The sequence below is a fragment of the Accipiter gentilis genome, chromosome 1 (genome assembly GCF_929443795.1).
Source record: "Accipiter gentilis chromosome 1, bAccGen1.1, whole genome shotgun sequence".
Classification (NCBI taxonomy): domain Eukaryota; kingdom Metazoa; phylum Chordata; class Aves; order Accipitriformes; family Accipitridae; genus Astur; species Astur gentilis.
Genome location: NC_064880.1, coordinates 9,378,710 through 9,431,791, shown reverse-complemented (window position 1 = coordinate 9,431,791; position 53,082 = coordinate 9,378,710). Strand labels below are relative to the sequence as shown.

The following is a 53,082-nucleotide window of genomic DNA, read 5'->3' as shown; positions in this document are numbered from 1 at the left end:
AGGTGTGTGACAGGTCTGAGTGTGGGATACAGGGTGCAATACAAATTAAACAACACATTGCATCTATCCCCCATTACAAAGAACTTCCATAGGAAGAAGTAAAGTGCCCGCCACAGTCAGAGAATCCATCAGGACGTAAGTGCCCTGGATGGAAATCTAAGCCAGCCTCAGAAAGGCCAGTTTAGCCAGATTATTGCAGCTGAGAAATGGCTTCATCCCTCCCCCCACCCTCCCTTGTGCCCAGACAGAAGTGGGAGGAACAGACCTCAGGCCAGATCCTACCAGTACCTGCATTTGAGTGATGCTGGATTTAACTGTGCCAGTGCTAAGGACAGGATGCTGTGGGCCAGGCTGGTCCCTGGCAGTCAGCGTGGCTCCCCTCCAGCACTTCTCCAGCTGCACCCCTCCCCAGCCACGCTCCCAGCAGATTTTTTTTTGCAGTGAGTTCAGCCCCATGACCAAGGCTTCTGTGCTTTGAGACCATTTTTGTGTACTTAACATTGTATTTCAGTAAAACAGTTCCAAAACCCATAGAAAATTGTATTTACACCCAAGACAAACCTTCCCAGCCCACAGCCTGCGCCCCTCCCAGGCACATCTGCATCTCTGCAGCCAGCTCAGCCTCTCAGACCAGCTCCACAAGTCTTTGAAGGACACTGCTCCACACCAGGCAAGCTTGCCAGAAGAGGTGCTCTTGTGGAGGAGAGGAGAGCTGTGAAGGAAAGGCCAACCTCCCAGTCACCAAGCTCATCAGCTGGGTAGTGCTGAAGATCCTCTTTGCCCAGAGCCCCTGTCCCCAGCCAGAGGACTGTGTGGTTGCAGCTGGAAGTGTTGCTCAGGACTCCTCCTCTGCAGATGACATGGCAGCCCTGGGTACAGGCAGATAGCGTGGTAATGGGACAGCTTGTGGGTTTCTCTAGGGCAATGAAGGGTTTGGCAGAAGTGTCTCTATCCCTCCATCATGTGAGATGGGAGCAAACTCTCCCACTTCTCTCTGCTCTGGTATGGCTTTGGGGGAGGCCAGGATGGTTGTTCTGCTGGGAGAGAAACCTGAGCTTGTGGCCCTCAAAAATGTGCCTGGGCTGCCCTGGGCTGCCTGTGCTGGATCCGGAGAGGAGCAGTGCTGGTGGGTTCAAGAGGTGGAGAGCCTTCTACAGCACCCTGGGACATCTTGAGGCTCCAGATAGCAGACCCTGGCCAACTCTCCTTCATGGTGGGGAAGTCTCCTCTGCAGGTAGAGCCAGCTGTTACTGGCACTACTACCTTGTACTCTGTCCCCTGCCCTCCTGGGCTTGGTAGAGGTGGACCGTGAAGTCACCTGCAGGCTGGTGCAGTTCAGGAGGTCCAAGCTGGAGTACACTGGAACTGGAAGGTACCGGCAGCAGGGTTGTCTCTGCTGTGTGGCAGCCTGTGGAGTCCTCCTCAGTTCAGAGATCCAACAAACTCCCCAGCTGCCAGACCCATGGGAGCTGTGTGCCATGGCAAGCCAAGTCCCACTGCTCCTGGTATTGCTGTTGCGTCTGATACCCCTCCATCTGCAGGTGCAGCTGGGGCCATCCGCTGTGTGAAGGGGTTACCACCTGTCCTGGATAGTTGTGTGAGGACCCCCAGTCCCACGGGGACACAGTAGAGGATGGAGAGAGGCATGACATGTCCCTAGCCCGCTTGGAAGGCTGCTCCCCCCTTCAGATGGGGGAAGGAGGCAGCAGGACCATCGAGGTATCTGGGAAGTCATATTTCCACTGATGCTGAAATCAAAGACATGCTGGTGGGGCTCCAGGTCCTGGTCTGGTGCCCCTTTTCCTGCTCACTACCCTGCTGCCCCTTTGCCAGGGTAAGTGTTAAGGAATGACCAATGTGGGTCTGCAAAGCTGATGATCAGAGATGCCTCCTGGGGCCATTTGTGTTCAGCAGCTGGGATCTCATGGCCTGGATACTGCTCAAGATCTTCTTCTGGTGACCCATCATGGTGATGCCCAGACTCCGAATGTCCCTGGAGAACAAAGACACTCTTGGACACCCCATGGGCTGGACCTGTGCCGGGCCCCAGAGACACTGCTTCTCCCTGTGTGCTCATCCCATGGACCAGCCTAGCATCCCATGCCTGGCTCCTCTCCACTTGCCCATCAGCACAAGTCTGCTGCTGCTGAGGGTCCATGGGCATCCTCCCAGGGACAGAGAGGCTGCCATTCCCTCGGGCACATCTTCCTGACAGGGCTGCTGTGACAGCCCCGGGGGGAGCAGGAGGGGGATCACTCCTGACAGGCTAGTAGATGACAAGATTGATGCTCTGAAATTGGATTCAGTTTTAGAAAGTTGCCCACAGATAACCCAGTCAGAAAGACAGATGGATGATGAGCCTTGCCCACTCAAAAGCTTCCCTGATGTGCATGAGAGACAAGGATCGGTATCAGCTCAATCCCATAGCAAAGGACCCAAGTGCAGCCCCTGATCAATGCACATGACAGCCCTCTGCCTGCGTCTCTCCATCTTTCCTTTCACTGGCTCCTTCGCTACCTGCCACACCTCGACCAAGGTGTGCACTCTCACATCCTTCCTGAGTCACAGAACTACCATCTGGCACCTCCACACCTTTTGACAGGCAACAAGTCTCCTCAGGGGCAGGAGTGGTTGTTGCCATCCCTGGCGCTAATGCTAACACCAAAGGATGGGGAATGTAAGCCCAGGGTAGGAGCAGATATAGTTGCCATCTCTTCTGGTACCACTTGGAGCATCAGCCACCTCGGAGACCCCCTAGACAGGTGGCAGAGCAAGCTCCTTACAGCAGGAGGAGGTTAGGTGGTGGGACACACCTTCCCCAGCTCTCTTTACTTAACGCATCCTTGGTCACTTGGCTGTGACCTTCCACTCACACCAAGGCCCTGGGTGATGCCTCCCTGCCTAGTTGCACTGAGCAGGGAGCCAGTCCAGTGCACTGGGATCTGAAAAAACTCTGATGTGCACCCCAGATCCGTTTGTTTCCCAATGATCCCAGAGAAACTGTGCAGTATGGTGCAACTGTGCTCGGTTGCAGACATGACTTTTGCAGGGGAAACAAAAGTGAAAAGTCCAAGGAGACAGAAACCTCATATCTGACCCTGCTTTGATCAGGAGGTTGGGCTATATGACCTCCTGAAGCACCTTACAACCCAAATTACCTATGAACCTATGATGATGTTGGAGACCCACCACAGAGCACCAGAAGTGACTTGAAACTCATATCCTCTCAGTACAACTCCCACACCTTTTCTCAAAGGTCAGCACAGCCTTGGACATTGTCCCAGGTCTCAGCACCGTTTCCTTAGGGGTGTGTCTCTGGCATCAGGGAGCAACTAAATCGAGCAAGCCAAGGCAGAACAGTCACTATTTGCGGCTAGTGGGATGGTGCCGGGCAACCCAACCAATGCTGTTTGTTCTCTGGTACTCACTCAACATTCATGCGCATCACCATGCCCAGGGAGGAGTACCCTGCCATGGCAAAGTTGTCGCGGTAGTGCCCCAGCCGGATGGAGTCCAGCCAGTCCTCCACTGTCAGACAGCTGGCCAGGTCAAGAAGACCCCTGTCAAAGGGTGTTTGGGTGAACCTGGGAGCAGGACAGAAGGGGTTAGACCAGGAGATGTTGGTCTTAGGTGGCCAGGCTATGAGGTCCACCTCAAAAAGCCTGTGACCCTGCAGGTGAGGGCAGGACAGAGAGAGCCCGCGCAGGCTGGTAAAGACAAGCATGCCGCTGCATAGGCACTGCTGCATGTACTTGACCAGACCCTGGTGTGCGGATGCCATGGTGGGAGCAAGGCAGTGACATGCAGGATGCTTCCCACTGTCCACCACAACCTGTGCCCGTGGGCCCTGTGCATGTCCATGGCCACAGGGGAAGCCACTGCTGCTAGAGCTGGACAGAAATATCCCTTATTTGCTGCAACCCACATGTTCTGCCCAGCATCAGCTGTCAACCCCTGCTCATTGTGATGGCTCAGGGAGCCCTTACCGGTTCACGGTAGCTGTGCACTTCAAGTTGTCAGGGTTGCGGATCAGCTTGTCCAGGATGCCGACAATCTGGGAGAAGCGTGGCCTCTCACTCCGGTCCTTCTGCCAGCAATCTAGCATGAGCTGGTGCAGGGCTGTGGGGCAGCCCATGGGGGCAGGCAGGCGGTAGCCTTCCTCCACCGAGTTAATGACCTGGAAGGAAGCCACACGCCGAAGTGTAGCTGCACCCTCACCCCAACTCCCAGCACCCCAGACGGCGGCACACAGGGAAAATCCCTGCTGTGTGAGTGGCTGGGGCCATCAGATGTGGAAGCAGGGGGGTTGTACACAAGATTCATGCTAAACGACAACTGAATTGCCAGCAAGCTATGCGCAGTCTCTGTGGAGAGCTGGAAGCAGGCTGGATGCCATACACATACAAGAAATCACTGCTATGACAGCGGATTTATTACAGGGTCTAACAGGCCTAAAATATTGCAGCTTCCCTCCAGCTGACAAGCCATGAAAGCTGCACTCGCACTCAGTTGTTCTACAACTAGGGCTTGCCACCGCTTAGCAAGGCTGGAGGAAACCCTGCTTGAAGGAACTGTGCGGAGGAGGTAGTGTAAGCCACTGCATCCATACCCTGTTGTCACCAAAGCCACTTTCTAAAATAATAAAAACACTAGGGAGAGAGGGGACTGTCAGGACTCCCAGAGCAGGGAGAAGGCAGATAGGTTTATAATCCCCATAGGTAAAAAAAAGGAGTCCTGTGGTTCTGCAGAGTCAAAATACTCATTTTGTTGCCTCCTTTTGTAAATTTTGCTCCCAGGCTGTAGTCAGGAACATAACCTACATTTTCCTACAGTTTTCATGCTACTCTTGTGGTAAGAGTGGCTCCACACAACTCTGACAAGCCCAAAGCCTACTGTCAGTTGGTGCAAGCCTGGGGCTCTCAGCAGCCTCACATGGGCAGTGGAAGGGATAGACCCCTAGTACTGGGTGCAGGAGGGACTGGCAGGCTAATGCAGTGGGGCTGCAGTGATCCTAGGGAAGCCCTGATCCCTTCCATGGAATGGGAAAGGTGTCACAACACCTGCTGAAGCTCTCCAGCCAGCAGAAAGGCTTGTACAGAGCAGCAGGCAGGGATGGGGAGACCCACAGTGCACACACAGCCAGGCACAGCAAGGAGCCAAGGTGCTGCAAAGGGAAAGGCTGCGTGCTGCAACGATGGGCAACACACTGATGTCCCCAGCGAGGGGACAAGCACACTGTGCACATCCCTGCAGGGGTGTGAGAAGAGGGAAGGGCTGCTCTTTGGGTCCTCTTTTCCCAGCCCCCTCTGCTAGGCTGGCTTGGGTAAGGGCAGGAGGAGAGGCAGGCTTGCCACCATGCCACCCCACATCTACTCACATCCCGGTTGGTCATGTTCCAGTATGGGCGCTCGCCGTAGGCCAGCACCTCCCACATGACGATGCCGTAGCTCCACACATCGCTGGCTGAGGAGAACTTGCGGTATGCGATGGCCTCCGGAGCCGTCCAGCGAATGGGGATCTTCCCCCCCTGAAAAAGTGAGCAACAGTGGAGGCTCAGACCGTGCAGTGCTCAGGCATCCCTACCTCTCTGCAGCTGGGACAGCAGGTTAGACAAGCAATATGCTGGGATGGCATCTTCTGGAAAGGACTGAGGAGGCAATCTGACCTAGGTAAGCCTAGAGGTTTACCTGAAGGATGACTTCAAGGTATTTCCAGTATAGCAAGGACAAAGCTGTGGTGTTTTACAAGGTCTTCTTCATGCACAATTCTGGCCCTCAGTGTTCAAGAGGGAGGACTTCAACATGATGAAGTGGGGCCAAGGGCTACCAAAGCACAAAAGCATGGAGCTGAGCCTGGGCCCAGGTAGAGAGCCTGACTCGAGCAGACAAAGAGAGCAATGGCATGTGCTCCCTGTCCATTACTGCTTTGGCAGGCAAGCACTGAAGAGCAAGACTTGTTGAATTAAAGGACCATGCTGACAAAAATCAGCAATATATGTGCTAAGAATACAATTAAGCTAGAAATGTGGTTGCCCACCATCTGAAGAGGAAAGTTGTGTTGTAGGGAACATCGAGTGGGTTTCCTGGAGTAGCTGAGGCAGGCATGATGTGCCTGGGAACATCTTTCAGGTATTCCTGTCTAGGGAAAGTTGCCTCCACCCAACTGAGTCCTGCCTGCTCTGGCTCACTCCTTGATGGGGACTGAAGATGAATGATGCATCCTTTGGGACAGTCCCCTCCTGAGCAGGTCGAGGACAACAGAATAGGAACACAGAACACCATCTTATCACAAGTTTCTGAACAAGAAAACATCCACATTTTCAATATATCCTGACTGAGACCTTGCCAGAGATCTTGTGCTCCTGATCCTGTCACTGCATCCTTGTGGTTCAACTATATCCAGACTATGCACCTAGTCTTGCTCCAGAGCAACCGTATCTGGTGGGTCTCACTGTGCCAAGATGCCTCAAAGCCTCTGCTTGTAACATTTCCAGTCACTACTCCACCCTCTAGTGACCTCCCTGCTTGCATTCATACCAGGGACATGAGATAGTGTCTCTAGAAACTGGGCAGGATTGGAAAGGATCAGCAGGTAGGTCAATACATGAGCTCTGGTCACTCAGGTCACCTCCCTGACACAGTGTGGTCACTGACATACTGTCTCTGGAAACTTGTTCACAAAGATTAAAAGCACTGGGGGAAAGCTCAGAGACTGGCTTGGTGGGAGGAAGGCCAGGCTATGTGTGTGTCTGTAGGTCACAGAGAAGGAGATGGGCTGCTCTGACTCCAGGAAGCCCTAGCTGATCTTGGGCCCCTTCTTACCCTTCCTCTGAGAGTCCCAAAGCCAAGATGCAGAAGATGCTGTATTTGAACCAAGCAGCAGGAACCTTCCCCAAAACTAAAGGATTTGGAATATCAGGTTATTTCTTGAGATACCAAAGGGAGCAGCTGAACACAAAAACACACACAGGACATATTCTGGCTCAATCCTCCACTTGGCTGAAGCCAAGCCAAGAGCATGATGGCCATGTTCTCCAGGCTGGGCCATTGTGCATTCATCCCTCAGAGCTGCAACTGCTTTGGGCTATACTCTGCATTGCCGTCAGCTACCCCAAAGTAACCTGAGCCTCTTTCTGCTTGTCTAGTCTGGGTCCTTCTGAAAAATGATGCTTAGACTCCTCAGCTGCAGCTCCAAACTGGCCTCCATCAGGAAATGCCTATCCACCACATTTTCCCAGTCAGAGGTGTGCCTGGGGAGCACACTAAATCCTTTCATGGCCAGAGAAGAGCAAAAAAGAGCACATTCCCTCAATGTATTTAATTTTGGCTCTGATGACCTCCAGTGGAGGAGCACATCAAGCTCCAGAGCTGTCAGGTTGGCCAGAAATATCTTAAAATGCCTTCACAGACAAAAGTGTCCTATATTAAAACAAAATCACCTAGGTTGCAAAGCCAATTCCCACCCTTTCCACACCCCAGAATGAGGCAGAGTCACATGGAAAAACTGGTGTGTGGCCACATGACTGAAGAGCGTACCATAACCCCCACCTACTGACTGATGGCTCTAGGACAACTGAAGGAGTGGAAAGAGCTACAGAGTCTAGGGAAGCACTCCAACGGGGACATGGGAGTGTCCCTGTGCAGGGGGCCACACATGCCCTTGGGAGCTGTTGGCTGGGGAGGTTTGATCAGCTCCCTGCTCTCCCACCCTGCTTCTCTGTTCACCATACTCTTCAGTTCTGGGATGTCCCTGTATGAAGGACAATGCTTTAAGGCTCAGAAGCTCTTTGGGTTCATGCTCTTGGTCCAGACATCAGCAGCAAGGTGACTACCTCCATTACTGCCCTGCCTATTTTGACTTGAGAGTATCTAACTTTTCCATCTGTTAGTGGTCTGGGGCAATCACCATTAGTAAGGATAAAAAAGACTGCAACACGAGGAGCCACGCACCGTGGTGGTGTACGCAGCATCAGGGTCATCCTCCAGGATGCGTGAGAGGCCAAAGTCAGACACTTTGCAGACCAAGTTGCTGTTCACCAGAATGTTACGGGCAGCCAGGTCCCGGTGCACGTAGCCGAGGTCAGACAGGTACCTCATGCCTGCTCCGATGCCACGCAACATGCCCACCAGCTGGATGATGGTGAACTGTCCATCATGTTTCTGGAAAGGAAATAACCCAGAGTTCATTTGTGGTTTTCACCAGCATCCTGTTGATGCTGCTCCCATTAAACTAACCCCCTAGTGCCTCTCATCTTTGGCTTAGTACCTCCTCTAACCTCAGTGCCTCTCTCTTGGCCCCCCAGCCTACACCCTGCCCTCCCAGAACCTCTGACATGCCACTCAGGCAGGTGTCCCTGCCTTTGCGGTGCTGCTCCGGGGAGCCGGGCGCGATGCCCAGGAGCTGGTGTCTGCTGGAGAGATGAGAGCCCAGAGCACATGGCTCTCACACAGGGGTTGCAGTGGCCGTGAGGCTGAGAGGCAGGAACCAGCCTCTTCTCCAGTCACTCAGCCCACAGGAATGTGCAATGAATAAAAAATACAAAAGAGCTCCTTACCCTGAGGAAGGTGTCTAGCGAGCCATTCTCCATGTATTCAGTAACAATCATTACCAATTTGCCTGCAGAAGACAAGGGAGGTCAAGTTAGCAGAGAAGTCACCTTCTTCCAGGAAGCCCAGTGCCAGGCTTTTACTGGGAAAGACATGAATCCAGGCCTGGGGGTCTCCTGCAATCCTGAAGAGCAGTCTCACCCCTGCACCACGCAGGACTGCAGGATGGGCAGGACGGTGGGGATGTGGCAATAATCCTGACATTTATGTCTCCCTCCAGGTGTTATTGATGTGGCTAGGTCAGCTTCGTTATCCCACTGAAATTTGCATTCCATTAGCATAACGCTTCGCATCAGAATGTGCCTTTTTGAAGGAAGACTTCAAATTATGATTCAATACAGGCAGCTTTAAAATAAACACTAATGGGTAGGAGATCTCCTAAACCAATAACCCTGACCTGAGGCGCACTGCGGATCAAGGTGGGGAACTGCCACATGGAAAGTTTGTCCTGTAAGAGAAGGCAAGGGGGTGGGATGGAGGAGACCCAGGGTAAAAGGACCTCTGACAAGTGAGCAATCGAGGCAGCTGAAGGACTGAGTGCACCCAAAGTGATCCCTAACCCCCATCTCCTAGAGTGCCCACAGGGAGATACATCCCAGCTCTGCCCCACCACAGGGTCCCATCCCTGCCAGCCACCTACTCCTGGTCACCACCCCCTCCAGATGGATGACGTTGGGGTGGTCGAACTGTGCCATGATGCTGGCTTCGCTCAGAAAGTCCCGTCTCTGCTTCTCTGTGTAGCCTGCTTTCAGTGCCTTGATGGCCACGGGAATCTCCCTCTTCCCTGGCAGCTTCAGGCGGCCATAGCACACCTCTCCGGACTCCCCTGCAAGGCAAGACAAGGTGAGGGCATGGAGAGCTCCTCAGCTTCTTGCACCAACCCACCAGCACCACAGATCACCCAGACTGCCAGCACGCTCACAGCATGCTCCAGCCCCTCAGGACTCCTGGGGTCTTTGTGCATCACTGCCCCTGAGTACAGAAAGGTCATCTCTGGCTTCCAGTGCCACCTCTGGGAACTGGGCAGAAATACCAGAAACCATCTCTCTCTGATACCTTTTACTGAAGACAATGGGCCAAAAGTAATGATTACAGTGGCACTTGCTTTACTACTTTTAATGAACAAATTTGGGAGTCTCTTAGAGCAGCAGGGATGTGTCTCAGCCAGGCTTCCTAATTCTGCTCTGGGGTAAGCCCTTGGGGTGCTGCTGGTAAAGTTCCAATTCTGGCTCTGCCCCGTGCTTCCCTGCAAGCCCCTGTTCCTATGCAAAAATCCCTTTTGTTCTGAAAATTTACCATTTTGCTTGCAATTTCATTTGCATCTTGTCACCCCAGATGCTTGCTCCAAGGTTTGAAAGCAGGGTGGCAGCGTTGGAGCGCCCACGTGGGACAGGCTGAGCCATCTGCTGCGTCAGCCTGAGCTGTCAGTGCCACGCTGGCTGAGCAGCAACCCTCTGCACCAGGCTCCCTCCAAAGAGTTTATTTCATGCACCAAAAAACCCCCACTCTGTCCATGATTTTGATCTCAGAAGGGTGAGGAGCAGATGAAGCCCTGGCTGAGCACTGTGTCAGTGCTGCATAGCTTGCTGTGGTCCCAGCAGGCCATGGGGATGGCACAACGTCAGACTGTGAATTTCCCTGAGCAGATGCTATGCAAAGAGGTCCCTGGCCCAGGGACTCACCAGACCCAATAACCTTCTCAATCTTGATCCGGGAGGCCTCGATTTCACGGGTGAACTCATGCACGGCCTGGCAGGGGTCTTCGTATGTGTGTGGGTCCACGTAGAACTTGGACTCGGGGAACTTCACTGCCAGGTTTCAAAGGGGAGACAGGAGATAAGCTCTTTCAGGCAGCCCTGCTGAGAAGTAGGGGCACCCAGCAGCTGGGCAGAGGATGGACAGGGGCAGGACTTCTTGGGTTGACATGCTGAGGAACCACAGGGGTTGCAGCCCCAAGGAAACCTAAGGTATTCTTTGGCATAGCAATGTCCTCAGAGCAGTCCAGGATCTGCCCAGATCTCTTCCATGTGATTGTCCCCCTCCATAACCCCCCCCAACACCACCCCTCACCTGTGATGAGTTTTCTACTCTTCTGGCCCGCTGCTGTCTGCGATGAACATGCTGCAGTCCCATCTTATGCTGTGCAACCCTTCAACCCCATTACCAGGATGCCCCTGGGATCAGAGCCCCCGCTCGGCTCTCCTAGACACATCCCCAGAAGCAGGCAGTGGTCATAACACTTCCCCCTGGAAACCACAGCAGTGCCAGGCAGTAATGGTCCAGGTCCCTGCCCATCCACAGGGCTGAGGTCCTTCACACCCCAGGAGCAGCAGAAGGGAGGGTCCTACCTTGCCCATTCTGATAATGCATCTTCTCCTCGTCAGAGTCCTGGAAAGCCTTGCTGTACCCACAGTGCCTGCCACGGGGACACAAGAGTCAGAAGAGGTGCTCCTGTCCCTTGGTCCCACAAGCAGCCCAAAGGCAGGGTGGAAGGCAGTGTGTGCCAGGGCTGTAGGCAGCCCACAAGGAGCTGGAGCTAACACTTGGACCTCCACCAGCTGCATCCCTGTGTCTTGCTGGACAAATACTTTGGCCTGGAGCAAGGTACTTTCCAGATGCTCTCCAAGGCTTCGCAGTGCTAAAAGTTGCAACCATTTTGTCTTCTCTGGGCAGCAGCATGTGTGCTCCACATGCCTGGCTCAGTCACGCTGAGATGTAGCAGACACAGTGCCCCTTGGACCTTTTTGATGGAGAAGAGCTCTCCACTATTCAGCCTGCTGGCATGAGGGGAAGGTCTGGAGACCAGCTCTGCCTCAGGGAAAGTGGAAGCAGGGTGACCCATAAACAAAGTCTCTTGGTTGCTTATTAAGCCCTGACCTGTGGATGCTCTGGACAAACTAGGAGGACAAAAGTTATGCCCAAGTACTCCCATCCCTGCTGCCTTGCTTGGTGACAGGCTGCACTGACCTCCAGAAAACACTTACCTCTTCTTGCAGATTAGGACCACGAGCAGCGCGACGAGGCCAGTGATGAGTGTCAAGCAGATCCAGACAATTGTCATCGTGTCGTACCGGAGAGAGACTGGAAGAAGCAGGTTAGGAAGGAGGTGAGCTGGAGTGGGGAGTGCTATGCTGAGCACAGAAACTTACCTACCCCAATGGGGTCATGGTCTTCAAAGATAAAGCACTATCCACCATCCAGCCCCAGCTTTGGGGCTCTCCCAGTGTACAGGGACCATTTATACATGGGGAAACCAAGCACAGATCTGGGAAATCCATGGTGATACAGCAAACCAGTGCAGAGAGGAGTTTGGGGCCTCAGCACCTCACCAGGTCTTCCCTACCCTGGCTGCTATGTCCTTCCTCCCTCTTCTTCCTAATGTATAAGAACATCTCAGGCGGGCAAACTCAAGCAAGCCCTGCAGGCGAAACCCCAGCAGATGTGCGTCCAGCCTCCTTCCCTATGTGGCAGAGGAACAATGGCCATGGAGAGGGGCATCACTATCCCCCATGCTCCCTGCCCCACACTTACCACATCCCACAACTGTACACACTCACCTGGCTTCCCCGTTTCCACCTCCACAGTCTGACTGAACCTCCCGCAGCCAGCAGAGGTGCGAGCCCGAACCTGGAAAATGTAGCGGGTTGCAGGCTTGAGCCCAGAGATGGTGGCAATGGTGCCCTTGGATTTTAGGGTTGAATAGCTCTGCATTTCCTTGTCCTGTGGAAAAACAATACCAAAAACCTTGCTGCATTAGCACAGCAACCACAAAATCTTCCAAAATAGTCCTTTGTGCAAGACTAGCTGACAGCAGCAATTGCACCAGCAGGATTTAAATCGAGCCATGCCCCTGTCTAAATCCACCATGCTGGGACCAGTTTGCGGCAGCAAGCTCAGCATTACCTTCTCGTAGTACTTGATCTCGTACTCCAGGATTATGCCGTTGGGCTGGTCTGGCTCTTGCCACAGCAAGGTGACGCTGTTCTGGCCTGTGCTCTCCTGGCGGACTACCACCACCTGGGACGGGGCTGGGGATGCAGATGGCAGGGTGTTAGGTACCTGCTGGTGTGGGTCCTGCATGGGTGAGGGCAGCAGGACACAGCAGCAGGGAAGGGTGGAACTGGAAACCCATGCAGGATGCCTGGTTTAAACCATGTTTCTGTTTTGATTAGAGGCATGAGATGGGTGCTGTGAAGGGCCTAGCAAACAGGCTTTGCTCGCTTCAGTTGCCTCAATCTCTTTCCCACTGAGTGAGCAGGCTCTGAGGATATGAAAGAGGAGGGCACTGTCCCAGCACAGGCAGGAGGAGACACTGGTGTTTCACTGTGACCCGGAGCCAGAAGGGAGAAGGGGCTGCAGGGCTGGAGGTTGTGGAGATCCCTACCAGGACCCTGACCCCTCCTGCCCCCCCAGCTGGGGAATGGGAAGAGGGTCAGGGGAAGAGGGAAAGAGGAGATGATAAATGCCCAGAGGTGTGATCAGGGAATGAGCATCAGTCTAAAGGTGCCCTGGGGGTGCTCTTCTGCCCTGAGATACTGGTCATCTGCCTGGGCCTGGGTTGGGAGCCTGTGAATCGGTCCTTGTTCCTGCCATGCCCAAATTGGAGCTGTCACAGCTGGAGGAGCCAACTCATGAGCCTCTTTTCCTGCTGGAAATACTCCCCTGGAAGGACCTCAGAGAGTGTGGTGGGTGCTGCGATGGCCAGGTGCAGCCATGTGGTCCATGGGAAGGGGTCAGACACCCCTTATGACCCTAACTGCCAAATGAAAAATGGGATGTGGTGGCTTTGGGGAAGATAGAGCTGCTGTCTGCCGTGGCTGCAGCACAGGGGTGTCCCTGGAGGAGCACAGAGACCAAAAGAGGGCCCAGGGGCTGCAGCAGCAGTGGGGTACCCAGGGACTGAAAGGCGGCAGTTATAGCTCAGTTCATCTTCGAGCTGGCTCTTCTGAGAAGCAGAAATCACTGTTGGGACACAGGACCCCGGGGAGCTGGAACAGGGTGGGATGGTGGGAATCAGCTAAACCCCAAGGGCATCTCTCCAAACAGCCCCAGGGCATCTCTGCTGCACCAGCCCCCCCCCCCGGGGCTGGGAGGACAAGAGTGACCGCCACCCAGCATGGGCAAGCCACCCTGAGCATTGTGGCAGGGATCCCTCAGCCCTCTCTGGCAGGCAGGGATGCTCTGTGGTGCACAGCAGCTGGAGCACCGTGCAGGCACAGCAGCTAAACCTCAATCACTACCAAATTCCCGACCCTGCTGGTTTCGCAGCACCTGCTCAGTATCCACTTCCCAGCAGAGAGGTTGAAAAGGGAATATTCAGCACCTCCTGAGAGCATCCCCCTCCGAGGCATCAGGCCGACGCTGCTCGTCAGCACTTGGAGGGATCATGCAGGAGCAAGCCAGCAGGATTGAGCCATTTCGGCATAGGCTCAGTGGAGTGCTGAAGGAGTGCTACGGACGGGCATTAGTAACAAAAGGGTCTTATTCTCATGCCAGCCATGAGCTAACCCAGCGAGGCTCCCCGGGTTTCTCCTGCTGGCACCGCCGCCATGAGAGCAGAAGGGGCTCAGCATCGCAGGAAGTTCCTGCGGGCTCGTTTCCAACTGGGAGGATTAACAACAAGGGTCAGTCCCTGCCCTGTTCTCTCTGCCTACAGCGTGCTCCATGGATGGGGGCTTAGCTGGGCTCTGCTCTGGGGATATGCCTAGGTGACCCTGTAGCAGGGTCCTGGCTCACCTGGTCTAGAGCATTGCTCAGAAATATTTCCTGGGGAAAGAGCATTTCACAGCAAGGGATTTGCACAGATGAGACATGCATGAGAGAGACTTTTCCCAGCAAATGTTGCTGTCACCTGCCAGGGCTGGGCATTGGTGTGAGCTAAGAGCAGAGCATGAACTGCTGCTTGGCCCTTTGGGAAGGGACAGAAGGTTGGAGGAACAGCCTGAAAGATTCATGCTCCACTTAGTGTTCCTGTCAATAAACAAGTGTTCTCCCTGCCCCCTGTCTCCTGCAGAAAAGGAGCCTCCACCAGTGGCTGCAGGCTGAAGTGGAAGGAAAGGAGGATGAAAAAGGATACCATGAACCAGAGAAGGGTAAGACTTGCTTTGGGCAGCAGCTTGTTTCCAGCCCACCCCAGCTCCCTGAACCCACCTCCAGCAGCAGAGATGATAGGGGCCACATCTCCTGGGGGTCCCATGCCCATCACCAAACCAGTCCTTGGCTGCTAGGGCAGCTTCTGGCTCCTGCAGATACTGGCTGGAGCAATGTCAGAGCAACATCAGCATCACCCACACAGGCAAAGCCCTGGGGGGGTGTCTGCTCCTCCTACCTGCCTGGTTTGTTGTGATGTTGGCGACTGCAGCTCTCCTGGACTCCAGGCTGAGGTCGGAGACGCCATTGACGGCCTCCACCCAAAAGGAGTAGTTGGTGTGGGCCAGGAGGTTGGTCACCGTCAGCGCTCCCTGCACCAGGCTCATCTGCTGGGGCACGAAGCGGATTCCACTGCCACATGCCTCGCACTGGCCAGCGTCCCCCGCACAGCGCCTGCAGACCACGTTGTACACAATGTCAGCTCGTCCCCCCTTGTCCAGGGGTGGGCCCCATTCCAGTGTCACTGAGGTGCCATTTACACTGGAGATCAGGTTCACGGGAGCAGAGGGGGGGCCTGGAAAAGAAACAGAGGTTCAGGCAGAGCGGGAGCTGCCGAAGCGTGTTGGGACTGGCAGAGCACGGGACCCACGGAGAGATGCATCTTGGGCAGCATGTACCTGTGTGTACAAACGATGCTACAGGGAATACAGAGCTGCCCAGAGAGGGAAATGCTCCAAACAGAAGACAGCAAAGACACAGACGGGTCTCGGGGTGAAATGCCATGGAGGTAAGATGCTCTGGACCAGGATGCCAAATGCCAGGCAGGCAAAAGCTGATGTTTGTTCTGGGGGAAGCAGAAAGCAATGGGGATGCATGAAGCTTTTGGGGGAAGAACCAAGGTGCTGATAGGCTGGACAGTGGAGAACAGGATCTGCTCATCTAAAGGGAAGGGTAAACTCACACTTCCTGGGGAAATCAACAATCTTGGGTGGATATCCCCTAGGGAAACACAAGTCAGATGCTGCTGACCTGTCTTTCACCCTGGCTTCAGCTAGCAGCCCCACACCTTTCTGCCCTGCTGGACCAACTACAGAGAGGATGACTCCTCCTGGGATGTTCTTGTCCCCTTTTAATAGCACTAGGCCCCTCAGAGCAGTCTGTTGCAGAGAGCTGAGCTGAAACCCTATGACAAGCCCTGGTGCCACTGTCCACCCACAGCGAAGGAGAGCACAGAAACATTTGTGCAGCCCTGTGGCCTCCCAGGGGTCTGACCACCCTGGGCATTTCTGCAAAGGGAAGCGGCCACACTGGCTGGTGCATGAGCAGGTGAGCTTGCCGGCAGAGACATGGTCTCATCCTGCCCTGTCACAGGAGAGATGCCCAGGAGGAGAGCAGACTCTGCCCAGGGATGTTTGGAGAGCAGCAGGATGAGGATGAGACAGTGAGGGAGTGCAGCTAAGGGGGTCTCAGCTCATGCGCTGAAGGGAGACCTGGGGTTGAAAGGCTGCTACAGCACCTTGGGCAGCATGCACGGAGACAAGGGTGCATGCTGGGCTCAGCCAGGGAGCATCTGCTGTGTCCGAGGGCTTGACGCCTGCCCCGCTGCAGCGCGGACGGGCGCCTGGGCAGCCGGGGTACTCACGCGTGCAGGCGGCCGAGGGGGGGTCCTGCACCGCCCTGTAGAAGCTGCTGTCGCAGCGGCACACGCGGGCCGCCCGGCTCTCCGAATGGCTGTGCAAGGGGCACTTTGCACACAGCTGGTCCCCGGGGGCTGACTTGTAAAATCCCAGCTGGCAGGCTGCAGAGGAGGGAAGGGGTAGAGGTCAGAGGAATGCGCCCGGATAAGGAACATCCCACGACTCGGTGGGTCCCACCAGCACAAAGCTGGACCCCGCTCTCACCCCCATCGCAGTGCATGGGAAACCAGCCTTTCTCCCCAGCGCCTGGGTGAGTCCTGCTCCAGCTGGAAACCGTGTTCTGTGAAAATTGCTTTTGTCTCTCCCCCAAGCTGTCATCTTGGTACTTACTGCCATCCTGGTACCCATTCACCACTGTTTCACAAGCAGACTTAGGTGCCTCTGTTTTCGTGAGCTGCCTGTGAGGTTTGAGGTGCTCTCCTTGTCCCCATGCCTACTGCCCAGAGCTCTGCCCACTGCAGCCACCCCTCTGGGGCACCACCTGGCCCCGGGGCAGGGAGCGCTGCAAAGATCAAACCAGGCAGCACTGGAAATTGCTTTGTTAACTATTCTAAGAACCATTATTTACGGGGCAAATTGGCAGCACAGTCCTCACTTCACAGTGATGTTGTGAACTGCCATACTACTCATGCTGGATGGGCCCAGGTGTCCAAGAGCATCCATGTGGGCGGTTTCAAGAATTAAAAGCTCCGCACCTGGGACACGGTGTACATCCCTCTGCAAGCCCCTGGTGCGCCACTACACAAAACAAGTTTGCTTGCACAAAACAAAGGGAAAACTCTCTTGTTTCACATTGCAGCAAACCGGCAGTGCATACATGCTGCCTGCTATCTGCAGAGGGACAGCAAGGCCAAACGAGCTACCCTGAGCTTTTTTCTGACAACGCAACTCCCCTTCAGTTGCTCTGCCTCCTCCTGGTGCTGGGGACTGTGTGGCAGCAGCACACGCTCATCCCACGCCGCAGCTGGCATCAGTCTGCTCCATCCTACCCCCACCTCTCCCAGAAACCCCTCGGGTGAATCATTTGTCACACAAACAAACAACTCGTCTCTCATTAGGAAAATCGATTAGCTCAAAAGTGACATGTGGCATGTCAGGTATCTGTCTGGGGGTGGAAGGATCTGTCCTTTCTTGCAGATTTCAGTTCCAAGTAGGGGAAAACAGGCTCTGTCTGAGTCCCTGTATTCAGCAAGTACTTCTAGGACCAGTTCCAGTGATTCAAGTGTTAATCCTGGCTCTGACTCATTTCTATTTTTCCTTTCTAAGGTAGTAATACCTTCATTTTCCCATCTTTACCCCCAGCGGCCACCTCTGCATACTGCCTCAAATTTTGCTTCCAAGCATGTAGAAGGGTTTTGTTTGTGATCCAGCATCCCCAGTGGTCTAGGTCCCTCTGTGCTGGCTGTTTGTTCTGCTTCTAGGTGCTGATTTGTTTTGTTATTAATAACACTCCTTTCCTTGCCACACATCTCCCTGGACTGATTGCCACCAACATATTTCATGTGTCACACACTGCACAGTCATGCAACAGCCTCTTTATAACTGAGCTACTTCCAGCAACGGCAGCTGAAGGCTGTGCTCCAGCCACACACACCCCTGGTGGCTTGCTGGTCCCTCTTCAGGCTCTGTCACCATCTCCTGTGGCAGCTATGTGCTGAATGCTGCTTTAAAGACAGAAGATAAATACTATTAGCGGGATGTACCAGGGATGGTGGTATCACAGGTTGGTATCACAGCTTGGTATAGCAGGCTGGAAAAAGCAAAGGCCAGAAGCTCCAGAGTTTGTTCCCAAATCCCTGCTCCTCCAGTCCCTGAGTAGCATCACAGCAAGGAGCAGAAATGCCCAAACTTGGGGATGCAAGGGAAGGCAGATGTGACTCATGAGGAAATTGCAGCAGCTCTGGGCTGGCATTGCTCCCCAGCTCTCTCAACATCTTTCACCTCCTCAAGGGCATCAGAAGAGGAGAGAAAACAGGGGAAGCAGAGCTGGGAGAGGAGGATTCCTGTCCCCAGCCAACCACACCAAGGACAGCCCAGAACATTTGCCAAGCTCTGGTGCTGACTGGTCTTTGTTATCCCACACACCAAGAGAGCCAGGGACTCTCTGCCTTTACCAAATCCCCTCTGCCTGATGCTGCAACACCCTCCGGTCTGCAACCCCTTGGTTTTGGGTGTAAGACTGAGATGAGTGCTGTTACATCCTGTTCTCAGGTGGGGACAAATTTGGGGGGGTAGGCAGCTGGGGAAATAAACCAAATCATATCTCTAAGAAAGAAAAGTTCCCATTTCCTCTGTGTGGAAAAGGATGAAGACATGGCATGAGCACAGCCTACCAGATGGGAACCAAGCAATGAGACAGCCCCACAGTCCATGCTAGCCAGCATGCATGCCAGGATTTGCCACCTTCAACTTGTTGTGTGAAGCCCCCCTTGTACCTGCAAACCACTGTCATCTCTACCTACGCAGGACCCAGCAACCAAGGACTCTTGATTCAAGAAGCACTGGAGTGGTTCTCCCCACCAATATTTAATTAAGGGCAAAGAAATCAGTGCTGTATCATGTATCAGGTACAGAGAGACAGGCCAGTAGGAAGGCTGGGAATATGAAGCACAGCAGATTTGCACTAAGCAATTGTAATCACTTAGCATTTAATGCTGTAAAAAAAAAAAAAGAAAGCATTAATTACCTGTAGCAATGATTTCAATTATTTTAGATGCACTCAGGGGGAAAATTATCCTAAATGACAAATTACAGGTGAGTTTGTGCACCAGGGCAGAGCTGCTGAGAGCCACCTCCCAGCACCTGGACAGCACGAGCACATGAGGAAGCCTGGAGAGCAACTGGGGCTGGGGTAGGCACTGCTCTGGATGGGGTCATGCACCTCTCTGTGTCTCAGTGCTTGCTTTAGGTGGAAGCAGGACACATGTGCAAAGCCTTTTGCAAGCTTGGGAGACAGGGCACCAGCTTGGAACCTGCACAAGATATGAAATCCCTACAGTACAGGATGACAGGCATGTCCTGCTCTGGATTGAGGTCTCTCATGCCAAGCCAATGACATGTGGAAGACCAGGACCTCCTGGCTTAGCTCTGGTAAGAGCAAACCATCAGAGAAGTGGCCAGCAAGAAAAATTCAGTCAAACACATCAGGTCTAAAATCTACAGGGCTCCACAGCCATGGTTGTAGCACTGAAGCCACCAAAATCTGAAGCCACCCACCAGGGAGCTGCAGAACCATTGTCCTGCTGTCTTCACTGCAATCAGCTATTGCCACCTACCAGAAATGCCCTTCCAGGAGCCTTGTAGAAGGTAGGAATTTCTTTTTTTTGTTATTATTTTATACAGTTGATACCCTTACTCTGTGTCTGAGGATCTCGGGTCCTGCCTCTTTGTGGACCACCAGAAGTCCTGCTACTGGTGTCCTTCTTCTGTCCCCAGTGCCATTCCCCATGCCAAACCCAGCCAAGGTTGTCTGTCCTTGCAGTTTCATCTCATGGTGTGGTTTTGCAGTGCACATGGGATAACAGCACACCTTTGCCTGCAGCCCAGCTCAAGGCGTGCATATCTACACTGGGCTTCCAGCCCAGCCCCCTGGCTAGTCCCAGAGACACAAACAGAGCCTACAAAAACCAGCACTAAACCTGTGCTTGGCAGAGCACATCTCCAACCCTCTGTTGCAATTATCACCCCAGCCTGTTGGGGGTAAATGCCACAGGGCTTCCACTGATCCCACTACCCTGCACAGCACAACTTGCCTGTTTTTCCCAGCCCACCAGCCCCACTCTCTCATGCATCACCTGCCCAAGGGGCCCTGGAGCAGCAGGCTTGTCTTAGAAACAGCGAGCGTGGGGAAGGCGCTGCCAGCCATCTGTAGTTCGGTCCATTTGTTTCCCTCCCTCTCCATCCTCTGGGGACAGGACAACATCTGCTAATAAGCTGGCAGAGCTCAGGAGATGATAGATGAACCTGTCGAGGATACACTAGCTGGGAACAAGCTGCTCTTCTCAGTCTGAAGTTGCCATCTGGGACTAGTGCTCTGCAGGTGGCCCTGGTGGGACCACCAAGGGCTACTTCAGTGGGACTGCAATTGTGAGCATCAACCCCGTGTCACTCCCTCTTGGCTCCATCCTCAGGCCAGGACGTTTGGGCAGGGCAAGGGCACAGCTGAGAGGGTGCCATGGGGAAGCTCCGCAGCACCGGTGGCACAAATTGCCCTCTTCCCTGACCCTGCAACAAAGCTGGACATCAGCAAGCACTAGAAGGGAGCCAAGAGCACCAGCAGAACATACTTCAGCGGTGCTGGGAAGAAATAGAGATGGAAATAAGGGTGTCGCAGCCACTGTGACAGCCAGAGACAGGCACCAATCCCAGAGCCCTCCAGGATGCAGAAGAAGCTAGCACAGAAAATCCCAGCTCCTTTCAATCCAGTTTCAGCATGATGCTCAGCTCCCACATGACACAGACACTGAAACAGAAGCATGTTATTCACAGTCATGTCTTAAAAAGAGGCATCTGCCTCATTGACCCAGACTTTATGTTTTTGCAAGGCTGTGCTCCCCTTTTCCTGCAATCCCAGGTTAGCCCAGGCTCTGTTCCCAAGTTGGTTGGTGGTCTGGAGGGGGTTTTGGGGACTGGCTGGGCTGGCTTTCTCAGGCAAACTCTTGGTCCTTAAATCATGCATCTCTCCCTGGCCCTGCTGATGCTCTGTGCGTCCTTTGTGTCCTGCTCGCCCCTGCACTGTCTCACACCTCCAATCACTGCTTTACCTCTAGCCACTGAGCACCACCTTACAGCCCTTCACACAGACCAGTTCCCACCTTGCAGCCTCTTTGCACAGCTCACAACCCCTTCCACCCCCAATACTGCCTTACAACCTGTCACACCACTCTACACACCTGAACTTGTCTCATATCAGCCCAGACTCCACCTCATATCACCTCCCAACTGCTTGGCCCTTCTTCCCACAATTCAACCCATCTCACACTCCTTCACACCCCCAAATGTTGCAGACAGGGGGACAGGGACAGTTTTGGAGTTTTCACCCATGAAGATTTTGCAAAGCTAGCAAAACCCTACGCATTAGTCTGCGAGCAAATGGCACATGCAGCAAAGGGCTCCCTGCCCAGCTTCTTGCTCCCAGATTTCACGGCCACTGGGACAAGTTGTCTAAGGAAGCCTCTGCTTTTCTGAGTGGAGTAATTCTACTTGCTGGGCAAACTGGAACCATGGTGGCCCAGACTGGCTGCATCCCAAACTGGACATCTGCATTGTGCTGCCATAGAAAAATCAGCAATTGCCTTGAATTCAGTACTGTTGAAGGCACCCCTGACTCTGTCCTGCTATTCTTCCCTCCATGTTTTTTAAAAAAATTTTAAAAAGCAGGAAACATCCAAATCCCAGTTTGCTGCGAGTGCTGCTCTGCTGCCTGGTGCAGACATCCTTCTGGGGGAGTGGAGTTGAGGTGATGCTGTGCAGACTTATGTAGGTGAGACAGCCTGGCATGCTCTTGGAGAAATTCTACAGCTTGCAGGAGTCAGATGGAAACAGGCAGCCTAATGCCTGAATTAGAAAAAAACTGTTTCCAAAACTCAGTCTTGCCAAAGGGTTTTTAGACAGAACTAACCAAGGCTCCTGAAAAAACCAGAGTTTTGACCAAACCAAAAACAAGCCCAGAAAACGCTGTGTTCAGGAAGAATGGCCGAATGGGAGCCACCCCTGCAGATGACAGTGCTGGAGGTCACCCTGCATCCTTGCTGCAAGGCTTCAGGGAGCAAAGATGCATAAATGAAGAAAGGACATACCAAGAACCTAATCCCAGCCCCTGCAGGAACCAGTACGCAGCTTTGGAGGGTATGTATGTGAGCCCTCTCACAACATGCATATGGCTATGGATATGTACAGAGGCTGAGCTTTAAAATAAGGGTGCTCAGCACTCAAGCAGAAGCAAGTGAAGAGCATCACAGGGCCAGCACAGTCCTCACCCTCGCACAGCTGAGCACCACCAGCTTTTGGATCCCTTTCTCCTTCACGGGGAAGTGTCAGCAGCAGCATCTTGTTTTCGGGAAGGGGAAAGAAGCGGTGACATGGTTGGGATCTGCATCTCATGCCAAGTACAGAACAAATTTTTGGCACGGTGCTACTGTTCTGTGGGATGAGGAGCATCTTGCCCATGCAAGGCAATCACACCAATCCTCCGAATATGCTGGTAGTGAATTTAAGGTCCCCAGCCCCCCATTGCATTACACCATCTCCAGTGTAAGTATCAGTGCAAAATGCCAGGTCTTTTCTGCAGGCTGCCTGTTTCTAACTCCCCAACAACACCTGCACATTGGTAATCCAGAGCAACAACCTGTGTTCAAGACCTGAACCTGGCCAAATTCTGTGGAAAAGAAGAGTTCAAACAAAAAAACCCCCACTCAAAAACTGGTGAAGGTCTTTGAGTACTGCCAGATCCATCCATCACAGTCCAGCTGCTCTTTGGCATTTCTTATAGGGACTACAGAGACCTACCAAGCACAAATGAAATTTGTTTCAGCTCCATCAATACCCTAAACTCCAGTCTCACATCATTCTCAACCTTCATCTATGTCAGTGACTAAACACAGCAAACTCAGGAAAAGTGGCAAACAATAAAATATTCAGCCAGGGACAAACCCCATATTGTTCTCTTGGTGGGGAAAGGGCAGCTCTGCAGTCATCTCTGTCCTTTTTGTTTGCCCCTAACCAGAAAAAAAAAAAAAAAAAAAAAAAAAAAAAAAAGGTTTGGGGTGGGGGGTGGGGGTGCTGCTTTGTTTTGTTTTCCTAGTAAATGCAATTAGCCATGTGCTTGAGTTTTCAAGGAGGGATTGAAGGTGCTGGATATACTGAGATCACCTTGTCCTGCACCCTGCCTTCTCCAGCATGCTCACTGAGCTGAACTAGCCATGCACACATAACCCAGCAGACATGGCATCCAAACAGGCTAATTAGCAGCTAGGTTTGGGACTATAAGCTGGAAGTCTTGGTACAAGGCAAATGTGAATCCAAGGATCCCGTCCCAGGGCTGGATAATCTTCCAGGGGAAGAAGTTTTTCCTAATGTCCAGCCCAAACCTTGCAAACAATTTGTGTCTCTGACACATCTTCTTTGCAGGCTGTTCCCATCTGAAGTCTGATACCTGGATCCTTAACAGTCCTAGCTTATGTGGTTTGGAAAACAAACTGTTTTCTTTTTTTTTAGGATGCAGGGCTTTGTGTGGGATAAACAGAAGGTGATATAATCTTACCAGACAGTATTGCCTGTATTTTACAAAGCAGCTGACTGGCTTGCTAACCAAGAATGAAAATCCTGCAAATTTCTTTGATTTTCTTGCCTGATATCACAGAAAGGACGTTTGCATAACTTCCATAGCACATCTTCGAAACTATCACTGCCCTTGCCCTTGAAAGGTTCATTTTGGAACACTCACAGCAGAAGCCCTCTGTGGTGGGTACTCAGGGCACTGGTGCAGTCTAGCTCTGGGTACGACAGCCTGGTACTCTGCCAGCAGGCACAGGAGACTCTGAAGAGACGTCACTGAGGTGCAACACAGCCACCAAGCCTGCAGCTCGGAGCTGGCATGGGTGTGCTGGGACTTGCACGGAAGGTCTCCTTGAAATCCACACCAATTTGTAAAGAAAAGTGAAACATATTCCAATACGTTTGTTTGGGTTGCAGTGATAGGGTATTTTGACACACTTTTATCTGTTTTATCTTTTATCCAGGCAGGACCTAAGGGAGGTGGAGTCCAGCCTGGTAATGGGTGCCCTGAATTCCCAGGTTTGCTGGTTGACAGAGGCACGTGTGACCCCTGCATGCATTTTGGAGGGCCCTGTGTAGTTCAGAGCCAGGAAAAAGGGGGTTTGCTTGGAGTCAGCCCAGCAGGACCGGTGTCCTGTTTCCAACAGAGCAACCTGGATCGGCTGTTTCACACAAAGGCACAACACAAGGACCTCACAGTTGCCGTGTGATGTTCTTATACAGGTGGGGAAAAAAATCACTGTTAGCAGAAAAGGGAGAGAGAAGCCCGAGGCTTCTCAGAACATCTCTGAGGGAGAAAAGGATAAGGAGTTTGGGGAGAGAAGGGAATGGAGCAAGGCTCTGGTGGGCTCCCTTAACCCACTAGCGTATCTTTCATTCTCCGTGCATGCTTCTCCACCCTTTCGGCACTGAAGGAAGAGAACACAGGCTGTTGTCTCCCTGGGCAGGTATCCAAGGGTGAGCAGCATCCGCACCTGCAATGCACTGGGCAAAGGGGTCCGTCCCCTTGCACCCAAGGCCCAGGAGAGCAGGTCGCATGCCTCCACCTTTCCTCCCCTTCCAACATCAGCATCTGGACCACATCTGTTCACACAGCTGCAAATGTTTGCTGCAGTGGCTGTAGGTCATTGCCCAGCCCAGCACAGGTGGAGTCTGTGTCTCTGACCTGGCTTCCCCTGCCAATGGCTTCATGTGTCATTTTGTCCCCTGGTGTTTCTAGGGCTTACCCTGACCCTGTGTGACCAGGGTTGTGCCCACCAGCACGGTATGTGAGTGGTGGGGTACAGCTGGATGGGGATTCCCCTCCTGTCACACCGTATAGCTCTGCTCCCCCTTGCCCCATCAGCTGGAAAGTCGGTCTCCACTGACTTTCTTCTTAAAGGTCCATGGATGCAAAACTGTATTCACAAGCACATAATTACCAAGCTGGGTATTTTCTCCTCTTAATTAGCAATGCCGTGGTGCTTTAATTGCTCGATTAAAGTTGCCCACAAGGAAGGTTTAAAGTACATTAAATTTGCTGATTGGTTCATCAGCATGAATCCCACCAACTGGAAAAAATTAACTGGCTTCCAGATTGCTAACCAGACTCTCCAGATCCATTTCCACCAGGCGTGTACCACAGGAGGCATGAGAGCACCCAGCAGCAGAGGATTTTGTCCATGAGGGGCGAGCAGACCCTCTCCTATTCCCATCTCTCCTTCAGTTTGGGAGCTGGAGAGGAAAGGGTCCCTGTGGTGACAGCCTCCCTCTCTTCTTGTCTGGAGGAGACAGGCCATTTTTTTGGCTTAAGCAGAGCTGGGTAAAGTCTACCCCAGGCTCAGATCATTGTTCAGCCACACACATCAGACCCCTGTTTGGTAGCTGTTCTTGCTCAGCCCTGGCAGGCTATCAACACCCGTCTTCATGTGCAAATGGGCTGATGGAGCAGCAATTGCTTAACTGTTGCTCCCTCATCACTGTTTTCCAGCCAACAGCAACAGCCAAGCTGAAGCCCCCCAAGCACAGCAGAGGGAAAGTAGCCAGAGCAATCAGGAGACCTGGAGGCCAAGATGCTTGGTCCCAAACTTTAGACAAAGATGTCTGAACCACTCCCGAAACCCATGAATATACCTCAGAGATGCTCTTTGGGAATGGCATTTCTGCCAAAGGCTCATCCTTTTGCTCTGACAACAGGGAAGAGGGCCTGTCCCTTCTCTTTTACCCTTTTTCATTTGTTAAAGAAAATGTTTCCTGAGAGATTCTGCGCTCCTGGAGGTCTCCGTGGCTGGTGGTTGGCTGGCTGGCTGGGTTTGTGTCAGCTCCTAGAGAGCAGCACCATGATCCGTAGCCATGGCACTGCTACTGATGCTCCAAACTGACTCTGTGCATATGCAACTCGTGATCACCTAAACAGATTGTAGCCCAACTTTCCAGTTTTGCTCGCTGATAGCTGGTGACAGATGCAGCCCAAGGAATAATTCAGATCCGCCCCAAAAGGCTGACTCTTATGCAAGGACCGCAGACTCAAAGCCTTGGGGGCTCAGAAGCCTGGCAGCCCTTCCCAAAGAGGGGCTGCAAGGGCTGGTAGGAGGGGTGGGGGTGGAGAGCCACTGTCCTAGCCTGCCTAAGCCTCCCTGTCCATCTCTCCATCCATCCACAGGATGTGGTACATGTTCCAGCTCTCAGCCGCACGACTGTTTGAGGAGGTGGCTTATGGGTTTCTTCCCATCCCACAGAAGCAGAACCAGGTTAAAGTGCTCCCCTTTCTCGTTTCTTTAATAGCACTGACCTTATTGAAATGGGTCTCTATTTGCCCTGAACAGCAACTGCATTTAAATAAGGTGAATTATGCTGATAGTCTTCTTATCTGATAAATTGCTGGGACAGATCCTTTTCACTTATGCTATTGCTTATTCTGCTATTTAGGCAGAGCAGTTGCTATTTGCTGTGTGTAAGAGATACTAACGCATCTTGCTGTGGACTAATGCATTTCAAGAAGGAAAGAGCAGCACATCCGAGGCTGGCTGTGAATGACAGGGATGAGGGAAGCAAAGTCCTTCAGAGCCTTGAAAATGGAGGGGAAAAGTGAGTGGGGCAGCAGGGCTGTGCTGCCCTGGGAGAGAGAACTCAAGGGGTTTCATTCTTGGGGTGGCTGTGGCAGAAGATGGCATGGGACCAGAAGCTGGGAATTTTAGGAGCTGGCAGACCCCAGGACCCCATCAGCAGCTGTGGCAATTCATGCTCAAACCTGCTTTCTGCCCAGTAAGGCACTGCAGCACCCGTGCCCAGGGACAGCTGGAAAAGGGGACTCTGTGCCTCTGAAGATAAATCGGGCAGATGCATGAGGCACCAATACAGGGGACAAATGTCTTGTGTGATGCAGGGCTGTGACACATCTCATGCCAGGCTGTCTGGCATCCTTAGCGTTGTCCTGAATCCGGAGCTCCTGGGCTGAGATCTGCCCCCCAATGCCATGGAAACTGCCCCTCACACCCTTATGGCAAACACCAGGACATCAATCACAACAAGATGAAAAATGTGGATCCTGCTGGGGTAAGCACAAGGAGTCAGAGATACCAGCAACCACCCTCCTGCCCAAACAAGGGGGCATCCAAGGTGATGGCCGACAGTAAAGGGGATGAGAGGCAGAGAAATTCCCCAGGTTCCTACACATCCTCCACCATGTCCCACCTCACCCCATCCTTCCCAGCTCTGTGGCACAGCCTTCCTTCACTTCCGAAGGGCTGGGAACAGCTCTGGCCATGATCTGGTTTACTGAGCTGTCTTCCATCACTCTGGCAGGTCCTTAGAAAAATGAACATTAAAGAAGTGGGGGAGAAACCTCCACTGTTCAAACATCTTTAGCTTTGACAAATAAGGCGTCCAACTGTGAAAGGCAAAAGGAAATTAATTTGGAATCACATTTTAAACACTGCCATAGAGGCAAAGTATCTTCTCTCTAATTCCCCCCCCCCCCCCCCCCCAAGCAAAAAAATGAATTTTCCTGATATTTATAGAAAGATTATTAGGGCCACAAGGAGTGATTTATACCATCTCATCCCTGTGACGGAGAATGAAAAATTGCTGGGGCGACAGCCACTGGAATCCTGCTTTTGTCCGCCTGACAATTAAAACGGCTAATTTCCAACTCTGACAGATCCACTGGGGTTATAAATCATTCTGGAAAGGCACTTTTCACCGTGAAAAATGAACTCTGTCCCAGTCAAACACAAGAAGCTTAGATCAGAGATTTGCATCTGTTTGCTTTTGTGTGTAAATATATGTACTCCTGCTCCACTCCCACCCACCAAAGGAGAGGCTAGGAAGGATGTGCTGCCCCTGCTCCCTTGATGCTGGGCTATCAAACTCCCTATGCTAGGAGCTGGATAAATAGAACAGGAGAGGCAGGCAGGCAAGACAACACTGAGGTTGGAGAAAGTCCAGTGACATTTCTGTCCTGTTTGTGATGCCACAAGCCTTGGAGAGCTTCACCAAAGAGCATTGCTGGCTGAGCAGCATGGGTCTGAGTCCGCCTGCATGCAGGAGGGCCAGCTTCTGCCTGTGTCCACCCCATCTGGGGAGGCAGGTTGGACCACACTTCCTCCTGTGCCGTGCCTACAGGTAGGGCCAAAACCCAGAAAAGGGCAGGAGGGCAGAGAAGGAGCTCTCCCAGAGTTTTGCTTTGAGGAGAGAGACAAACATGTCCAAGGAAACACAGGAAAATGAGGTGGGCTGAGCACGACACAGACCCCGGGGCTTCCCTCTGCCTCTAGGCTTTGGGGTGGTGATCTCCTGGGGTGGATTCTGCTGTATGGGAATGCAGGAGGGGAATACAGGGAAGGGGTGTTTGCCCATTCTGAACCAAACCTCCAACTCGCAGCTCCTGGCAGTCGTGGGGCTGGGACCCAGCCATCCAGGCAGCCCGTGCCAGTGCCCCCTCCCACAGTAGCACGTGCCTGGCCCCATGCACACTTTACACCCACTCTTTAACATGGGAGAAGAAGGCCTTTTCTGAATTATCAGATCTATCCAAGGATGACTTTCAAATCAATGGTCGCAGACAGGAGGAGTTTCAGATAGAAACATTTATTCTGCCCGTCCTTCCCACTCTGCGTAGCTGGGGACCCGCCGGGGCCGGCGCAGGTCCCAGCAGCACCTGGATCCATTCCACTCTGGTGTCAGACATCCTAACCTTGTGTCAAGTCTCCCTAAGACAAATGCTACACTTGACGTTTCCATGAAACTCAAACAAAGGCCCCGCACTCTTATTTGTGCTGCTCCCCTAAACACGTCCCATAAAGAAACTGAGAGCAAACAAATCTGTGTGGATGGCTCTCATGGGGAGCCCCGAGTGCCGTGCTCTGTACACACATATCCCCGTGCCTGGTGCACGGCTGCTGCTGGTCACCCCGCTTCCTTATCACAGTTTGTACAGTCGGCAGCTTGAAGTCTGCCCAGCGGCACAGAGGGCCCCCGGGAAGGCTCTCCACACCCCTGGACGGCAGGGCTCTGCAGCAGCCCCGGGGATGGGTGATGGATGGACGCAATGACCTTGTTTCATAAAAGCTCGGTGTTTTTTCTTTTTGCTTTCCTTGCTTTCAAACCCCCTGCACCAGGACCTGTCATGGTCAGACTCACAGGAGCTCCAAAGGAGCTTGTCAGTAGTACCAGCGATCCATTTTGGAAGCATGAAGATGGCCAGCAAAGGTTTGGGCAGACCTTGGCCTTCACAGAGGCTGGCTTTCCAAGTTTCTGTGAGCAGGCTTCTGCCCTCAGCCCTTCCCCAAAGAGGCAAGAGCCCCTTTGCAGCCATCCCTCCCCTTGCAGGCACTGCTAGCAAGAAGCAGGGACTCACCCATGCAGGAATCATGCTGTTCTTCGTAGCCAGCACTGCACACACACTTCCCGATGGGCACCAACCATTCTCCCTCAGCACTGCAGTACATTTTGGGGGTGTCCCTCTCTTCTGAATGGCCCACGCACTCTCCCCGCACTTCCACCAAGGAGGAGGAGTCCGCCCCAGTCACAGCCTCGGAGAAGGACGCCAAGTTCCTCACCATCGCTGGGCACTTCTTGTAGTACACCCGCACCGAAACGATGGCGATGCAAGCACCTATGTCCTGGAAGGCTAAGTAGAAACCCCTCTTGCTCAGTGGCCCCACGCCCCGCACCTCCGTGTTCAGCTTCAGGCGCCTCACCCCCAGGTCCACGTTGGTGAAGCTCTCATCAGCTGCAATGGTATCGATCTTCATAAACTGGCTCTCCCGAGTGCTGGTGCCCAGGTCCCGGTCGGACTCCAGGTAGTAGAGGTTGAAAGTCTCCTTGCAGGTGCCCAGCACACCTGGCATGCTGTTACAGTCCCTCAGCGTGAATTTAATCTCTGCGTAGACCCGCCGTGCGCCATCCCGTTGAACCCAGTTGGTCCGTAGCCAGTTGTTCTGGTTGGGGGTCATGACATTACAGACCTGGTAGGTGTGGATGGGGCTGAAAAACTCATCCATTTCATTGATTGAATCCCACTGCAGGACAGAGAGAGAACAGGTCATTCCAGATGTCCCCGAACACTGGGTGAGCACGGGACATGCAGGGGTCTGTGCCATCATCCACGCTGGGATGAACTCCCTCTGCTCCTGCAGCTGCGTCTGGATGCGAGATCACTGCTGCCACAGGCCAAAGGAAAATTAAGATGAGCAGACTTTACCCAGCACTAATTTGGGCAGTAACTCTCACAGCCCACCCTGATGCAGAGCTGGGTGAAGTGCACCCCTATTCGCAGACGGGAATGCCTGCACGAGTCTGATTTGATGGCAGAAACTGATGGCAGAAACTGTTTGGGAGGGCTCCAAACCCTCCAGACCATACCTGCAAGTCCCTTTTGGTGCTTAACCTGCCATTTGCAGCAGCAGCAGGAAGGCACCCACGTGGTGCTCACCTGGGTCTCTTCTGGCTCATGCAATCTCCATGCACAAACGAAACAGGCCGCTTTCCAGCTAGAGAATGGGTTTCAGGGTGCATACCACGGGGTGAAGGGGAAGCATGCAGAGAACACAGGACTTCCAGCAAGAAACGGGGGTCCATAGAGGCTCAGAGCCCCCTTCTTCCCAGGCAAGGAGAGGTCAGTGTGGTTCCTCAGTGGGTGCACAGTGCTTAGCCCAGCTGAGAGGCTGGACTGGGGGCTGGCTCTGGGAATCCAGAGGCTTACAGCTTGACAGCTCTGGGGTTAAAATTCAGTGTAGCAGCAGGATGAGCTTGGGAAGGGGATTCTGGGCAAAAGCAGGTTGCAGTGAGTGGGACTGTGATGGAGGGCTGGTCTGGGGAGTCACTGGGTGAGTTAGGAGGGGACAGGGACATTTGTATCATCCAAGGAAGGGATGCTGAGTGGGTTTGACTGACTCAAAGTGAGAAGTTAGTGAGATTTTGGATACAAATGAGCTCAGTTGTTGAGGGACAAGTTGAACTTAGGTGTTGAGGGCTACAGGACCTTTCTGGGGGCTCACTCTTGCCTCACATGTCTCCCTCTCCACCCTCTCCAACGCCACCAACCCCTCACCAGGACCCACAGACCTTCACTTCTCCGGAGGCTTCACACCACCTCTTCAGCTCACACCCCTGTCCAAACCAGGCACACCAATTACACCCCCCATGGATGGATCTGGGACCCCTCAATTCTTCTTATGGGAGAAGGAGGAGGAGGAAGATGAGCAGAGGAGGACTTCAGACCTTCTGCCTTTTCTCTGGACTTAGCAACAGGCTTTGAAGATGCCCGAGTCCCACCACCATACCCAAGTCCAATTGCGAGGGGCAGCCCCAGATGCAGCCCTGCAGAAGCTGGGGAAGGTACTGGCACCCCTGCAGTACTTGCTGCTCTGCCTACCAAACCATCACCCCCCACAGCCTCAGCACCCCCCTGCCTGCACCTTCCTGGCTCTCCCTGCACCACCGAAGGCAGCCAGTGGGGTGCAGCCCCCCACTTCAGCACTCACTGTATGTGCCCTGCCTGCCTGTGTGCTGTCTGGGGGAGCTGGGGGAGCCAAGCAGAGCTCCAGCAGTGGTGCACAGAGCAGGAAAACAAATCTTTTAAGCAGCATTGTAAGTACATTAAAATAAATCTCTGGGCTTGCTCTGACAGGGCAAAAATGATGATTTCTTATGCGAATAGTGACCCGTGATTCATTACAGATGCAAAACCGACAGCAGCTCAGAAGGAGCCTGATGCTCAACTCAGGGCGGGTTGTGAGCCTGAAGACTTCACCCTAGTGACTGCAGGAGCCAGCAAGGATGCAGATCTGCTGGGACAGGCACCCGACAGCCTCATGATGTGGCTGCCAGCACTGCAGGGACAGGACACAGCTGCGGGAGGGCATCACACCTCCCAAACATAAGAGAGATTGGAAAGAGTTATCAGTGATACTTGTAAGACAGCCTGCTCCTTTCTCCCCTCTCAGACAGGAAAGTCCTTCCTCATTTAACCTCCTCAACCTGCAGCTCAGGTGGAGGAGATGTTCCTCTGCCTTCTGCTAGTGCTAGAATGGTCAGAGCAGTCATTTTGGTGAGGTACATCTTCAAAACTCCCCCAGTATCTTGCCTTTAGAAAACTCTGCTCCTCACTGCTGAAGAGCTCAAAGCAACCTGGAAAAGGCAGCAGCTCCAGGTGCAGACTTCAACAAACGCTCATTCAGAGAGGAATATGCTGGCAAAGGGTGTGAAAGTCAAGCCACTGCCAGGAGAGAAAAATATTTCAGATTCTTTTAAAAAAAATCATCCTCTGAATTCCAGAAAAGCCCAGGTTTATCCTAGGTCCTAGGATCACTGAGGACTTGCTCTGCACCCCAGAACTCAAATAGACAACGTGGAAAGGAGCCAGGCTACCTGTGTGCTTTGCTGGAGGGGTGAGCAGCAGCACCCATCTTATTAAGCCTCAGCTTCCTCAACCTCAGCTTCCTAAGCCTGTAGAAAGTGCTATGACACCCAGGATACACCCCTGCCGCTCAGCCAAGGGGTACAGAGGTGCCCTAAAGTGTGTGCAGCAGCAGGCATGGCACAGCTCCTTGCACACTCCTGCACAGGGGCCAGCAGAAACCAGCCAGCTCCCTGTTCCTGCATCAACGCGTGTATGCACTGCGGCGCTGCGGAGGGTGTGGAAGTCGTTGTCGAAATTAATCCAGCACAAATTAACACAACATCCGTTTCCTGTCTTTTCCCTGCTGAGTTCCCTGGGGGGAAGTGAGGCAGAGCTGCGCACGGGAGGAGACACGCAGGACGAGGGCAGAGCTGAGGGTGGCGAGCAGGGATGGTCCCACACTGCGCAGCAAGCTCCCCTCTGCAACGTCTGTGGGGCTTGGGGCTCTCCAGGAGTGTCTGACAAGGGAAATATGAGGTTACTGTGTGCCACAAAATGCCTTGGCCTCCAGTCGGTGTGGTTGCTTTGGGTGTCCAGACATTCACTTCTCTCTCAGAATCTGGCAGAGAGAATCTGGCTCCTGACTGTGGTGTCCCTACAGCCCTGTGGCACTGCCAGAGCTGGCTGTGTCCTCACTGCTGGCAGAGAGCAGGGAGCTAAATGCCCACCTCCAAGCACCGGCAATGGTCAGCATCAACCACAGGGGAGAACTTGGAGGGTTTGCGTTTGCAACATCACTCTTTCAAACTTGGTGCTTTTTTGCACAGCGGCTGGACTGTCAGCTCTTTTCCCAGGGTTGCATGCAGCGCCTTGGGATCGCAATCTGAGACTAGCCCAAAACACCACACCTGTACCACTGGCCTACAGGGCAAGTGCTCTGTCATCGGTGGAACTGCATGAAGGGAAGGCAGGCCACCTGAACTTGTGGCTTGGATGCCACACGTGCATCTTCACATGCTACAAGGCAACACAGCTCCGCCAGGTCCCAGGATGTGCCAGGCATTTGGGATGGAGGGACCCGCCTCAGGAATCCCCATGACTTGAAGGGTTTTTCTGTTTCACCTTAATTACAGGCTCTTATGGGCAGGAAGAGGAGTCTCTGATGCCAGGTACCAATAGTTCAAGAGTGCAGGCACTGTGCACACACCCAGCCTCCCAGCATCGCCTGCTCTCAGCTGACAGTTTGAAGTGGCTTTTATTAAACGAAGCTCAGCCCGGCCCCCATCATTGCGATAAGAACCCCTAGTGAGACAGAAATGAGGACATCATAATTAACGTGGTGAGCGCACGCGTTGGGGCGGGGGGGACATGATCGCATCTGTATTCAGGGACTTGCCTAATAGTTTAAATTAAAGTCAACACCAGTTATAAAAAAATTTGCCAGATTATGAAAGGCGAAAGATGCAAACACCAGATACCTGGGCGGCTGAGCAAGGTCTTAGAAGTCTCCCAGGGCCTGTGTGGTGCAGCAGAGTGGGGAGGAGGAGGGGAAGGAGGAGGAGGAGCAGAGGGGGCGAACACATGAGGAGAGACCACGTTGCCCTGGAGCAGCAGCTCAACCTCCCACCACCCTTGGGGTGCCCACAGCAGGAGCCAAGGGACAAGGTCTCCCCAGCCCTCGGCATCCAGGAGGGATGCCAGGTCTGCCTGGCATAGCAAAGCTTTTGCTGCCACTAAGACATCCAGCACTTTCCTTCCTCCCGAGAGCAAGACCTGAGCTATGGCACCTCCCCTGGAGCTGCCAGGTCCCTCACACCACTGTCACTGGGAGAGAAAAAAAGAGAAGGACATTATTGCAGCTATAAATCATTAGATGGGAGGCGTTAATGGAGATAATCCCCATGAAATCAGTCACTGCTGTGGCTAAGGAAGGATTTGTCAGGCAGTTAACCACCCTGAGCTTCACTGCAGGTGATTAACTCCTGGTAGTGACCAGTGTCTGGGGAATTAGCAATAACCCAGCATTTACTGAACAAGTGCTGGGAGATGAGCTTTTATCTCAATTACTAGTCTAAATCTTTATTTTCCAATGTTCCATTCCTACCCGTCTTTTTTTTTCAAAGAAAATCAGTTTCGCTGCAGCTTGTCCTCTAACTTGCTGGTATTCCTGGATCCAGGCAGAGGCTCTGGATTGAAAGAGAAACCCAAGAAATGGCACAAGGACATCAAAGTGATGGAGGGCAGAAGACATGGCCTGGGCAAAAGGGAGAGCCCCAGTATCTTCTGGTGTTCTGAGGAGAAAGACATGACCTTAGATGGGGTTGAAATGGCAAGCACACAGCACAGCTCAGACTAGGGCAGAGTTTTTGCAGGGTGGGCTTGGGACAAAGGGACACTGCTCTGTAACAGAGCTGGTATGTCAGGTGGGGTTCATCTAAGCTATGAACTGGCTGTTGGCTGCAGGACCAAAACCAGGCAAAAAGAGTCCCCTGCTGCATAGGCTTTGTTCTGCAAACAGTTGGGTCCTGGGGCGTTTACCGTTGCACTGTACACCAGCATGAAATCCCCATCCCTGATGCGCAAACACTGCTGAGACACCGTCCTATGGGCAGAAGTGTGTTGTCTTTGCTCTCAGTTGGTTGTTTAAGCAAATCTGGTGCCTTCCTGCCAGTTTTGTCTCTGAGCTAGTGCAGAATGAGTGAATTGGCTTGGCTAATTGTGCCCAGGGGCCTCAGTAATGTCCCTTTACCAGGAGTGGAGGAGGCAGAGATGAGGAGGTGCAAACCACCTCTGAAGGTCTTTCCTGGTGTTCCCACCAGCAAAGCCAACATGAATCATGCCGGGCATTGGGGCAGCTTCCTGGGTGGCAGATGCCCACCAGCTCTCTGGGCTGACCCCAGGCCGTGCAACAAGGGGGATGCTGTGGGGCCAGACAACAGAGGTGTTGGTGGGGGGCAGATGGGGAGGTTGTGGGCAGCATGGGGGGGCCTTTCTCCTGCACTCAAGGTGCTCCCATTATAATTAGCTTTTGCAAGGCATCATTCAAGCTCCTTAGATACCCTGTGTCTGAACAAAATCATTTCCTGTTTGACTTTGTAAATCAAAGTAGACGATACAATAATTATTAATAATATGTTGACTTATCTCATCAGCGTTTTAATTAGTCATTAGAAAAGCAATTTGCAAAGGGGCCGATCAGGCTCCCTCTGATCCAGCAGGTCACGTGCCAAGCAAGGAAAGGGGAGAGAAGGGCACTGGGGCACTGGGGCATTTTCCTGGGGAGAGCTGGGAAACCAGAGGCACAGAAGGGGAAGGGGTAGGCTCTTTGACTGCACTGATAAGAGTTTAATTTTCAATGCAAAGGGAATTGTTCTGGGGATGGAGTGAGCTGCAAAGCTCCTGGGAGCCCTTTGAAGTTATAATTGAGAGGAGCCGCAGCCTGTGGGACAGGGATGCTCCCAGTGACCCTTCCGCTTCCTGCACGTGTCTCCGGGGTGGAGGTGAGGGGGGGGATGCAATTAAACCCTTGAGCAGCAATTACAGCCAATTACCCCTCGGTTAATTGTCTGGCAAGAGGAAATGTCAAAACAGGCTATGCATGCTCCCTGATGGCTTGACACTCCCCAGGGCCCATGGTGCTGCTGACCCCCACTATGCCCATTGCTCCCAGTTCCCTGCTCCTCTGCTCTTGCTGGCCACAGAAAACCCAGAGAGAAAAAAAAACCCTCCCTGTGAGGCAAGTTCACCTTGCCCACAGGTGTGATGAAAACATCAGGACTTTGCAAGTGGTACCCTTCCAGTTTTGCACTGCTGATGCTTTGAACCGTTGCCCTGGCTGTATGGGCAGCTCTGGGATCTCCCAGCCCCGAAGAGGAAAACTCTGAGGCTGCTGCCTTTCCTCTGGCATCCCCAGGAGCCCCAGAGAGGTGGGACAGGAGCTGCAGGTGCTGGAAAAGCAAGCCATAGGGCATTAGGGACTGAGCTAGCAGACACAAGTTCCCTTCTTACGCTCCTTGGGCTTGGGACTGGGGCTCTGTGCTGTTTAGTGCCATGCAAAGACCCAGCCAGAGCTACTCACCTCCCCATTGTCACCCATGCGGTGGCCCTGGACTCATGAGGAGCAGGGGAATGGAGACGTGGGTAAAGCAAAAACAAGCAAGACTTCAGCTGGGGAGCCAGGTCAGCAACACTGTCCCTTGGCAGGAGGATGTTGTGATGCTTGTGTCTGTCCATGGATGGAGCAGAGACACTGCCAGAAAATCCTGCACCCTCCAGCACCCAGCGCACGCTCCAGCTGCAGCTCAGGCAGGACAGCCAGCAGGCAGCAAGGGAGGATAGTGGTAGGGTGGGGGGCCACTGCCACCTTTTTTTCCAGCAGGAATATCTGAATTAAGGAAATGGCAGCAAAAACAAGGGACCTCAAATAAAATCTGGCTTCATGGTACACCACCTCCATACTACACCACCAAATGGGCTCTACCCAGCCCAGGACTGCCAGAGTCACAGCGTGCCACAGTGGGCAGGGACAGTCCCAGAGACACACGCAGTACTCCTGAGATAGTGACCAGCAAGCTCAGTCCCTTTCCTGGAGCAGAGATCACACCAGGCTTGGAGCCATGCGGACCCAACATACCAAGCCTGCAAGTCACCTGGCATCTCTCCCACCTGAATCAGAACCCTGCTGTAGGGGCTGCTCAGGAGGCATCTGAGAGCAAGTATCCTACAGCAGCTTCTCTGAGACACCAGCACACTATCCCACCTCCTTTCTGGTGATGGCAACTGGATCCAAGTGCAAATTTACTACTCAAAAAGCACCTGGAGCTGAAGGACCAGCAGGAGGTTAAAGGAATGAGATGCTCTTTCAGGATGATGCAATGCAATGGCCCATGGGGGAAGAACAACAGTCCAGACAAGTGTTCGGAAGAACCATTAAAACAGCCAGCTGAAAAAAGATATGCAAAGTTGTTTGTGCAGGAATGTCACCTTGAAACCCAGGCACCCTCCCTGAAGGTGTTTAAGACAGTTTTCACACAGCTGTATGGTCATCCTCTCAGTAATAAGGCCACAATTTGGGCAAAAGCATAGGGTAAGCAAAATGTGGTGTTACCCATGACTTACCTAGGTCTTGTAGGAGGACACAGCAGCATGTCCAAGAGGTGGCTTTGGTGTTAGGTGTTACACAAGTCTTTTTTTTTTTTCTTTTTTGGCATCCAGTATTAACTATTCTTAATAAACATCACTAATAAGGTGGAGACTTCAGACATGTATTAGGGTTCAGGAGTTGCTGGGCTGCTGGTGAAGGCCTGCTGGACATCTGCTGTAGTGCAAGAGAGCAGTGCAGTGGTGACTGCCCTGTGAGCCAGCACCCTGTGGTCACATAACACGTTACACCTGACAACTCAAATGGACCCAGGATTCATCCCCTGGATTTGCAGATGTACAATACAGGATGATACACCTTAACCAGTCATGGAAGTCCCTGATGTGGTGAGAAAAAGGCACCTGTAAGCTCAATCTCTTGTCTGTTTTGGGAGTGCAAGGTCCTGCCCAGTCGTGCCCATGTGTCCCCAGGACAGCTAGCTCAGGTGTATTCATCTTCATCCAAGTCACCTAGGTGATGTGATGGATCCCATCTGCATGTCTGGCAGCTAGTAATGGGCCTGGGGATGCAGTCACGCAGGAGTCTGGAGAGCTGGATTCATGGTGGAGGATCCAGAAGAAGGAGGGTCTTGGGCAGTCTGCAAGCAGTGGAGGGTCTGACTATGGAGAGGAATTGCTTAGGATGTGGTGAAGGGCAGAACCATGGAAGTGGACAAAGGAAGACAGCCCTCACTCCCAGAAACGTCCCAGAAACATCCTCCCTTCCAGGGGAGCAGAGGAAGCCCTGGTCCCTGATCCCCTGAACGTGCATCAGGCCCCTCCAGGATGCCAGGATTTGGCAGCAGGGCTGGGATGAGATGGCATCAGCAGAGTGACAGGACAGGGATCCACATGACCGAGGGCAGCCTGTGCATGACCATGAAGAGGACAACATCTCCCTCATCTGGGCAATGGCAGAAGGTCCGGTGGCTGGAAACCAAAGCCAGGCAAACCCATGTATCGATGGGTTTTTAACAGCAGCAGCGTGTTAACAACATTGCTACAAGGACCTGGAGGATTTACCACCACTGGCAATTTTGTAGTCAAGGATGGTTTTTTTTCTAAAAGCTGAGCTTTTCTGAGATGCAAGTGAATTGACAGGTCCGAAGGCCTGTATTTATGCAGGAGATCACATCACATTAGCTCTGCGGTCCCCTCTGACCTTGTACCTCTGAATCTATTACATTTCCAGGATAGTCATCATTGCAACGGCTAACTGCTAAAATTAGAGCTGAGTTAATGATTTAATATATTTACATATATGATAATGTCTGATATAAATCTGATCATTGTTATTATTATGAATTCACAGTTCTGATCACTCCTGCTCAAAGAGCATGGGGACTGAAAGTCTCAAGCAACAGATCAATGAAAATGATTAGAGGCCTGGGAAGATTTCTGTAGGAGATGGAATTGAAAAGATTAGGACCATTTAGTTCAGAGAGGGGATGAAAAAGAGTGGACATGAAAAATCAACACAGCAGCGAAAGCCAGGTAGGCACCCCAATTTTGCACATTTTGTGCATGCAGCAAGCCCCACTGTGCCTTGCAGTTGGTCCTGTGTGTATTTATGGGATTGTTTCTGTTCACTAAATGAATGAGAAAATCCTTACAGCCAGGTCACCGCTGCCATCTGAAACTCACAATTTCCAGAAAGCTGCTGCGGCAGGAAAACCTGGACATGGAAATGCAAGTGAAGGGAGCATGCGGAGATGATCCAGCCAGTAGAGATGGCAGGTTCACATGGGGATCACCACCCCTACATCCCTCCCAGCCACACCACAGGGCTGTGCATTTACATCCCCATTCCCCATAAGGAACCATCTACAGGGGATGCTCCCCTGCCCCTCTTGCCCAGTTCCCACAGCAGACTCCTCTGATTACAGGTGGTTGAGAGCTTCCCAGTCATTTTGGGCTGTTGCTCCTGATGCTCCCCTGGTGCAGCGAGGAATGAGATGCTTCTCAGCGTGAGTGCCCATGGGGTGACCCAGCTCTTGAGTTCCCTCAAAGCTCAGGACCTGATGACACCCTGGTCCCTACCAGGGGACATGGAGAGTTAAACAGCGTTTTCAAACTGGCCGCATCCCACTGCTAGTCTTTCAGGCTGGCATTTTCCCAACAGACATGGGCTTTTTGCCCCATCAGCACTGACCAAGGCACCAACCTGGGACCACCCTGCCCACTGAACCTGTGGTGACCCATCCCGCTGGGGTCCCCCATGTGCCAACAGCTGCTTCATACTTACCCCATGTGAGGGATAAGTCATCCAGCCCCAGTCTCCCAGGATTGTTGACGTGTCTAGCAAGTTCACTGGAAAACACAGGAGCAAAATGCTGCGTTAGAAAGCTTTCTCCCCGTCCCCAAGGGGCAAGGAACCAAGCCACCACAAATGACTCCTCCTTGCATCCCACTCTCTTGATTGTCCCCTGTGCCCATCAACCCATGGGGCTGCTGCCAGAGACCTGCCTGGCTGCAGATGAGGCAGATATAGAGTAAGGGTATGGCAACAAATGATGCTCCCCAGAGCTGTTGGTTCGGGGTAGAGTTGGGGTGGGGCTGTATCAGTCCTGGCCATAAGACTGAGAGCAATGTGTCCATTTGCAAACAGCAGGTCAGAGGGGATGCAAAGCAAGGGGGAGCTGGGGAAACAAACTCCAAGCATCAGGTTGTCCACCAGCCCCACCCTGTGCCAAAACCGATGCAACTGGAGCATTGTTCCTCACTTGGACACTTCTCCTCTGGATGCTCCGCTGAGCCCTTTAGGCTCACATCCCTCCCAGCATCACCAGCTTGAAGTCTGCACTCCAGCAGCCACTGTAATTACGCACCGCAGTGCCTGGCTCCAGCACAAAGTGACCTCCCATGGTCCTGGCTGACACCCCACTGGAGAAGCCAGCCCTTGGGGGACAGGCTGCATGGGGAGGCCCATCAAAGCCAACCCTTCAAAAGCCCTGCTACCACCGGGAGCTCAGCTTAACAAGGAGAGATGGGAAAAGCTGCAAGGACAGGGAAGCAGCTTCTGCAGGGGGAGAGGCAAGGATGCCTTTGAACGTGCTCAGGAGCTTCCCATGGAAACCTGTGCAGTGTCAGCAGGCAGGGGAAGCGGGATGCCACGGCATTGCTGCATGCACAGGGTGAGCTGCCCCTGAGTGTCATCTGCTGCCCATGAACCCCACACCCAGATCCCACAGCATCAGGCAGAGGAGAGACTTGCCGTTGCCTGATAACCCCCCCCGACTTGCTCAGCACCTTGAGAAGGACCCCAAGCCCCAGCTCCAAGGTGCAGATCAAGAGGGATGGAGGCTTGGGAGAGGGTGCCGGCAGGGTGCCCTGACCCTTGGGAGTGAGCACAGTGGGCATCGACACCAGTGTACCCATGCCTCGTCACCCCTCATCAGCACCAGGCTCCCTCAGGGACCTCCAGCGCCTCCAGCTCTCCCCAGTGCTCTTTGCCCTGCAGCCACCCAGTAAGGTCAAGACCATGCTGGACACTGCGTCCATGCTGGCTGCTTTTCCTCACCCTCAAGCAGCATCAAACTGGACCTCGAGGCAACTTGGCGCAGCATCCCTGCTGCAGCACTGGGACTCAGCTGGTCCCTGGGCTCTGGAGGGATGGTGGTCCCAGTGCAAGGCACCGGCTTGTCACGGCGGGGATGGGGCATGTCAGGACAGCAGCTCCAGGCCCAGCAGAGGCTGGACTCAGCATGATGCTGGTCCCAGCAGCTGGAGGAACGGGTGCCACTTTCATTTACTATTACCAGGCAGGGAAGGAGACGGAGGAGAGAGAGGAGCAGAGACGTGAGCTGGCTGTGAAACGCCCAGACGTCATGCTTCTGACATAGCAGATTAGGAGCTTCTGAGGCATTTATTAATGTTAGCAGAACAATTTGAAAGAATTTCCAGGGCTTCTTGTGTGACTCCATTGGCCCAACAGCAGGCCGAGCCCCTCCACTCCCTGCACGGCACTGCTCCCACTGCTAAAGAGGCCCCTTGCCCTCAGCACGGAGTAATTACCTCGGAGATCTCAAATCCATTTTTATTTGTTATTGTTAATCCGAAGATTTTCTGCCTATTTTCCCTGGGTAATTCACCCAGCAGGAGCCGGGGCTCAGGAGTTTCCCTGCTCACAGTGCAGGATCACAGTCCCGGTGACCCTCAGCAGGCAGGCTGCAGGGAGAGGACCGCTTTCGCAGGCCCTCTCTCCCCCCAGCCATGGTCTTTGCACCCTCTTTCCCACGCTGAGATGCTCAGCAATGGATGCGCTTGCCTCTCGCTTCTCTCCAGGCAGCATGAGGAGCCTGAAGAGACTGGGGTCCGGCTGGAGCACCGCGCCGTGGGGAACAACGCCGAGATCAGAGCAGGCGTGGTGGGATGTGCCCCAGGCTTGTGTCCAGCCCCAGCAGTGTGTGGGACCTGGAGCCAGCTTGCTACACCCCATCCCACCATGCGGACCGTATGATTGTCACCCAATTTCCTATACATGAAGGAGCCGTCTGCTGGCGGGTGCTTTGGTGCACAAACGACTACACAGGCTTGCATTCCCTGCAACAAGCTTGCGGAGCAGATAGCTCATGCCTCTTTGCAGGAAGAGGGCTAAGCTATTTCTTTTATTCCTTAGCAAGCATTTTAGGCAAATGCCTAGGAGTCCTACGCATTAAGCCCACTGCAGTGGGCATTGCACAAATACAAAGGCATTGCATGTCCAAGACCTCTCGCGTTAACTCATGGTATAACACACATGTCTGTGGATATGAGCATCCATCTAGCAGCACTATTACATGCTGTGGTCAGATATGGGGAGAACAATAGTCTCCCAAAACCCAACCACCCGTTTCAGGGAAAGGCTACAGACCAACACCAATGAAACCCACTGCATTGCATGTGACAAATGCCCTGTCCAGCCCCTTGCAGGTGATCTCCTGGCTGTGTCAGTTCTCCAGGGGCGATGCTCAGAAAGATCCCACCCTTGATGCCAGAGGGCGAGCAAGACTGCCACAAAGGACCCTTTTCAGCTGAAACGTTTCTCAGAAAACGTGCCGGTTTGGGAGACCTCTCTCCTACAGCTGGGCAATTCTGTTTGATGTTATGGACTGTCTGCACCTATCAGTCTCAAACTGCGAGCTCCATTTTGTTTTCCTGAGCACCATTTTGTATTTTTCCTATTCTGTGCCTTGGCCTTGACTCGACGTATTGAGCCAAAACACCAGGAGGTGTCAGGGGAAATTCTCGCACTGGTGGAAAAGCTGTCAAGCCTGATTGCCCGTTCAAATGGAAGCACCTAGGAGCGAGCAGGTCGCTTCCCAGTGCCAACTGGGATCTTGAGACGGAGTCTCACGCAAGGCATACCTACTTGCTCCTTTGTAAAGTTGCATCATGTAAAGTTGTGTGAGTAGTGCACATTGCAATCTCATAGATGCACGTTATGCAGGAGTCGAAGATTAGATGTATGTATATGTATATGATCTATATGTATATGTATAATTTATTTATACCTACATCTTTATTTTTATATCTACATCTATATGTATCTGTATCTGTATCCGTATCCATATCCACACCCATATCTACCAAATTCTAAACACCGCTTGGAAGCCGAGGCAGGGACTAGCATCCAGAGGATGTGCGTTTTGCCTGGGTCCATATATCTATAAAGAGTGCTGAGAAACCTTTCCCAACACTTGTGCTAGTGGTTGTGGCTCCTGCAGGGATGTATTACATCCCTACAAACAGAGGCACAGACATCTTGGGGTCCCACATCCAAGCATCCCAGGCTCAGGAATGGTGCTGTGGGAGCCACGACTTCTCAGCTCAGGGGAACATGGAGACCCTCAGCCCACCCGGGAGTGCATGGTGGGGTGGCGGGACAAGCCCGGGGGTGACATGCTGGGGGATGTGCTGAGCCCCAGCCTCTAGAAGAACAGTGGGGGACCAAAGAGGGCTCTGAGCTCCCTTGCTAATTGTTAACCCACTGCAGTCCTCACTCTAATTACTCCGCCGTCTCCCTCCCACGCAGGGGCTTTGTAGAGCAGACGTGGGGAGGAAGGGTCAGTGGGAGCAGCCCTGTTCCCTTGGGCTTCAGTTCCTCTCCATCACAACTTCAAAGCCCTCCCAGGATTCACAGCAAGGCTCTCCCCCATGTAACAACGCCTTTTGCATCGATAATTAAACTCTTTTCAGCATGGTTAGGCACTCCTGCTCCCTGCTACCCGAAGACCAGTGGGCTCAGCCCCCACAGCCCCACACAGGTCTGCACACCCCACAGCAGCCCCACAGCCCCAGCCCCACTTGGTGAAGGAATGATACGGGAAGGGTTATCTGCAGCAGAAAGAGAGAGTCGGTGTATGGGAAAGGGGCAGGAGGAGGCTCCCTGAGAGGACGCGAACAAGAGCCAGCGGTATTCATTTCCCATAAGCTCAAAGAGAACTTTGAATGGGCAGGTGGGGCCGGGGTGGGTCAGCCATTTGTGTCCCACTATATAATCCAAGGGCATGCTGAATAGCCAGACATGACCTTTCCAACTCGGGAGGCAAAGCCAAGCAACAAAGCTGTGTCTTACTGGCCTTGGAGCATCACAGGGGCACAGGACGGAATGCTTCGCTTTCAGCTTCCCCCTCCCTGGGACAGTATATATCTTTAAAGAGAGCAAAATAGTTATTTATTCACCAACGCACAAGGCCAACCGTTGGGGCTTTGAGGTAAAAGCAGCAAGCCTGGAGGGTAGGTCAGCTCTTCCATTCGGGAGCTGTGCGCAGGGGATGCGCCCCACGGATCCAGGTCAGCACTGCGGCAGTGGGGTGCTGCACACCAGTGCTCCGCCAGCAGTGGCCAGATCCTGGCAGGCTTTGTCAAGCAGCTGCTTGTCGATGAGGCTGCATGTACTAAGGACACAGCGGGGATGGTGCTCGCATCAGCACCCACTGGCCTTGGCTGCCCAGAGAGGAAAGCATTGCGGGTAGATATAAAAGATGTCACCAAATCCATCAGGAATGTGGGATTTCCACATTTCTGGAAACGCCAGAATCAGGCTGAAAAAAAAAAAAAAAATTTAAAAAGAAACATTTTCAAACAATTGCCGTGAAAAAGCAGTGCTGCTTTTTGGACGTGCCCTAATTCCCATTTCAGGATTTCTTCTCAGACCTCCAGATTGTTGCTGTGAACTTTCTGTATTTAATTTTATATCTTTTGTAATGCATCAGGAGCAGTAATGCCCATAAGGACTGCCCAGAGGGTCACCCCTTTTCAGTATACCAGGAGCAGAAGATACTTTGATGTAGGAAGAAAGCTTGTTTGTTCAATCAGTACTAACAAAAAGCTGCAGTTCAGGTTTTAAAAATAAAATTATCAACCCAATCCTTCCAGACCCTGCATGATATCATGTAAGATAATGTTCAGTGCAAGACCATAACCTGTGGTAGGACTGAGGTGTCATGAAATAGCGAAAAAAAATGAAACAAAACAAAACACCCTGAATAAACTATTTCCAAGGCTAAAAACCTTGAAATTAAAGGGCAGCATTTTTTTCCCCAGGAAAAAAAAAAAAAAAAAAAAAAACCCACAAAAAAAACCCACATCAAAAGCCAAACAATAAAAAAGTGTTTCCTCTCAGAAATATAGGTGAGAAAATATAGATGTAAAATGCTCGTGTCTCCTACTCAATTTGAGACTCCTGATGCTCGTGTATGGTGGGACAGCCAGGGCAAATTGGGCAGGCTGGCTTCGGCAACCCAGATTAAAGCAGATGCACTCCCCACCTCCGGGCAGGGTGTTACAGCACCAGTGTGCATCCCCGCTTTGTGGGACACACAGGTTTTGGTGCAAACAGAGTGTGTGGTCAGAGCTGGACATAAATAACTGTCTGGAAATGTTAAAAAACCACAGGCTGTCCCAGGGTTCGAATATGGGGTGTATGGGGCCAGACCTGAGGCTCAGAGCGAGGGGTGAGCACACATTCCCACGTCCCCGGTCCAGGAGCTTGTGCTGGTGGGGAAGGAGCTCTTTTGGGCTCAAGGGGTGGCTGGGCTCGTTGTAATTCAGGGCAGAAGCCAGAGGAGGAGGTGGGAAGGCTCTGGGGATGGGGGGGCTCAGAAAGGTCAGGGAGGCAAGAAATTCGATGGAAACATCCGATGTGAGCAGGGGAAGGAGCAGGACTATGGTGAGGCTGGGGAGAGGGCAGGCACTGGGGAGCACCAAGGGCAGCTGAAGGGTCCCTGCAGCCCTGGTGGGGTGCTCTGCAGACTTGGTGTCCCCAGGTCTGGATTTGACCGTCAGGGAGTCATTTGAGTCCTTTCCATCACAATGTCTCCAGCCTAAAGGACAGCAAGATGACATGGACCCGTCCATCAGTGGAGACGAGCCCGTGCCTTGCACAGCCACACCTTGGCAATTCATTTGGGTAAAGCCTTGCGAGACCTAATCTGCTCAACCCACAGACCATCAAAGGACAGCTTCTTGCATCCCTGACCAGTGTCCCCAAACCCAGAAACTTGAAGAACAGGTAACAGACCTGCACCCGGACCAGGACGTCCCACTTTCCACAAAGCTCCCATCCTAGTCTCAGGGACAGGCTGAATATCTCATGCCACCAATAACGCAACATCGTGACAGTCTAAAAATTACACAGAAGATTTTTCTAACACAAAATACACCTCTTCTGCTTGCGGTAAGCAAAATCTGTGTAGTACAGACTCGGAGAAATGGGAGCCTTTTCCAGAGGGTTTTGTGCCAGTGTTCTCACACCAGTCCTGATTCCCTCTTCTCTTTTTGCACATTTGTCAGGTATAGCAAAATAGATATGAATGCTTTTTCAGCTTTAGCTGATGAGGTTTCTGACTCCTGCTGCATTTTTGGGGAGTCAAAGCTCACGCCAGGCACACCCCTAACACCATCCCAGGTCCTTATCCCAGAGCATCTCAGCGCTTCCACCCCCAACCTGTAAGCCGCATGTCTGCTCCGTTATCTCCTGCCTGTCTGGGATTTTGCAGATTTCTTACCCAAAATCAGGACTCCTGGGTGTCACTCACAGCTGCTTTCCATGCCACCCACAGTGACTCAGGTGGACCTGGCACTGGAGATCTGTGCTTGTAGCAGAGCCTGTGAGTCCATCAACAGTACAAAGCCTGCAGACACCCTGCCCTTCCCACTGACTCTTGCATCCCGGCAGTCCTGGCAAAGATTTGAGTTTTATCCTCTCTGGAGTATTCACTAGGAAAATGTGGATTTTTTTGCAAATGTGCTTACTTTTATCTGGGTTATCTGAAGGGGCTTTGGATGGCAGTTTTTCAGACTGTTGGGTGTGTTTCCCCTGATTTCTCTGACGACATCTTTTGCTCTGACACCAGTTGGCCACCCTAAACCATGTCTAGCTGTTTGTATCCCAGTGACATTTTTAAAGCAAGTTTATTTCTTTTAAAGGCAATTACTTTGCTCTCTTAAAAATAGCTTTCTAAAGTGGAATATTTTCATGGACAAAAATACCAATACTAAAAATGTTTGAGGGGACAGGTTGAATATCTCATGCCACCGGTAATGAAATATCACAAGAGTCCTTAAAAACTGTATGGGAGGTATGTAACACAAAAGGTATTTCATCCAAGGAAAGATCCGGTGACCTGTGTGCACACTTGATGCTGGGATGGAGCTGGTCTATCTAGCTGCAGCCAGTGCTGTTGCCACTCAGTTACATGGTTAAGGCATTTTAAATACGAGAAACTGGAGACAGAGCAGAAGATACCGCAGGCACAACCGTGACACCAGGGTTGGAGGAAAAAAATATGAGAGAGAGGAACCCACAGAGTCCAATCTGCTTGTGCCCATGAGGAGTGTGAGGCACCCAGTTGCACTCAGCATACTTTCATGGCAGAAAGATATGAGCTTTTAAATCTAGCAAGGAAAGCCTAACAAGAACAAATGGCTGGAAGTTGAATCCGGGCAAATTTGTATTAGGGAAAAGAGGGGTCCAATTTTTTAAGGCTGAGGCCAATGGGCCTCAATTATTGAAGGCAGGGATTGGTCTGCCTTTGCCGATGCCTTCAGATAAATGTGGAATACCTTTCTGGATGGCGTCCTTAGGCCAAACACAGTTCGTTAGGCATTATTGGTGTGGCTGAACCTGACCCGTAAAGGAGTTACGTCCTTTATGTGGTACTGCACATCTACTCAGGCAGGACATGGGGTTATTTTTTTTCTTTTTGAAGGAAATAGACTGTGTGATCCCGCTGCTCACTTTTGAACTACCAGGGCTGAAGGGGTTAATCGTTTCTCTGTGACAGAGGAATAATTTTGAGTGTTGGTCATGCAAACACACTGGGGTTAGTAGAATGAACTATCAAAAACTGTCAGGGTATGAATAGAGTTATCATATGAATGGATTTGCCCCTGGAGATAAAGGCAGCACTGAAGGCTGCCAGCGAGGCGAGCAGGGATGTACGAAACACAGGACCTGACCGAAACAAAGAGCGGAGGTGTCAGGATATCTTGATGAAACCAGCGTTCTCCGGAGTCTTGCCCGCCAGGACCCACACGTGCTGACCCCAGCGGGATGTGTGGGACGAGTCGCTCTGCCTCCCTCCCTGGCTGAGCATCTTATGGGGCTGGGGTTCATTGTTTGGTGGGGTTTTTTTTCTTTTGGTTAAAATATTTTTCTAATAATTTCTCAGCAATCGAAAAAATAGGGAATTCCTTCATCCCTGTAAGTAATTCATTGGGTTTTCAGTTGTACTTAATTTTGGATTCATCAGATCTATTTCCACCATCACCAAAATGGGTGCCCATTTATTTTCACTGTAAATAAACGCCTCATGATTTCAGGAAACAAGAATTCAAGGAGAATGAAAAAAAGCTCACGGAGTAGGTGCATTTTGTGTGCTGTTGTGTTATTTTTCTGCAAATTTTGTGGTTTCATTATCCAGAAGTTTTATAAGCTATTAATACAAGAAGGATGGAAATGAAGATGAGACCAGGAACATATCCCCGTGAGCCTGTCTAAAATCATGCAAGTATTTGCTTTATATCAGCATTTTGGGATCAATCAAAAAATTACACACCCCAATTTTTATTTTTTTTTTTGGCAAACATAGCCAAAATCAGCTCCCTGTTTTAAACTAATGCTTCTCTGTCTCCCCATCACCAAAAGCTTGTATACCTAAAACGTCTTGTTTCCAATTCTTACAGAGGATCACGGCATCCTCACAGCCTTTTTACAACTGCAAAAGCTATTTCCTCTCCCTTTCAGAGCTTTGCTTCTCCCGCAGCCCTGACTTCGGCATTGCTGCAGAAGGGGTAGAAAAGTAGCGTTGAATAAACATGCAGATAAGTTTTTTACCTCTTTTTCTGTTTGAGCAGAGGGGTAATTAATGAGATTACAATTGAGAGATTAGCAGGGGAGATTGCCACACAAGCTTCCTCTGGCCCCCATTTCGGCAGCACAGCAAGGTACTGGGTTTTCCCAAGGACCCTGGTGCTCTCCCACACCCCATCCTTGTTGCGAGGATGAACAAAACATCTCCATCACCGACCCCGTGGTGCGGGGAAAAGGCGAGCATCCCTGTGTCACCAGCTCTTCATCCTCACCAGTACGCTCCCTGTACATTGCCCTATCCCCATCACCTGCTGTTTGCCTTGGCCGTCCCTACGTGCCCTGAAATAATGGGGGACATGTCCCTGGGTCCCCCTTCCCTGCTGCACCATGTTCCCCACTGAGGTACCACCCAAGCTCACCCGCGGGCCATGAGGTCTGTGCTGTGACGGGGAGGAAGGTTGCCCACCTCATGGATGGAGGGCAGAGCAGAGCTGGAGGCATCACCTGGGAGGGAGCAGACCCCAGCAGCAGCATTTGAAGTGCCATTTTCCAGCAGAAAATAAAATTTTGTCACTCCCTGCCCAAGCCCCAAATGTGGTAATTTCAGCTTGTCTGATTTTCTTTCAATACAACAAAGATATTTCATATTTTATTATTGCACTTCAATTTGCAGTGTCAGATAAAATATCTGCTTTAATATTTTTGCCTATGTAACTTGGTGTGTAATAGTGTAAATATTTTAGTCTATCACACTATCTTCATATTACTGAAAATAACTTTTCTACCTCCCTGCTCTAAAGCAATTTAACAATTTCAGACAAATTTTTTTCAGTGCTCCAAATGAATATTTTCCACATCCTGCAAATTTTCACCTACCTAGAAAAAAATCTGAGTTTTCGCTTTCAATGCATTTTGCAATGGCTGTTGTGCTGAAATGTGGGGATTTCCCAAGGAATGGCGATTCCCTTTTTCTCCCATTTCCAGGGCACCCACTGCATGCAAGACTGAAAGGAATAAAAAATATAAGCTCAAAACTTCTTGGAACAAATCTTTCAGAAAAGAGAAATGCACTGGGAGCTCTTGGAAGGGGAAGAAAATCAGACTAAAGCCATTTCTTCAGGATAATATACATCCTTATATACCAATTGCCTCCCAATACGCACACACAGAGTGCAGTGCACACTGGCCTTAAATTTGCTTTGCAGCTGTAATTTTCTACACTGCAGCTCTCGAGCATTGGGTTTTCTGGGTAGCATGGCCAGAGATGCACGGCAAGAAGCAGACCATGGCCGTGGCAGCAGGCAGAGGTCACGGTCAGCAGCAGCGGGGCAACTTTGTGCACCACAGCTACACCCTCACACCATGCCCGCAAGTGCCACATGCTGTAGAAATGGGGTAGCAAAGCCCGGAGTGCAGGAGACACCAGGGCAATGCTGCACTTTTCAGCATCTCTCCATGTTTCTAGTCCCATCCCCATGCCAGGTCGCTCAATGACCGGCACTGCAACTCCCCCGGCATGGATGCGGCCACCAGCCCATCCCCACACCCAGAGATGCTGGGAGCTGGCAGGAGCCTGCAGCCACATCCCCGGCTCCACTGCCTGTATTGTGGGGCCCGGCTGACACTCAGCTGCCCCGCGCCACTGCAGAGCGGTGTCCCAGTACCCACGGAGGCACGAGCAACCTTGGGGGTGGTCAACAGAGCACCACCAGCATTCTGCAGGGTCCTGCGCTTTGTCCTGATGCCACCCAGCACCTTCTGCCCAGTCTAGCCGGGATCCAGCCTGCTTGGTCTTCCCCAGAGCCTGGCTCATCCCCAGCCGCACTCATCCCCCCGATCAAGGCTGTTATTGAGATTAGCTTTCCTTTCCAAAAAGTCTTACGGGAAACCCAGGTCTTTCCAGCTGGGGACAGGCAGACAGCAGTCCGGGGCCTGGCTGTCCCTATAGGCGCCATAAAACCTACCCCAGCAGCCAGCAAATCTCCTCCACAGAGGAAAGCAAAGAGGCCCCAGCCTCACTTGTCCGTGCCCAGCGTTAGCTGAGTTCAGGCAGGGCTACTTGGCTTTGCAGGGCTGCAGCACTGAGACTCCAGGGCAGCGCGGGCAGCATCCTGCACTGCGCTTTGCCCAGGGCTCGGGGTACAGGGCAGCTGCTGCACCACAGAGTGGAGGGCGAGCAAGGGCTGGGGGTGTCGGGGGGCTGGGTTCTCATCCTGCACCCACACAGCCCGTCCCCAGCAGTGAAAGCCCAGTGCATCCCCCCACAAGGGCAGGAAAGCCAGTGGGGAAAGGAGCAGGAGGAGTACCAGGAAGCAGACAGCTACCATAAAACGGGGTTAGGAGGAGCAAATAGCCAGAAATGGGTAACAGAGGTGGGGAAGACAGACTGGGTTGGAAGCAAGGTGCAGGTGGGTGTTGGAAGATGGCAGCAGGTGCAAGGATCCAGCCTGGCAGGATGCCGCAAAGTGCACGAGGCATCGCGGTGCCAGCCCGTGGGCCTCAGCAAGCCAGAAGGATGTCAGGGATGCAGGGGCAGGAGAAGGGAGGGATGCCACTGCCGCCACTGGGTAGGGACACCAGCACCGGGACTCGCTGCAGAGGGCTGCACCATGCTGGCCGCGGCTCTCAGGCATAGCAGAAGGGGGGAAGGAGGATGCTGCTGGTGCCAAGGACATGCTCAGGAGTGGGAACAGCAGATCTCCGGGTGATGAAGATCAGCAGACCTGGGAAGCAGCCATGCTGCCGCTGCCAGCGCGGAAGAAGGCAGGCAAGCGGGTGGGTGGCAGGCAGTGGGAGCAGCGCTGCTGAAGCTGAGGGGGGCCCGAGATGCCGGAGCAGGGTTGCACTGCTGACAAGGGCAGGGGATGAGTGCAGCCAGCAGCAGGGTAGACTGGCTGGGCAGAGGGAGCAGGCCTGACGTGGCTGACACCGAGATGTTGGGAGAGAGTCCCTGGCTGCATCCCTGCTTCCTACTTCAGAAGTTTCCAGCCCATTCCTTCATGACAAGTTTCCCACCCGAGTGCCCTTCCAGCTCCCCACATCCTCTGCACACCTTCCCGTGCCCACCTGCTTGCTCCCTTGCAGCCCACGCCACCCGGCCAGCACACACGGCCCTGCACTGCCACCAGCTCTGGTGATGGGGATCGCCATGGCTGAGCTGGTATCTGTGTCCCTGTCCCCTCTGCAGCCACCCCTCCACGCTGCAGCAGAGCCCTTGCAGGGGAGCCCGGTCAGAGCTGACAGGCATTGCTGCAGAAATCAAGTCCTCCTGCCCAGCTCAGAAGTTTAGCCTCCAGTGCAAAAGCTCCAGGATCAGGAAACTCAGGCAGGCAGGAACCCGGAGCTGCGCTCCCCTGGGAGGAGGGAGAAGCTAAGCCCAACAGAGCGAGCAAGCCCATGTGGACACATCCAGGCAGCCACAGCGATCCCACAGGTCCCCCCCCAACGCTGCCCCGTCACGCCAGGGCCACCCCGGTTCCTACCTTCGCTGGTGGTGGCAGAGAGGCAGGCAGCCAAAGCGATGACGATGGAGAGCGAGGACGTCAGATCCCCCTGTGCCCATGCCATGATCCGGCAGGGCCACCAGGCATGGGACAGGGCCACCTCGATTGTCCCAGCACCTCTGCGAGCGAGCGCCCAGAGCTACGGCACAAGCCGGCTAATGCAAAGGCACTTTGCGCACATTGCTCGCATCCACACAGGCGAGCGGCTCGGCAGGGAGGGAGCAGCCTGCCTGTCACCGCTCGCAAGCCAATGGGGTGGGTGGGCTCTGCAGCAAGCCCCCCTTCCCGCACCACACGCGCACGCTGTACCCAGCCCGAGCATCCATCCGGACGGTGGGCTCTCGCTCCCCACTGCCATCCATCCTCCCTCCCTCGCAATGCTCGAGCAGCCCCCACCGCTTCTCGCGCTCCCCAACCCTCTTCGCTTTTCTTGTCCAGCTGCTGCAAGAGCCAAACTTGCAGCCTGAGCTGTGGCCCAGTGGGGAGCTCTGCGCTCAGTTGGGGTCAGGTGTGAAGGGGATGGGGCTGCCCTTCAGTCCCAGTGTGCACAGAGAGGAAAACCCCTTGCGCATGGTCCCTTTGCATGTCTGGGGCAGCGGAAGACAGGCAGAACCTCCCCCCCTTGATGCTTTCCATGCCACATTGTCCTGGGATA

The 53,082-nt window shown here is 52.8% G+C and overlaps 1 protein-coding gene across 1 annotated transcript; it reads right to left on the bottom strand.

The window, feature by feature from the left end:
• Positions 1-1,878: 1,878 nt before the first annotated feature.
• Positions 1,879-52,524, bottom strand: EPHA8 (EPH receptor A8). Its single transcript, XM_049798266.1, has 17 exons — positions 52,407-52,524; positions 39,874-39,938; positions 29,505-30,168; positions 16,339-16,494; positions 14,935-15,270; positions 12,510-12,634; positions 12,164-12,326; positions 11,591-11,687; positions 10,955-11,022; positions 10,289-10,414; positions 9,247-9,432; positions 8,555-8,616; positions 7,950-8,159; positions 5,378-5,527; positions 3,987-4,177; positions 3,429-3,584; positions 1,879-1,993 (listed from the first exon to the last, which is right to left on the bottom strand). The coding sequence occupies exons 1-17, from the start codon at positions 52,489-52,491 to the stop codon at positions 1,879-1,881; spliced, it is 2,955 nt and encodes a 984-aa protein (XP_049654223.1). The 5' UTR covers positions 52,492-52,524.
• Between the last annotated feature and the right edge of the window lie 558 nt (positions 52,525-53,082).

Coding starts and splice junctions, on each gene's coding strand:
- EPHA8 (XM_049798266.1), bottom strand. CDS start 52,491: ATGGCATGGGCACAGGGGGATCTGACGTCCTCGCTCTCCATCGTCATC. Junction 39,939..52,406: donor CTCTGCCACCACCAGCGAAG/GTAGGAACCGGG, acceptor TGTGTTTTCCAG/TGAACTTGCTAGACACGTCA. Junction 8,160..8,554: donor CGCTAGACACCTTCCTCAGG/GTAAGGAGCTCT, acceptor TTTCCTTTCCAG/AAACATGATGGACAGTTCAC.